The 72089-nt window shown below is 36.6% G+C and overlaps 2 protein-coding genes across 2 annotated transcripts; both read left to right on the plus strand.

Moving 5' to 3' along the window:
- Window positions 1–13750: 13750 nt before the first annotated feature.
- Window positions 13751–15610, plus strand: LOC122300235 (xyloglucan endotransglucosylase/hydrolase 2-like). The gene is made up of 3 exons (XM_043110739.1): window positions 13751–14250; window positions 14725–14918; window positions 15091–15610. Exons 1-3 carry the CDS (start codon window positions 13984–13986, stop codon window positions 15464–15466), a joined length of 837 nt encoding a protein of 278 aa, XP_042966673.1. The 5' UTR covers window positions 13751–13983; the 3' UTR covers window positions 15467–15610.
- A 17130-nt stretch (window positions 15611–32740) lies between these two features.
- LOC122300236 (phloretin 4'-O-glucosyltransferase-like) lies at window positions 32741–34358 on the plus strand. The gene has a single exon (XM_043110740.1). The coding sequence runs from the start codon at window positions 32885–32887 to the stop codon at window positions 34280–34282; it is 1398 nt and encodes a 465-aa protein (XP_042966674.1). The 5' UTR covers window positions 32741–32884; the 3' UTR covers window positions 34283–34358.
- Window positions 34359–72089: the final 37731 nt, after the last annotated feature.

Genomic DNA, 72089 nt, shown 5'->3' on the forward strand with positions numbered 1-72089 from the left:
AGTTTAGAAAGAAATTTTAAGGGATCTAGATATTTAACAATTTTTGTAACAACAATTATGTTAAACAGGGTGAAGAACTAAACAACTTGTTAATACCTAAACTCTCCCCACATGGCGAAACAGGAGAGATCCAATATTTATAGCCTATGTGGTCACTCGAGTATCGATGTGTGTCGTCCGACGCCCACGATGGAAGTCCGGAACTATGGTATGGTGTCCATACGTACATATACAACTGTGAATAGAAAATAAATGTAATAAATGTAAATAGAGAGGGAGACATACATATTTACGTGGTTTGGCACTAGGGCTAAATCCATGGATCGTTTGGGGGAAAATCCACTGGGAGTATTTTATTGTCTCTCATAGTGTCTCGTATCTCACAGTATAAATGGGGTCAAAACCCCTTCAACCTAGAGATGTTAAAAATGGAGTTTCCTGTTTAGAGGTTGAAGAAGCCATTTCTTCCCCTTTGTTAAGTCGCCCTGAAGCACCCTAACTTTAGTCAATCTGATCCCTTTTATTGAGTCCCTATTAGTGGTAGGTGAAGAATCAAACTTTATATCATTTCATCCTTTTTTTATTGTCTGACTTCACTACATGTCTGATCCTCTTCTCCCTTTTTTCCTCTCTTCCTGTCTCCTTCTTATTCTCCTCAACTTTTCACTTTTGTCATTTCCTCCCTTTTGCATCTGGATGGTAGCATTCTAGTGGATTGAGACCTCCATCTTGGGCTTAGTATATTTATCCCTTATAGTATGCCCACGATTACTAAGGTCAATTTGCTTAACAAGAAGGCCTTAAGAATCTTCAATTCAAGCTGTGATAGAGATAGGCTGCATAATCCTGTTGAAAAATGAGTTATGGGAGCCGGTCCCTAGTTTTCTGTTTGTTTTTGTCTAGCAATGGAGATCTACGAGCGTGGAACTTAGCTTGGAGATCCAGAGGGAGTTGGCTCGACCGCGCTAGCTAGGTATGAGCACGAAGCTTAGCTTGGAGGTTAACTAGTTGGAAGATGACTTGACCGTGCTAGGTGCAAGCATCGAGCTCAACTTGGAGTCTTGTGAAATTTGTAGTAAGGGCCTTCTTGAATGGGCCCTTAGAAAGTTTGTTTGTATGAATGTTTGCCTGATAATTGAATATTCAGGTGGTTGCATGAGATTGTTGATCGTTAGTAAAGAGTGTGTATTCTTATGATCAATTTTGTCATTGATGGCATTAGATGATTTTTTGCCCCTTGATGTGAATTGTTGTTTGATGTTTCTATTTTGGTGTTGATGTTAGAGTTTGTTTGTAGTAACCTACACTAAGTGGTCAGGGAACCGGTTGACCCCTTGGGTCCATCTCAGGTAGTTGTCTTGCCTGTTGACATGTTCCAGAAGGAAATTTGCGTGAGGCGGGTGTGGAGCCTAGAGGCTCATTTCTAAAGTGTAAACTCTTGGCATTTGCTAGAGAAGATGTTGTAGTGGCATTTTTGTCCAGGTGCAAGCGTGGAGCTCGACTTGCATAACCAGGTAGGAGATGTGGTCAATCATGGGTGGTGAGGAGAGATGGGAGTCTTAGGATAGATGTTCCCACCTTTGTTCATAGGGTGCGAGTAAGGAGCATCGGCTTAAGGAACTAGGCGGGAGATACGCTCAATCTCGTTGGGTATGAGGAGAGATGAGACAATTAGGAGAAGTGTTCCCTCCTTTGTTCACTGGGTGTGAACGCTGAGCATCAGCTTAATTAATTAGGCAGGAGATGCGCTTGATCGTGCTAAGTGGCGAGTAGAGATGAGATAGAGGTGTTCCCTCCTTTGTTTACTGGGTGTAAGTGTGGAGCATTGGTTTTGTTGAAGGAGGCGCTCGACCGCACTTAGGGGCAACCCATATGCTTGAGCAGTAGAGGATAAGATGATCCCATGGGTGATGCCAATTGTTAATGTCTGAAATCTCCTCACATTGCAGAATGGGAGAAAGAGTAATTCCTGGCCTACGTGGTCACTAAGTGTTATCTAAAGCCCATGGTGGACGTCCAGAGTGGCAATATGGTGTCTGTATGTACATCCATGGTAGTGAATAGAAAATAAATAGTAATGTAAATAGAGAAGGAGACAGAAATTTTCCTTGTTTGGCACATGATCTAAGTCTACGGGTCATTAGGGGATAAATTCACTATAATGAGAGTATTTTACAGTGTCTCACGGTCTCTCGTATCTCATAGTACAAGTAGAGAACAATTTAACTGATAAGTTAAAAATTGAGTTCCCATCTAGAGGTTGAAAAAGGCCTCTCTTCCCCTTTGTTAAGTTGCCCCAAGCCCCCTTACTTTAGTTTATCTAATCCATTTTATTGAGTCCATGTGAGTGGTAGGTGAAGAATCCGAATTCATGTCACTTCATCACTTTTTTCTTGCTTGACTTCAGCATCGGACCCTTTTCTCAAATGTTTCCCCTCTTCCTGTCACCTCTACCTTCTCAACTTTCTACTTTTGTTCTTTTCTCCCCCTTGCATCCCAATGGTAGCCTTCTAGTGGACTGGCCCTCCATCTTGGGCCTAGCATATTTATCCCTTACACAAATGACTATGCAAGTCTCCAAAATCAACCGTAGACCAGAAACCTTTGGCAAACTATTGTCAAACAATAATAAGCCAGCTCGTGACCAAGTCATATGTGATTTACCTTATTGGCTTATGGGTATAGGTGATATATGAGATTTACATTGTTCGAGAGGAAGAAATTCTTATTATATATATTTATTTAATAAGACTTTAATTATAATTAACATTGATTTGTCTTTTTAAATAGGGCCTAAGTATGATTAGGACCTTCTCTTGAGGCGCCTCATATACATCCACAAAAGGTTATGTCAAAACTAAATCATGTATTTATCTCATTATCCAAAAATTCTCCCTTTGATTAAAATTAACTGCCCCATTATTACTATTTTCATGCAAATTTAGCAACTTTGCCCAAAATGCTTTCGCCATGTATTCTTACTTCTAGATATGAAAACCCATCACAAAACAAGTTAACTTGTTATATCTCAAATTAACCACCACCGTCCCTCTTTCATGGAAGAAACAAAACGCAACTTGTACATATGGAAATATATATATATATATATTTGTATGTATTTATGCGTGTGTCTTCTGATTAGGACATTTATTTATATATATATATATATATATATATATATATATTTGTATGTATTTATGCGTGTGTCTTCTGATTAGGACATTTATTTGGTAGTTTCTGCAAGTGGTCAAAGAGCTCGCACATCTCAAAAAAAAAAAAAAAGTCTGAACTTGGGTAAGAAAACAATGATGGTTGGGGCTATTTTCTTTGAGGTGTCAAGTAATAATAGAAATCACGCGTCTAAGGTGACAACTCGATCCCCAAACCTACGTCATAAAAGGAATCTTTAATAACTAAGCACCGCCGTGGTTGCTTGCGTGGTTGGTGAAGTCCGTGGGACGTTGGGGGGGTTTTCGACTGTCCCTTGGGCCCCTCTCCTACCACAGATTCTCATTCTCTCTGTGGGGATGGATTGTTTCTCATTTTCTTCCATTCTTTTTACTATCTAGGATGATGCATGCATGCATGCATCACTATGCATGCTTTATGGGAACAAGCACAATCATGCAACGTAGAGGGCTACTAACCCTTATTATTGTTCGAGACTTCAAATCTAAAAGCTGGCTTTATCTATTAGTGCTTCAAGAAAGCAAAATTAAAGGAAGTCATGACTCTTCAGTACGTTTCTTGCCAAAAGGGTAACAAAAGTGTGCATAAATCGTGATCAAACCTTAAGTAACGTCAAGTAAGCTAGTTTTATACAACCCTATATATCCTGCATAGTATATTGGAAGAGTCGACCTTGTTTGCATCTCTTAAAATCTTCGAATACATTTCAACCCTATTAAAGTTATTTAGTTCTAATCGTGCTTAATGAAGTTAGATTTTGGTAACTGTGGAGAAATGCAAAAGACGAGATGTACTGTAGGAGAGGTAATGAAGTAGTAACAAAAGGTGGAAATAGTAATTAATGAACAAAGCGATTATTAATTAGAAGTGAAAGAAACGGAATATGAATCGATAATAATTAATGGTACGTACATAACTTTGTCAAGAAGATGAATTATGCGATATGACTTTTCAAATTTTATTTTTACAAGTTATTTTAATTTAATTTAAATAATTAAAAAAAAAAAAAAACAAACATCATGGCTTGACAGGGGAAGAGCTTTGTGCTTTAGAAATTATAGCGTATATATACATCATATGTTTGCTTATTCAAGAACAAGCACAGATCGAATAATTTCAACTCTTTCTATATAAAAAATAAATAAACATAAATAGAGCAATAAATAGTGAAAACCCCTTTTGTCAACAGCTATATCTCCATCATGTGGCTTACAAAAAGTTGGCGTCAGGCCCCATATAACGTTAACCTAAACAAGGATTTAAAATAATCACTAGTGTGCCGAGTTTAAATTAACCACAGCTCCAATATATTATTACCTAGAGATCAAAATATGAGGTATAGGGAGACCCTAATACCCCAAAAACTTGAGGAAAAAACGATTAGCCAAGGCAGGTTTTGCACTCCATCTGGCCTAGGCCCCATTGCATTATACTAAAGATTTTGGTTTTTATGGGCAGTTTTGCTCGTGACATGAACTTTGACAATTGACATGTTATATATATATATATATATGGCTATTTTTCTTTCTAAACTTCTTCTTTCTAGGGTACGTACTTATCTTTATTTTTTCCCAACTATTGAAATTTAAATTCCACTCATGTTATCCTTTTATTATTTTTTAGATACGATTTCTTAATTAATGGATAAAATTTTTGATTCTCCCATGACTTTTCTCTTCTCTCTACTGAAAGGAAAGTTAGGCCAGTGGTGTGTTAATTAATCTTGTCTTACTTGTGTGAGTAAGAGAAGGAAGAACTCACTAGTCCTTAGAACTAAGTGGTGAAGTAATTACGGAGGAATTGGAAGAATGGTGGGAACAATTAAGACTTTCGAAAGAAGAAATGCAGAAATAAATATTGAGACAACTTATATGGGTGAGGTGACGAAAAGAGGTGAATTAAATGGGTATTGTGGGGAAAGTGTTCTCAGACCGAACGATAGGGAAGGTGGTGATTTGATCTACCACGGGGAAAATTTAGAAAGTAGAAAAGCCTTTCTCTTTTCATGAAATAAGTCCAAACTTATCTTTTACAAAAACTCTATGTGCAGTTGTTTTAGCGTACTCATTTGTGCACTCTACTAATGTGATTGATTGCGTCACTTTTTTTAATATAAAATAATTATTTTGATCAATCACATCAATAGAGTACGCAAAAAATACACAAAAGTGACTGTATGTAGTAGAACTTTTTTTACTGAAACCTTTTGACCGTGGGAATCAAATCACTACTTCAATTGGCTCTGTCAAGGAGATAGATGTGCAAGACGATGGAATTGGCAGGGGCAATTTCCTTAGAGTCAAAATTGAAATTGATATGAGGAAGCCACTATCAATGGAGCGAACTGTTAATAATCTACTGGTGAAGAGAATGTGGATTCTAATACGGTGCTGTGCTTCACTTGTGGAAAACTAATGCATGGGACATCTGGGTGCAACAAAGACAGTGTGCGAAGCTCACAGAATAAGGGTGAGAAAACTCAATTTAGGGCATGGCTTTGAGCAAATTCGAATTGATGAAGAAGAAAATTTGATGGCCATCATGAAGCAGAACAAGAAAAAATAGGTGACATTATGGGAAGTTTGATCGAGGGGGATTGGATAATTCAAAGAATGCTTTGTTGCTGGCCGATGACGCAACGAATAGGGAGGATGTCTAGCAGAAGTGAAACGAAAGCTGTGGATCAATGAAATTCAAATTTTGTATTAAAAAGTCTTAGGAATCAGAAGGAAACTAGGGAAATAAAGGATCAAAATAATTCAGAATAAAATTACAAATTTGAAATTAGAGGTAGACAAGGAAATGGAATTTGAAAATTGTGATGATGTGGAAGAAGGTGGTGAAGTGAATATGGGACAGTCAAACATTGTGACAAAGGGGTTATGTACTTAGTCATTGAAACTGTGGGCTATAGGCCCAATATGAGTCAAACAAAAAATGATGAAGCTTAGTACAGTGTTAGCTATCAAGAACTACAAAAACTTACAAAAGAGAGTATGAATAATGGTAGATCGGATAAGGGAAAGGCTAACCAGGGCAAATGGAAGAGGTGAGCTCATAGCAAAGGTAACAACTCGACTTTTATGTTGAGTCCTAGTTTTAAACATAGGCTATTAGATGCAGATGATGACTATTTGGAGCCCAATTCACTAAAAAAGGGAAATTTGTTATTGTTGAAGAGGACATTAAAAGACCTTCGTTAATGGCGGAGGCTGCAAGTCAGCCCTGCCAAATATTAAGTAGGAACTTCTAGGGGTTTCGGAACCCCTGGACAGTTCATGAACGTTGCCTTTTGGTAAAGGAAGGAAGCTCCAAGTAGTTTTATTATAGAGACAAAACTGCTTGGCATTACTGTGGACAGTAGATGTGGATCTCAAAATTGTTAATTTCTCTCAACACCATATTCACTCTAGAGTAGCATATCTAGAAAAACATACACATTGGTTCCTCATGGGTTATTATGGTCATCCTGAATTGAATGAAAGAAAGGAGACATGGAGTTTATTGTCGATGATACAGCCACCCACAGATCAACCTTGGTGTGTGATAGGTGATTTTAAAGAGATATTAGTCCAGTCTGAAAAATCAAGGGGAAGGTAGAGACTAGAAAAGCATATGGATGCTTTTAGACATGCTTTTGAGATAAACAATCTATTCGATTTGGGTTGGAAATGTGATAAATTCACATGGAGTAATAAATATGAAGATGATTCTTTTACAAAAGAGAGATTAGATAAAGTGGTAGTTAATGCTCTATGGACAAAATTATTCAGCATTAGGGTGGTGAAAGTTTTTCCAGCTATTAGGTATGATTAAATTTTGTAAGGAGGAAGAGGGGAAGATTATTCGGGTTTGAAGCAAAATGGGCAATAGAGGATGAAAGAGATGCTAATATTCAAGAGGCATGGTTGAGAAGTGCATAAGAACATGATCCTTTTCAACAGATTAAAAAAAAACTAAACTCATGTAAAGGGGCTCTACTTAGATGGAGTTCCTTAAAAATTTTGATGAAGAAAAAAGTATTGTGTAGAAAACTAAACTATTAAAACAGAAGCAATCAAATGAAGGTCCCCATAATGCAGGATCTATCAAGAAATTTCAAGAAGAGATCGGTAAGCTCTTGGAACAAGAAAGTATAAAGTGGAGACAGAGAGCTAAAACAATCTGGTATCAATTGGGTGATAAAACTATAAAGTATTTTCATGCATGTGCTAGTCAAAGAAGAAGAAAAAATTGGATCAAATAGATTAGAGATTCTTAGGGCAGACAGTTGAATGAATTGGATGAAATAGAAGGGGCCTTTCATCAATATTTCCAGAATATTTGTTCTTCCTCAAATCCCTCTATGGAGGCAACAGAAGAATGTCTTAGTACTATTGAATCAAGAGTTATTGCAAAGAAGATGCATTCAAGCAGATTGGACCCATCAAATCACTAGGTCTCGATAGCTTTTTTATCAAACTTATTGGAGCACTGTTGGGGAGGAGGTATGTAAAGCTATTTTGAGCTTTTTAAATGGGGGGTCTTTTGATTTTTGTATTAATTTTACATATATTGCATTAATTCATAAGGTGAAAAACCCTTTTGTTGTTAGTGAGTTTAGACCTATTAGTTTATGTAATGTTTTATATAAACTTGTATTCAAAGTATTAGCAAAGTGGTTAAAGAAGGTGCTGGGTTCCATCATTTCTAGCAATCAGAGTGCCTTCATTCTTGGGAGACTCATAATAGACAACATAATGATAGCATATGAAACATTGCACACCATGAAGACAAGACAAAAATGAGGTTTTGCAAATATGGCAGTTAATCTAGATATGTCAAAAGCATATGGTAGAATTGAATGGAGATATTTGAAAGTTGTAGTGAGTAAATTGGGGTTTGGAGAAAGGTAGATCTCTTTAATCATGGAATGTGTTACATTAGTTACATATTCTGTAATTGTAAATGGTCAGCCAAGGGAAACTATTAAATCTTCTAGAGGTTTAAGGCAAGGGGATCCTATCTCCCTTTACCTTTTTATATAATGTGTAGAAGGCTTGAGTTCCTTAATAAACTCATCTGAAAATAGTAGAGAAACAAGAGGTGTTGCAATCTCAAGGGTTGGCACTAGAGTTAATCATTTGTTGTTTCCTGATGATTGTATTATTTTTGGAATGGCTAACCTAGTAGAATGGGCTAAGATACAAGTGCTACTAAATATATAGGAGAAAGCTTCAGGCCAGTTCTTAAACTAGCATAAGATTACTATATATTTTAGCTCAAATGCTACATTGGGTGTTAGAAGGCAAATCATTCAGGCAGCTAGATTAAAGGACTATGGATGTTATGAAAAATATTTGGGGCTACCACCTATGATGGGTAGATCCAAGTATAATAACTTTAGATGCTTAAAGGAAAAAATATGGGGAAGAATAAATAGCTAGAAGAACAAGTTCTATCTCTGGCAGGGAAGGAAGTATTTATCAAAGTTGTGATACAATCTATACCTACATTCCCAATGAGTCTTTTTAAGCTACCCAATAAGCTATGCAAGAAAATCACTACACTCATGTTGAGTTTCTGGTGGCGCCACAAGCAAAATTTGAATATAGTACATTAGAGGAGTTTAGATAAAATGGGAGAATAAGAAAATATGAGGATTAGGATTCAGGGATGTTGAATACTTCAACAAGGCTATGCTTGCAAAGCAATGTTGGAGAATATTAAAATAGCCTCAAATCCTTTGTTGCAAAAGTTATGAAGGATAAATATTTCAAGCAAGGTGAGTTGTTAATTAATGCAAAAATAGGGAATGGATATTCACTAATATGGAGGAGTCTGCTCTCTTCTATAGAATTGGTTAAAGCAGGTTTGATATGAAGATGGGTAAGGGTGACCAAATTAGTCTTTGGAAGGATAAATGGTTGCCTATACCAACATCATACAAGGTACAATCTCCTATAAAAAACTTAGGTAGTGGTGCCTATACAAGGGACTGGTAGATGGAAGGAAAAACTGATAAATGAGACTTTTAATAAGGCTGAAAATGAACTCGTAATGAACATCCCTTTGAGTAGGTTGGGCATTGAAGATAAAATTATGTGGATCTATACTAATAATGAGATGTTTTCTGTTAAAAGTGCTTACCATTTAGAGCACCATAGAAACAGATGGATGAAAGGGGAAACATTGACACTAGCTAATACAGGAGATGGTTGGAAGGGGATTTGGGACTTGGTGGAAGGGAAGGTCAAGCATTTCTTATGGAAGGCTGGACAAGAAATTCTCCCAACAAAACTGAATCATTTCAAGAAGAACATCATTGATAATAGCTTATGCCCAATTTGTTAAAGAGAGGTTGAGTCATTTGTGCATGCCTTGTGGTCCAGTGGAGCTATTCAGCAGCCTTAGATGTTTGGGTTGAAACTAGTAGCCTAGTGCAAAAATGGTCAAGTAATGAATCCGTTTTCATGGAACTATGGATGAAACTAAATGACAAGCACAATGCTAAGGAGATTGAGTTACAGCTTATACAATGAGAAGATTAATATGGTTCAAAAGAAACTCCCTAATTTTTTAAAATAGATTTGAGCATCCAAGAATGGTGCTACTGAATGCAAAGCAATGTCTATAGGAGTTTATTGCACCTCAGAATTACCAACAAGAGAGAGTATGCAATCAAGAAGAATAGAGAGACCCTTAAGCAACTGGAAAAAACCAACTGGATATTACGCAAGGCCAACTGGGATACTACAGTCGAAGAAGGGTGATAATCAGAGATAATGCAGGAGAGATTTTGGCAGCTGCTTTGTGTTCAAATTTAAGTCACGCAATGAAACCTATAATTGTAGAGGCACTAGCTTTGAAAAAAGCTATGGATTTTTGCATAAAGCTAGGGCTGACAAGGGTGATACTAGAAGGTGACTCAGACAGTGGTGAAGGATACAAATAGTATGGTAGATATTAGGCCTGTGCAAAAAAGGGCCGGATTAATTCGACAGATCCGATATGGGCCCACCTGACTAAAGTCGGGTTCAGCGAGTCAAACCCTTTACCGGTTTATTACACGTTGAAACCGATTAGAACCAATTTCTTGCATCGCCGCCTCCCTGACGTCTCTCCCAACGTACTCGCTCCTCGTTCCTTGCATTTCCACCAAACAGCTCCTTCTCTTACCCAGTTCTCGGTATTCCTCACACTGACCCTTTTGCATATCCATCTCTCCTCTTTTTCTTTATTCTATTAAATCTATGATAATTATAAGCTTTTCCATTTCTATGTTTTTTGGGGGCTTAATTTGTTTGTAGCAATGGATAGCGGTGTTGAGGCTTATTTCGGTGATCTTAACAATGAGAATATCGAGCCGCTGCCTGAGGAATTCGATCTTTAGGCTGGCCATCACGGAGCCTGATGTCGACGATGAGGTTACTGGAGAGAGGGAGGCGTATATGACTAGCATCTTAGCTCGCGAGAACCAAGCACCATTTGGGTATTTCACAAACTTGCCCGTTTCGACATTAAACATTTTTGGACATTCCACTCGGCTTCATGATGATTCACTGGCTGCAGCTTGAGGTTCCACATCTAAACTACGTACATATTACTAATACCACTTGTATTAGTCATACTTTTCAGTAAAATCACGATCTTGGAGCAGCGATTTTAGAATTTCAGAAAAAAAACCCCACCGTTTTAGCCTTTCTTCCCGCAAGAGAAAACACAACTCTCTCTCTCTCTCTCTCTCTCTCTCTCTCTCTCTCTCCATGATCGCTGCTCCAAGATCGTATTCCGTCTCCTCGCCAATACTCCCCTCTCGATTTTCTCTGGATTTGAAAATAACATCTACTCAATTTTGAGCTTTTGGTAGCGAAAACGACGAAATTGGGTTGTGGGGCGGAGAAAATAAAAAAGGGAAAAGGAGCGTTCGGTTCTAGAATTTTTATTGATCTGACCCGCAACATGTTTGGTCGGGTCATATCAGTTTCATCTAATTTGCTTTGTGGATCGGTCTGGTCAGACCAAAATATGCATTCGGTAGATCAGGTTGCAGGCCTAGTAGATATAGCTATAGATTATGAAAATGTGATTTTTGATACCGGAAGCATGCTCATGGCAAGACCAAGTTGGAGTGTTTATTTTACATGTAGGGAGGCCAATACCGTGGCATATAAATTGGCATAGTTAGCTTTTTCATGTCTGGAAGATGAAGTATGGATAGAGGAAGGTACTGTATAGATTTTGAATTCAGTTTTGAGTAAAAAATTCTATAATGACTGATAGGATTTGCATATTATGAATACAAATTCTATCCATTTTCAAAAGAGAAAAAAAAAAAACACTTTTGATTTGAAGGAATTCTTGAGAAAAGGATGCATTTTTTTTTTTTTTTAAAGTTTCTCAACACATTTAAACCATAAAGTTCGTTAATTAGTAGATGAAAATGGCTTTATCTAAATTTTGTGCATACATTTTCCAGTGTTTATTATTATCTTCAGAATGTGTACGGTATTTGGTTTTTAAAATGACCTATTTTTACTTATTAATCTTGAAAATTTTAGTTTTTCTTTAGTATTAATATTTTTTTCGTTCTTTCGTTAAAACAAAATGCTATTTGCTAATGGTGATATTGAAAAAAGTTAAACTATATATAGCTTCCAAAACTTGCTTCGCCTCTAACTATAATTACGAAAGGTTGTTTTCATTGAAAAATATTCTCAACTCATTTCATCTCATTATTACAAAAAAAAATATAGTTATAAGTAAATCTGCGCACCAATACGTGCGCCTATCCAACGTGATTGGTCAGAAAGTCAAATTTTAATGAAAATTATTTCAATTTGAATTTTGAATATGAATGCAGCAGTACTGGTATGCAGATCGGTATGTGAATTCGCTTGTACGTAGCAAAACTCTTAAAAAATAATATTTTAACAATATTTTATTCAACTTTCAAATTTTATCTTAAACTATATCATCTCATCTCACTATCTAAAGAACTTCTAATTAAAAAAGTCTCATCCGACTGCCCCCTCTTACCCTTTTAATCTTTAACATTATTATTATTATTATTATTATTATTATTATTAAGAGAAATGATAGTTGTAATCGTGAGTACGTAAGTACCGTACAATCATTTTGAAAAAATAAATAAATATGAGATCTACATGAAAAAAATTAATTTTTTAATAATAAATCCTATTTTTTTTAAAATAACTGTACGACATTTGCATACTTTATGACTATATATAATATTATTTTTGTACATTTCTTCCATGCACAGTATGAGAGAGAGAATATCACGGAAACTATCGTTTTGGATGGCTTCTGTAACATGTGAAGAATCAAAGCCATTTAATATTAGATCTCTATAGCTAATCAAATATTACTGTTACCAAGTGTCAGTGGCATCCAGCGGTTTGGCAATCACAGTCCAGACCAAATATTTATTCTCCCAACAACAATTTAAGATATTCAATTAATCAAAACTACCTGTTTCTTGCCTTTTTTGTATTTATATTGAAAATAAACAAACATGCTTGTTCATGAACTTAGGCAGATTCCTTAATTACTTAATGTTTGATTGTTTTTTTCTTCAATTTGAAAAAAAAAATTGCTGACTTGCTACTTATTCTCAAACAAATTAAGATACTCTCACCCTAATTACAAACTCCCCTTAATTACAAATCCCCTTATTACAATCTTACGATGCAATGTCTCATCTCACATATAACAATGCATACTATTAAGATATAAAATAAATAATAAAATCTACATATTCTTATCAGTATAAACTTTTAGAATAAGTGGTGATTTTATATGGTATCAGAGTAGAAGTCGTGAGTTCGAACTCTGATTTTACACTTTATCCTATTTAATTAAATATTTCACGTGTTAGGCCACTCATTGAAGGAGAGTCTGGCTAACACGTGAGAAAGAGTGTTAAAATATAAAATAAATAACAGAATCTATTTTCCTATAAGTTTAAACTTTTAAAATAAGTGGTGATTTTATACTTATTACATGTACATGAATTGAAACCAATTATAACCTTTGGTTTCAATGTTCTTGGATGTTCTGTTTCTAAATGCTGAATACTTTGTGGTGGTATATCTCAAATGGTTTTATGAACCAATCATTTAAATAAAAAATAACTCAAAACATATTACATGATTAACCGATGTGCATGATTGAAGATGATAAAGATCATAACAAAGAACCAAAAATGAAAGTGACAAGATTTTTGGCCTTTTGCTTGCAGACATCTGTATAGTAGATTATAGTACGTACTCACTTTTCTAAAATAACAAATTAAGGCACAAGTTAGCAATAAATTCAAGTACAATATTGCATTCTTCTCGATGGGGAAATTCAAATTCATGATTCGTGGTCCCAAACAAAACTTGTAAACTTTGTTCTCTCATAACATACTCGTTGTCATCCACCACCTATTTTAAATCACAGCAAAGAGGGCCCTACAGAGTACAGAGCACCATGATTGTAACACATAGCATTCTCTTAAAACTAAACAAATAAATAAATAATCAACCAAACACCAATGCCCAAACAAAAGCTTCCAGCTTTCATGGTGTGCTCAGCTGGCACCAGCTTTGGCTCCTCCAGTTATTGCATGCTCACGCGTCCCGCCGTCCCTAACCCTTCCTTAACCTAGCTGATCTCCCTTTCTTCTCATCTCTACAACCATTTCATCCTTCCTATATATATATAGTTGTCCCTAAAACCTTTCCCTTATAACTATCACAAGCTCTCTCTCTCTCTCTCTCTCTCTCTCTCTCTCTCTCTCTCTCTCTCAAAATGGGGTTTTCTGGTTTTGCATTGGTTGGTGTAGTTATCAGTTGTTTATTAGTTGCAACCTGTGCTGGTAACTTCTACCAAGACTTTGATATAACATGGGGAGGCAACCGTGCCAGAATATTCAAAGGAGGACAGCTTCTGTCTCTGTCTCTAGACAGAGTCTCTGGCTCTGGCTTCCAGTCTAAGAATGCATACCTATTTGGAAGGATCGATATGCAGCTCAAACTTGTTGCCGGCAACTCTGCTGGCACTGTCACTGCATACTATGTATGTCTTCAAACTCGTCCATTTTTTCTCCTCACTTTCCACATATATATATATATACACACACACAAACACACAGCAAGCACACGCAAACACATAAATATATATTCAAACGACAACCTCTTGCTTCTAATAGGCAATATGATATATGATTAAGCCTTGCCTGCTTGAGACATCTTTCATGCATGTGCCTCGTAAAAAGCGAAAGTTGAGGGTGCATAATCAACGTCCGTCTTCGCTCGCTCTCTCCACTCTCAATGGTTTTATTGGCGTGGTTCCACCTACACCCCTTTACACCCCATGTAGGCAGACAATGAAGATCAGAAAAAATTCAAACACCTTAAAAAATTCAGACACCTTTATTTGCATTACTTGCTTTAAAGTCATTTTCGTGTCATTCTTTCCAGAAACACGCTAAAAAATTCAAACACAGCCCTTTCTTATTTCACATGCTTTTACTCTTCTTTTCTATTGCAGTTGTCCTCACAGGGGCCAACTCACGATGAAATCGACTTCGAATTCTTGGGAAATGTTAGTGGTGACCCTTATATTGTACACACCAACGTCTTCACTCAGGGCAAGGGAAACAGGGAGCAGCAATTCTATCTCTGGTTCGACCCCACAAGAAATTTTCACACTTATTCTATCATCTGGAAAGCCCAACATATAATGTAAGAGAAACAAGAACAAACCAAGTGAACTTAGATACAGTTCTATGATCATTGGTTATCCTTGAATTTTCTTTGTTTGTTATAACTTCGAGTGCAGTTAAAACAATTCCCAACACAATTTTTTTTTTTGTTATTTGTTATTTTTATTTATTTATTTATTTTTGTATCCCAGCTTCTTGATTGATAACATTCCTATAAGAGTATTCAAGAATGCAGAGTCGATTGGCGTTCCATTCCCAAAGAGCCAACCCATGAAGATTTACTCTAGTCTTTGGAACGCTGACGACTGGGCCACAAGAGGTGGATTGGTGAAAGCTGATTGGTCCAAGTCACCTTTCACAGCATACTACCGGAACTTCAAGGTTACATCCTTCAAGCCCACCACTTCTCTATCTGATGCAGGGTTGCTAGCCAACGAGCTTGATGCCCATGGCCGAAGACGTCTGAGATGGGTTCAGAGATACTTCATGATCTACAACTATTGCACTGATTTAAAACGCTTCCCTCAGGGTCTTCCTCCAGAGTGCAGACGCGGGAGATTTCTCTGAAAGTTTGAATCTATCTTTCCAGTAGATTTAAGAATCAAATAAATTTTATTTTATTTTGTTTTGTGAGTTGTTTGTTAGCCATCCAGTAAATTGAAGATGTATGAAAATTTCTTTGAACATTTATATGTGAAGAAACTTTGTTAATGACTTGGATTATTTAGAGTTCTTGCTACGTAGAGTCCAAGAGAGACAGACACATAATTTAAAATATTTAATGAGCATTTAAATTCTGTACTAAAAAATAAAAGAGATGACATTGAATGATATCATGTGATGGATGAGTAAAGGATTCAAAAGAATGATAATTCTATGTATTAGAACAAGTAGACGAGTCAAAACTTACCCTCAATGAGTGGGGCAAAGCTAGCCCCAATAACCATGGTCATGTTAGAGGCAAGGGTTATGGCAAATCCAGCCCCAATCGTGGTCATGGTAGAGACAAGGAGCATGGAAATCACCATTGACCTTGCTAAAGTTAGCATAATATGCTCTAGAGGTTGAAGATATGTAAGGAGGCAACTTAGGAAGAGTATCCACACATGGATGTTGAAACATTAATAACACTTGCTACAACAAGTTTTGACACTACGTGTGGCACCCCGTTCCTTGGTAAAGAGCTTGGCAAGGATTTGTGATGCTAGGGATGCTGACCGGTCGGTAACACTCCAGATTTAGGTTGAGAATAGACGTGCAATTTCTTCTCACAAGGAATGCACGTGTAAATGAAACATATGTGTATATTGCAGAGAAATAAGTAAAGGCGTAGTCAAAGACTAATGCTAATTGTAGCAGAGGTCTAAACCGATAAAAGGTCCATTTATTAATAATAATAATATCCACAAATTATTGTCACTTCCCAAATAGTATTATACAACATCAATTGCCCATCACTCTCATCCAAGTATGACATACTGAATACAATTTATCGCTAGAGTAATTTGTACATTCCCACTAGTACAAATGACTAATAGTAGAGACATGCCTTTGTCTCTAACACTTGGGGGCGTTCTGTCCTTTCTCTTTGGGAATCTCCTCTCGGACTGTCTACACCAAAATCTACAGTTTTGATGAAACAATAGGTAAGTTAAACAACTATGGCAATACTACTTGAGAGACAATGCATGTGAATATGTATGCACTATTTCATGTGAATTATTTGTGAACACATTCATGCATGGTGAATAATCACCCTAACATATGTCTTCATAATTATGGACAGGAATTATCCTCTGAATAAAACACAAGTATATAAGTATGACGAGGCATCACCTTCTGAGCAAATCTCAAGTATATGTAGATACCACAGGGGTGAGAAACCACTCTTTCATTAAAACCAGTAAAAACTTGTCATATCTCATCATATAATTACCAAGTAAGGAATCATTCCATCGTTTAATGCAGAGACTAGGGCTGAAAAAAATTGGAAAATCGGTGAATCGGATAGAACCAGTGTGTTCAGTCCAATGTAAAACCAGTTTGGTCCGGTACCTATTCCAATTTTGCAAAACTGGCCCGATTTCGGTTTTATATTTTTTATATTATATATAAAATATTTTTATATGGTTTTTGATATTATATATAATTTTTTATATTAAATATTATATGCTAAATTGCTAATTAATATAACATCGAATTTTAAAATCTTATTATTCATGTCTAATAATCTAATAATAAAGCTAATATAATATTTGATATAATAATTTTATAAATCTTAGCATAAGTTATAACATTTGATGTGGTATATAAATTTTAATTTTAGAGCATAAAATTTCAAAATTAATATAACATAAAATTAATCTTAAACATGAACATTAATATTAAGTTATTAATATAAACATACTTTTGACACACACACACACACATCAAGAATAAATACATTTTATGGCATATTGAATTACAATATATATTGTTTCTGATATATACATTTCTACTCATTTGATCATATGTACTCATATAAAAGGAGTATAGTCTAACTTATATAGACTATAGTTAAATTCAATATTATACTAGTATCTTTCTCTGTTTTAGAAAACTTTGTGAGGTTCTCGTCATTAAAATTACATCGAAAAAATTGGTAAAACTAGATCGAACCGAACCAAAATCGAGAAAATCGAAAGTTACAGTTTAGTGATAATCGGTTTGGTATCGGTTCTTCAATTATCAAAAATTGATGTATACTGATTTGGTTTGAAAATATGTCCAAAACTGGACTAAATCGGATCGGTTACACCCCTAGCGCTAGCGGGGACTCTTTCTCTATCCAATCAACGCGCATGTTGATTCACTAGTTTCAAATCATCTAACACGAGGAATCACTCAACTTTTTCCATGCACCCAAAGACAACACATATGATCAACCATGGAATCACTCTACCCAATCAACTGACTCGAAGATAACAATGATACGCCTGAAGAATCTCTTTACTCGTCTATCAAGTGAGGCCAATGCCAAAACATTCCACTCTAATCATCACGGGGACTCTCTCTACCAATATGAAACTCGTGGCAATGTGTCGTAGGAATGGAGGGGGGGAATCACTTTATCTATCCATGATGATCAACACACGGTAAGACACATGCACCTAGAACTCACACTTATCATCAATCCACATCATTCAAACTCATCATCTCAAAAATGCAATGTAAAATAATCCATAAATATAGTGAAGAAGATTTATATTTCTTTTCATGTAGAAAAGGGGAAAAGAGATACATAATATGCAAATTCTATTCTTTCAATCATACCCACCAACATTCACCCCATATTCCCAGTGGTCTTGGAAACTAACCTAAGTTAACAATATTTAAAATATTATGGTGGCACCGGTGTTGCTCCTCCTATCGCTTCCTTCGCAGTTATTGGCTTTCTTTGAAGTCTCCGACTCCAAAGAAGATCAATCACTTTATGATCTCAAAAGTGAGATTTCTTTCCTTGTCTAGTGTCTTTTATAGGAGGGATCGTTAGGTGTCCTAACGTTATGTTGACTCCAGCTATGTTTGAATAGGAGCCATTTTATCTCAGACATCCGTATGCAGGATGACAGAGACAGACTAATGGGACAAGGTATGCACGTTCCTACAGCTTGCCTTTAGTCTAATCCATAGTCTTTCTCCAAATAAGGGTCTCTCACATGGCATTGAATCATACCTTTGAGTTCAGAAGATATGGTCTGTAAAGTTGTAATATCTTTTCTACAGACTCACTCCAGATGTGACCTTTCAGGTGGAGTATGGGCCTTGATATTTCCACATTATCCCCAAGAGTCCTTTCATCCATATCATTCTTGTCCTTGACCGTTCCTCGCCTTTGTACTACGAGCCATCCTTTTCCATAACTACTAACTTCTTTAGCTCTTCATTCTCTCATTCGTATGATTAGTATAGTGATTTCTTGCCTAGCATAGGGTGAAAAGTCCTTCATCACCCGGCTCTTACATGTGTCAGCCAGACTTTCTACAACGTGTTACTCACCTTGCTCATTGTTTGGCCACACGTTGTTAGCCCAGTTGCTCTTTTTTCACCTATTGTCGAATGAACCTTCCTTGGTTTTCTGGTGCTAAACAGTCTCTGCCAGACTTTCTACATAGTGTAGCTCATCCTATCCTTTGGACTAGCTGCACTTTGCCTGATTGCTACCTCATCTTCCATAGTACTTTGCTTGCGAGAAGGGCTCTATCTCTTCACTTGCTTCGGTGTAGTCCTCACACTATGTCCTAGATTGTTGGCACAAAGGTAGTGAAAAATAATTTTCATTATTTCCTCTCATCCTCATGACTGGTGCACACTATTAACCCTTGTGTATTAGGGTTAGAACCTTATGGACGTGGTTCAACCTGTTGTTAGCAAAAAAGAACCTAGCCTCCTAATGATAGTTATTATTAGGTGTCTGCAAGTGAGTCAAACCAGCGTTGCAATCCACCCCTCTATGGCACCATATCCTCATGGCCTTGTTAGCATTTTAAACATGTTTGCATTCATTCATTCATAAATATTCACTTCCTTTCCTTTCATTTTCTTTAATACAATGATATATTACGTAAATGCATACATCTATAACATATATAGAAAACCCGAAACATTCATGCATTCATAATAATAATAATAGGCCTCATAAAAGCAGCTATGCTTACACACACACACACACACACACATATTTATATTCCTTAAAATACATATGTATAGTATAATTTTGAAAAATTACATTTTTTTCACAACAAAATAATAAGAAGGGAATGATTATAGTTACTTACCTTAAGCCTTTATATAAATAAATACCTTATGCAATTTAATCACAAGTATGTCAATGGGTGCATATACATATAAACATGTCGTCTCATTAAAATTTACTTAAGTGTGTAATCAATTTAAATCTAGAACTTTGCTTTATAATGCTAGCGTGGCCTTCTAATTATGGACTTAAACCAATTATATCCTCACCTAGAACAATTTAACTTAAATCTAACTTACATGTACCCTAGATCCTCAAGCATTTAACTAGGGATCAAGCATTTAACTAGCTAAAAGTGCAATACTTGACGGTTTAATTAATAAATTAAGATCTAGTTCTTCTTCTTAAATATTATTTTTAAAACTTATAATATATATAGGTATGTAATAATATATTCATTTACTCTATAATTCTTAATTCCTACAAAATTTGGTGTGTTTTATTTTTATTTTTATAAAAGGCCACGTTGGAAGGTGTCTCAACGTGAGCTCGTGACTTTTCGAGCATAATGTCTTAAAAAAGGCCAAAGCATGCTTGCTAGGACGATGACAAGAGACCGAGCATTAAGGTGCAGGAAGAGTCTGAGCATACTTGCTTGAGACGACTAAGCATATTGCTTAGAGGCATTGAGCATACTCACCAGGAAACCAAATCAACTTGATCAAGAATATTGAGGAACTTGCTCAAAAATTGAAGATAGTTATCAACACAAGGAATGCAATTGTGGATAAAGAAGCACATGAAGTTTTGAGGAAATAACATATATTGCGCCAAGATTCCACCTAGACATATAGGGGGGGTGACCAGTAGTAACTTGCAATGAAGAGAGAAAATGTGCATGTGAAAGAGTGAAGGCCAAAGTGGAAGTAAAATGAGAGAACGGGTGAAGAAAGAAAGAGAGCATGAGTGAAAAAGTAAGAAACCGGTGAGCAAAAGTGAAAGTGAAAGGCGAGGAAAGAAAGAGAGTGCCAAGTGAGGAAATCTGAGAGTGATTTGGCGAGGTAGAAGTTGAATGGAGACTATGAGCGAGGAAGAAAAATAAGAAACAAAAAGGAGAGAAACTTACCCCATAAAATTTTACTGATTGTGCTAAGTGAGCCACAAATTTATATTAATGGCACAGTTGATGATTTTGCTAGTTTTGTACTAATTGCTTGGGGTCTTTGGTTAATAAGAAATAAGATGTTACACAAGAAAGAGTGCATGGATCTTGTCCATGTGTTTGAATTTATGTTTTCACTAAAGAAGATACCAGTTTAGCTGACAGCATCAGAATCATGGACAATAGAAAAATCTTCGATGGCTTCCACCTCCAGTTGATGCATACAAACTGAATGCAGATGGTGCTTTATTCTATGACCAAAAGAAGGTTGGAGCAGGGATGATTCTCAGAGACTTAAGCGGGAATGTAGTGTTGGCAGCTAGTAAGAAGGAAGATGAAGTCCTTGATCTTTTGACCATCGAAATCCTATCCATGTTTAGAGGATTACAAATCTGTACAAATATGGGAATACAAAATCTTATCCTTGAAAATGATTGTTTGGAGATGATATCTGAGATCAAACAAAGTAGTGATTCTTTTGTGGCTAAACGAGTGTTAGTGTAGGAGACTAGAAGATTAATGCAGATGTTTCATAATTGTACTGCTCAACACATAAATCGCCTTAGTAATGAGATTACTCATAGACTAGCTAGATATGTTTGGAATGTGGAACATTTAGAGATGTGGTGGGATGGTGTTCCTTCTCATTTTTTCCAAGCTATATGCGTTGATACACATTCTTTGTAATGTTCCTTTTATTAATATGAAGTTTGTTTCCCAAAAAAAAAAAAAAAAGAATGTGTTTGCTGATTTCTTTTAACTAATTCCTGACCCTGGTGTGAATATTTATATCTCTAAGTGAGTAATGATTACCGTGAGTCTATAATCATGGGATGAGATGGAGTTTCTAGGATCATTCCTGCAAGATGTCAGTACGACCTTCAAACAAGTAGAGGGATTCCTTGTGAATGATTAGGGTGGGATGGTATCATGTTGGCCTCACCTGATAGTTGGGATGTAGAATCCCCCCGAGTATCACGTGTTGGTGTTTTGAGTTGGTAGGCCAGGTAGACGTTCCCTAGTGCAATATATTATCTCCGTGTGAGAGTCGACCTGTGTTGGGGGTACAAGCAACTTAGCTTGCACTATGTCGATTGGGTATAAGTGATTTCCCTGATGTCGAGCAGTGGAGTGACGTATGTCTGTTTGAAAAATATCTATTGATAAACCTCTTTTTGTTAGTAGTTGTACTAGTGAAACCGTTATGATTTCTATTGATTTGACCTACTTGAGGGATTGGTGATTCCTCACCTAAATATTACTCAATGCTTTAAAGTACAATGAGTAAGATGGTAATTTCTCAAAGGGTGATTTCGTGCCATGTTTTATGGAACCAAGTGTTTATGCCCTTGAGGGTGATTCCTTTACAAGGTATACATGCATGTGTTCCTTCAATATTTACAAGAATTGTTCATGGCACTTTCATGAGTATTATCTCTCATCAGCAATTTTTGTCATGGTTTCCTAACCTACCTATGGTTTCACACTCAAAACCATAGACTATGATGCAGAGTTAGAAGTATGAGTGGTGCCTGAGGAGGAAGATCTGACCATGCCCAAAACCTAAAGACGGAGGATTGTCTCTATCGTAGGAGCCATGCATTATTTTGAGTTGTACTTAACCTTTCTAGAAAAGGGGCGACCAATTATATCCGGTCTGTCGACTATTAGGCAATGAACATGCCATTTTGGTTGTATGTAACTCTATTGATTTTATGAAGAATGACAGTAATGATTTTTGAAATGTGTCTTAGAATTATGGTACTACAAGGTCTAGTTTACGACTAAACCTCTATCTTTTTTTATGCGAACTATACTTGTAACCCATATGTGCACTTTGATCTAGACGAGACATGCCTAACCTGATTATATCATGGGTGTTGACTGCTTGGTCAGCACCATTGGTACCATGGAACCTCACCACGACCTTTACATGGGGGACAGGGTGCCACACCCACCGCCAAGTGGAAGGCCCCACTATCGATCAATTTTGCCGCTTACAACCACCAATTTTTAATGGGAATGAAGGACTGATATTTAATGAAAATTGGATCTTTAACATTGAATAAAAATATTCATTGTCCTAAACTACATAGACGCACAAAAGACTAAATTTGCCACGTTCAAACTCTTGGGAGACGCAAAGAGGTGGTGGATCTTTAGAAGGGAGCGGTTGGTATGTATTGTGGCAGAGTGATACATTTTATTGTCATCATTCAAACAAGAATTCATTGATAGATACTATCCACGTATTTAGAAAATAGAAGGCTCAATTACCCCAAATGTAATAAGCCCACACTGAAGATTGTTGGAATGCCGAACCTATTTGCTATGTGTGTCACAAGCCAGAGCACATCTTTAGGGAATGTCCAAAAACATGACACAACACCTTATTATTGGAACTACTCAACAAGGAAGGCTTTCAACTTTGACACGACCTATACGCGGAGGCAAATCAAGAAACATGACATTGGCACGAGTATTTACCCTCAATTTTGGTGAGAGGGTGGAAAATGTGCATGTAATCACAAACTATATACAACTACTCTTTAAATACGGTGTACTATTTGAAAGTTAATAGGGATCACGCTCACAACAAAAACATTGAGATTGACTATTATTAATTACCTTAACAAGTGTTGATCTTGGACATCTTTAGACTCGCCACTTTTGGCCTCTCCAACTTCTTGTCTTTTTTCACCAAACTACGCAACAACCTGTAATTTTACTCACTTCAATCAAATTTCTTCCTTGGCTAGCTAGTTTGAAGGGGGCATATGAACACAATTCAAACACCAACAGCTATGCTATATCATGGAAACACATCAATGGGAGATTCGTTTGAATTGTTTAATATCATATATTGGAACCCACCAATTAAGCAATGGCTAGCGCTTTAATTAGTTAATAGCATCTTGATGTTATTAGCCTTACCTTGTGTAGTTCTCATCTGAATGAAGATTACAACACAAATTGATGGACGCTTTGATGCACATATCGGGCCTCTCCTCAAACCATTAAAGGATAAGTATCCTCACTTGGCCAAAGTTCCTAAATGATAAGGTTAATATGTTGGCAGATGAGTTTCATGACTTTACTAGCAACAACTACTTACTTGTGCATCCTAATTTTGAGCTTTTGTATATATACTTTTATGCCTTAAAATGTTTTGCTCTTTATTGTTATGGACAATATTATCAGTTATATATTTATGTTTATGTATTTGGTTCTTCTATATATTCTAAATATTTATTTTTCTTCCAATAGCATGTTCCTTGTTTTGGTTTTACAACATGTTTGGATGTTTAAATTTAAAATCTCAAATCATGATCACACGTTCAAATATTAAGCACATACACTCCCACATTAGTGCATATTTTGTGCAAGAAGAAATATGTGCACACGATAGAGCAGATACTTTAGCATGTTGATTGTTACGTTCAAACATAATTCAACAAAACAATAAACATATAATTATAAAAACATACATTCACACGTACATCCATTAACAGTCGAATATATTCCAACACTATTTAAATGTGTATATATATATACACGTTCTAACCTATGTTCTATGTTCGAATGTTTAATGAGATACGTTTGGATGTATTGAACTCTAAAACAATGACGTAGTTATGAGTAGTTCGAATGTAATTTGTATATGCGCAAATGTTTTTCCAATAATATTCTAACTTTAGTGATGGTTAAACAAAACTGTCATGAAATAATATCTTTGTTGACGGTTTTGTGGCTGTTACAAATTCTAAATTGACATAAAATGTCAAATATGTTGTAGTGTGAGTCCTATGTGAGGACAACCTTATGAGTGAAGGGGGGTAAATTAAGCACACAAACCACTTGGGTAGTAAACCATGTGTGCAGGTTATAGGATACAATGAACAGTGAATAATCCTTAGTGTGTAAACTTGAGATAAGACAAGATAAAGATAAAAGAATAAGTCTGTTGATAAATGTTGGATTATTTGATTTACTCTTCATCTGATACGGCTCAATTATTTTCAATCATGCATTAATAATTGCTACAATCTTTGGTAAAACTTCATTTGGATTAAATTAAATACCTATTTGTCCATTATTGCTTAATGATTGCTCATTATAAACTGTTTAGGATACTCTGCTCATTTGTTCACATGACCAACATTGATTTCACTTATCTAGTAGTTGAACTCACCTATTCCTTTCATTATTTTCTTTAAATGAAATTATATAGCTGGACGACCACTGAAAATTTTATAAGAACAACAGCTACCATCATCGTAGATAACCATATACAGTTACTAGATAGAGGAATGAGAATTTACTCTTAGTTAGCCACCTGTCCCAGAATATTAAATGGCCAATGGTAAGACGTGTGGGTAAACCCTTAGTTTCCTTCCAATCTTCTAATAATGGAGTTATACCTGCCCTTAGCCGCCTTTTCTATAGTAATCTTTGCCCCTTCACTACAGAATTATTACCCACATTTTTCCATGGAAGACCTATCCCTTGAAGAATGGGATTTGAGTGTGGTTTATCCCTAGAAAATGTAGTAATACTCTCACGGCTACTTGGGATAGAAAATTTTGTTATGTAATCCTTTTATGCACAAGAAAACACTGTACCTTTTCTTAGTCACTCAAAGACAATCTACTTTTTGATATATGGTTCATGCTCGTAGTTTATTATGATGTATTCACTTCCATTAGTGACTAGTGTAAAATGCTCGCTGCCAAGTGAGTATTATGTAATGAAATTGTTTACCACTTGGCAAACAATGCAAGAAGGATATTGCTTGCCAATTTGGAGAAGTAGTGAATCATGGTGCTCACCATCTTGGTGAGAGATAGGGAGCGTACAATAGGTGAGCATTACCATAAGTTATGTGCTCGCCTCAACACAAGCAATACGAGGTTCAGTTGCAATGCAAAGAATAATAGTGCTTGCCATCTTGGTGAGCAATGAAAGAAGTAACAAAATTTGCAGCTCGACAAGTTATATAAGGTGTCATAGTTCTTGCCATCTCAGTGAATAATGAAATGGATAATGGTGCTCGCCATCGGTGAGAATACTATTAGAAAAAGCTCGTACGATATGCGAGCAGTAACACAACATAGTGCTTGATATCAGATGAGCATCATGGGTACAAGAACTCGCCTCACTAAAGTGAAGTGCTCATATATTGGGTGAGCACCTCGAGGGGAAAATGGAAGGGATTCAGATGAGACAAAAATGATAAGTCATATTATTAGTTTTAAGAAAACATTATTGGAATATTATTAGTCTAATTATTTATTAAAATTCTCAGTAAAATAAAAATATGTGCCGTGATGGTTTATATGTTATCAAATCATAATTCCTGGATAGGGTTTACATTAATATGTCTTTATTTATTTTACCAAATGGTCGTCTGGAGGCATAGTTACCATGTAAATCCTATACTTAACTCTCATGAGTTTTATAACAAATTAGTTATTATTTTAGAATGGAAGGACAACGAGAAGGCACAACAGGAGGACGAGGCTGCACTCAATCATAGAATGTTCTTTCAATGAATGACAGAATTTATGACTCAATTTACTTTTAGGATCCCACCTTTGCAACCCCCACTGTGAGGGCCCCGCCAATGTAAAGAGACAAACAACTGATGCGATTGAGTACAAAGAAAGATGAGGAACAATCCATTGTCTTTTTTCACCAAACCGCTCGACCACCTGTAATTTTTATCTTCAACCAAAATTTTTCCTTTGCTAGCTAGTTTGAAGAGGGCATATGAACACAATTCAAACACCAACGGCTATGCTATATCATGGACACACATCAATGGGAGATTCGTTTGAAGATTGCTTAATATCATATATTGGAACTGACCAAATATGCAACGACTACCTCTTTAATTAGTTAATTTCATCTTGATATTATTAGCCTTACCTTGTATAGTTCTCATTCCAACGGTCAATACAATTTGTATTACTTTGTACCTTGTAACATTCATATATATAGGAGGCTCAAGCATGCACCCTCACAGTGACCAAGTACTTTTGTCAACACCATGCAAACACTATCTTCAACATGTTTCTCTTTCTCTTCACATTTTACCTTATAAATTGAGGTTGATATTGGTATTGAGATGGAGCAAAATGGGGAGGGGTTGTCAGGAACCCAATTTAATAAAATGGCAATTACAGGGAAGGGAAAGGTTATTGAAGAGCTGGTAATGGTTCCTTTTGTGTGTGGTGATGAGGTTGGGGAGGAAGAAGATAGTGATGAAAATGAGATGCCACAAGATGATAAGTGTGCAATGGATTCTAAATCTGACTCTGGGAGAGAGGCATATGTACCAAAATTGAGTAAAAAAAAAAAAAAGATTATGCCTTGGATGTGGATGGTTTGAAGAGGAAATCTGAAAGTATTTCTACTAGAACTACCAGGGCAAAAAGCAAGCCCCCTTGATTGAATTTATGATGCATCCAATAATTTATTGGAATATTAGGGGGCTGGGTACTTCCAAAAAAAGATTGAAAAAATTATGTAGAAAGAACAAAAATAGTACTTTGGTTTTAGTGGAGCCGTTTTTACCTATTGAAAAATTAGAAAGTTTGGAATGATTTTCAGTTTGAGGGTTGTTTGTCTAATGCAAAGTAGGCAAGTTATGGCTTTTGTGGCTGCTTCTAACCATTTTATTACAGTTCTTGTGCAAGAGAATGATATGAGTATTTGTTATTCATTTGTGTATGCCAAGTGTTCTCAGTATGACCGAAGGGAGTTGTGGGTGGATTTGCGTGCTAGTAGTCCTAGTGGGGTACCGTGGTTTGTCATGGGGGATTTCAATATTATTAGAGGAGATTTGGAGGTAGACCCATATCTATGTTGGCAATGGAAGAGTTTAATGATTTCATTGATGGGACTGGGTTATTAGAGATGAATTTTTCTGGTAATCAATTTTCTTGGTGTAATGGACATGAAGGAGGATCTAGGAGCTGGTCGAGACTTGATCGAGTGTTGATGAATTCGGTTTCTTTGGCAAAGTTTCCTTCTGCTCATATGAGGTACTTGGATAGACTAACGTCGAATCATTCTCCAATGGTTGTTTCATTTGAAGAGGATGATCGGCGTAATGGTGTTCCTTTGTAAAATTCCAGCAAATGTGGGCAACACATGAGTCTTTCCATGATTGTGTGGCAAGGGCTTGGATGGTTAAGGCCGAGGATTTTGGTATGTGGAGGCTGGTCTGAAAATTTAAAAAAAATACTGAAATGGCATTAAGAAGGTGGAATAAAGAGGTTTTCTGTAGGACGGAAGTGAATATTAAACGTTTGAAAGATAAACTTTCAGTATTAGAAGAGAAATTGTAGAAAGGTTATTTGGAAGATGAACAGGATTTCTTGTGTACAAAATTGGACCTTCAGACTTCGATGGAACGTGAAATTATGAGGCTGAGACAACAGGCGAAACCAAGCTAGTTGGATTAGGGCGAGGCAGTAGCTTATTTCTTTCGAGCCCATGTTTCTAAGTCTTTCGTGGTGGTGCATGAGTTGCGACTTCATGATGGAACGATGTTATCGTCTCTGGAAGAGGTACATGATGGGATGGTGCTTTGTTTTGAACAGTTTTTGGAGCACAAACAGGTTTCTCGTTTACCTGATCTTTCTTCTATTATGAACATGGATATCCTCGGAACGCTCTACTTATTTCTTATTTGCTATATGGGGATGTCATTGTCATTTTTTCCAGTGGTGCTAAGTCCTCCCTCAAGGCCATTGCTGATATTTTAAAAAAGTATGAAATGTGGTCCGGATATTCTGTGAGTAAAGAGAAATCGTCTATTACTTTTGCTAGTTATATGTCCCCAACTCGACGTCAAAGTTTGTTGCGGATGATGGGTTTTGTGAAAGGTATTTTGCCATTTAAGTACTTTGGTGTTCTAATTATTTCTAGCAGGTTAAAGGCTATACATTTAGATGATTTGATTGGTTAAATTTAAAAAAAAAAAAAAAAAAAGATTGGAGGGATGGAAAAATGGGTTCTTATCCAATGGGGCTCAACTTTTGTTTATGAAACATGCTCTTCTTATCGTATCAATTCATCTCATGTCGGTTGTTCATATGCCTTTATTGGTTTTGAAGATGTTAAATCGATATTTTAGTAATTTTTTCTGGGGGATAGCAGAAAGAAAACCAAAAAGACACTAGTTGGCATGGCAATTTTTATGTTAGCCGGTAGGTGAAGGAAGGGTGGGTTTGTGGAATTTTCAAGATATCCAAAATTCCTTGCATATGAAATTTGCGTAGAAAATTCTTGTAGATAATTCTTTGTGATCTAAATTCTTTTGTGTAAAGTATATTCAAAATAAACATGTTTCTTTGGTTGATTGTAATAAGGGATCTTGGTTTTGGAGATCGATTATTCATTGTTTGCCGGGTGTATTTCGGCTGTCGAAATGGAAAGTCAAAGAAGGAAATGTGTCTTTTTGGCATGATAGGTGGCTTGACGAGGGGATTTTAGTGCAGTTGCAGCCAATAAGTGAGGCTCCCAATTTGGTAATAAAAGGTTGTAAATTAAATTTTGGTTGGGATGTTGATTTAATAAAAAGTTTGGTCGGATTGGGTGTGGGACTCTTGCTTACCAAGGAACATGTCGATGACAATGCGGAAAGCTCTGTTGAATGGCCTGAGTGTAAATGAAAAGATAAGATCTGTTGGAATTTCTCTAGCTTCAAATTGTGATTGTTGTGTAAATAAAAGCTATGAGACGCTGGAACATGTGCTAGCTGAAGGGGGGATTGCTAATTAAAGCAATATGGAGAAGATGTTTTTCGCTTGTGGGGTTGTTATATAGCGAAGAGAGAAGCTGGAAAGAGACGGTAGAAATTTGGTACCGGAAAGCATCTAGATCTACTCAAACTGGTCAGTTGATTTATTTATTTCTCGGAATTATTACCTGGTCTCTCTAGTTAAGGAGATTTAAAGCTCGTATGGAGGTATAGTAGAAAATGTTGTTTTAGTTTGGAGAAATTTGTGTATTGGGCATCTCGAGTTGGGGAGAAATTATCTACAGGTAGGCGTTTATCTTCATGCAATGCAAGCATTTTAACTGAGTTGAAGATTAATTGCTATTAAATTGCCAAAGAGCACGTTGCTGCAGTTGGTGTCTTGGAAGAAGCCAGAAATTAATTGGATCAAATTAAATTCTGATGGGGTGTGGCCACAGGAATCCAGGTGTAGTCTTGAGGACTCGTGAAGGTAAATTGATCTCTGCCTACGCTGTACATGTGGGATCTGGTACTAGTATTTTTGCAGAAGTGATATTGGGCTTAATGTATGGTATTCGACATTCGAAAAGGCTGGGTATTTCTCATGTGATTTTGGAATTGGATTCATTGATTGTTGTTAACTAGATTAAGGGAACTCGGTGCAATATGTGGTATTTGGAAGATTATTGGGAAGAAATAATGGAAGTTCTTCATCAGATTAATTATCGAGTGCAACATGTTTATCGCCAAGGTAATAGTCCGGCTGATTTTCTGGCTTGTATGGGTCCGGATGGCACTTCAAATTCTTGGGATGGCATATATGATTTACCAAGGGAGATGAGAGGCATGATGCGATTGGATTATTTGGGATTGCCTTATCTGAGTTTGTAAGTTTTTATTGGGTAGTGGTTTTTTTGTTATTATGGGACTGTTTTTGATGTGATGATGATTTTGTAATGGTATTTCTCTGCTAAAAGTGGGGCTTTGTTAATAAAGAAGTTACCTCTTATAAAAAGAATTACAAAATATCTTATTCTTTTAAGAGTGTGGTCACTGTACCACCAGTTTATTTTTTTTTTAAATTTTTTCTTTTCACATTTTTTAATAATTTTAAATATTTAAAAAAATAAAAAAATACATCAATACATTTAAAATTATTTTTTTAATCACAAAATAAAAATAAAAAAATTTTGACTAGTGGTCAAGTAGGGGGTCAAGCCCAGGGGACAAACAAACTTTATCCTTCTTTTAAGTTTAGGACGTTAGCATTTTTTGTTTATGTGCAAATTTTTAATGTTATAAACTCTAAGAATTTATAACGTTTGTTAATTAAATCATTTTCAAAAACTCTATTGATCTGTCTGCACTGAGTAAAATAATGCCACATCTCACATCCGATTGATTTTTTTCTCATTTGCAGTAATCACGATACAAGTACGATATATTTTATACAATCTTTTTGCAGTAATGAGAGTATTTTTATAAAATATCTCTTATTTATATAACATATTGTATAAATTATTTAAAAAAAAAAAAGAAGATTATGTTTATATTTTCTTTGCTTAGATATTAATTAACCTACTCGCATAACGCGAATGTCAACCAAAATATACATTAAAAATAAAGTCACACGAAGCAGATGGTTGAGAGAAAGTTCACATAAAGAATCATAAGCAGTAACTTTATGGATTACGAATCATGATGTATAAAGGGACATGACAAGAATGTAGTATAAAGGGACATCAGTAATAGACATATATATGACACGAGCTCTATCTATGATTCGTCATTATCTGTGTGCCGTGTGGTTTAGGGAGATAGTGAGTAAATTATAATAAAAAAAATATTAAAAAATCAATGATAAAATATGAAATAATATTAAATAATAATAAAAAATAATGAAAATTAAATAGATAAAAAAATAATGATAAAATATTAAATAATAATAAAATATTACTACATGAGATGATCACTCCACTTGCAAAACACAGCCTAAGTCACTGCTTATATCTCTCTGCCTATGGTTTGGCTATTTGTTGCCGGCCACCAAAAGGATCAATTGGAGCTCCTACTAGCTACTATAAACCACAGAGCATCAAGTGATGATGATCAATCCACCTGTCTATTTAAATTTTCTACGTCTTTATCGGATCTTTTTCAAACGAGAGTTCAAATTAATCTCACACTTTTATTTAATGATTGGCTTTGATACTGTTAATGATTATTAACTCCTCCAATGCTAATGCTTTATCAGGTGGGAGGCCAATACTCCAACAGCCATACTATATATATAATTTAGTCAATTTTCAAGCTATTTTTTTTTTTTATAAATATTTTCAGCGTTTTTTCACCATTTATACTTTATTCAATATCAAGACACACCTTGCAAAAGGAATATTCTTGGCGTTCTAGTCCACATTTTTGGCTAGTCACCGACAATTTTTGTGATGCACAGGCACCACTCGTGAAGTTAAATGGAATGCAGGGCATCCACGTAACTATGCATTCCACCATTGAATACTCTTGCTCATCTACATTACTTTTAAAAAAATATTAGAAACGTGCCCACATGCCGTTCCACATTATGCATGCATCTACGTACTCGGCCAATGGATTGGGGCATTACCAAATTAAGCTTTAACCAATATCATTGTTTGCAGATTTACTTGCTGCATGGGTGATCATAAACATCCACGTTTAAGACAATATATATAACTACAGTCGATATGGGCTATTGCGGCGAGAAGTCATGCCGCGATATCATTTCATTTGCTTTTCCGCAGGGCAATGTTTATTCACATCCAAGATAAAGTAGCAGTAGCATGGCATAAACCCACTGTCACTTTCCTAAATACAAGCTTGTTAATTGATCAAGTAACTTCCGTGGGTGACTAGTAAATATTGTCGAGAAGTTGATTGGATTTTTGGAACTAGTACTGGATAAATCATCTCAAGCACGCTTACACGTTTAATTTGTGCATACAAACCATATCACCAATTTAAATAAATATTAATTTTATACATTAGTAGGTAAACATACATGCATATAACCAATTAATTATTGGTGCATGCATGTCCTGATGTTGCGAATCTGATCAGCGGGTAATTCATAAAACAGAGGAAAAAATTGGTCCTTTTGTGTTTTTAGTAGGAGACCGTGAATGACCCTACACTCTTCTTTTCCACAGACATCAAATTGCAAATCACAAGTCCTTCACCAAAACGTCACTACAAACGTCATCCATCGGTCCGAACCCAATCTTCTACTTAAATTCCAAAGACAACACTTTCGGAATAACTACTACTTCAGCACGTACGCTAGCTCCTCCATTACCAATCATGGCGAATCGCCACTTCCTCCTCGTAATTTTCCCCGCGCAAGGCCATATCAATCCTGCCCTCCAGTTCGGCAAGCGCCTCATTCGCTTGGGCGCCCATGTTACCTTCGCCACCACCGTCGCCGCCCACCGTCGCATGAATAAAAGCCCTACTCCTGACGGCTTATCTTTCGCCACCTTCTCTGACGGCTACGACGATGGTGGTTTCAAGCCCGGCGACGATATTGTGGACTACATGTCTCAGCTCAAGCGCCGGGGCTCCCAAACTCTCACTGATCTTGTCGTGTCCAGCGCAAACGAGGGCCGAACCTTTACGTGCTTGGTGTATTCTATTCTCCTCCCTTGGGCGTGCGACGTGGCCCGTGAACTTCACCTCCCGTCGGCGCTTCTTTGGATTCAACCTGCCACCGTTTTGGACATATATTACTACTACTTCAACGGCTATGGAGATGTCATCAGGAACATCCCCGATTCTTCATTTTCGATAGAATTACCGGGGTTACCGTCGCTCACTAGTCGTGACCTTCCCTCTTTTATGGCTGCTTCAAATACGCACACTTTTTCACTTCCACTATTTCAAGAGCATTTTGAAGAACTCGGAAAAGAAAGAAACCCCAGAGTACTAGTCAATACCTTTGATGCATTAGAACCCGAGGCGTTGCGAGCGATCGAGAGGTTTAGTTTTACTGGGATTGGACCGCTAGTTCCATCTGCTTTTTTGGACGGAAAAGATCCATCCGACACGGCTTTCGGCGGAGATCTTTTCCAAGGTTCCATGGATTACATAGAATGGCTGAACTCTAAGCCCAGTTCATCGGTTATATACGTGTCGTTTGGAAGCTTGTCGGTTTTAGCAAAACAACAGATGGAGGAAATCGCACGTGGATTGTTGGATTACGGCTGTCCCTTCTTGTGGGTCATAAGAGCTAATGAAAATGGAGAAGAGAAGGAAGAAAATAGGTTGAGTTGCAGGGAGGAATTGGAACAAAAGGGAAAGTTTGTGCAATGGTGTTCTCAAGTGGAGGTTCTATCACATCCTTCAGTGTCATGCTTTGTGACACATTGCGGGTGGAATTCGACTTTGGAGAGTTTGGTTTCTGGGGTGCCATTGGTGGCGTTTCCCCAATGGACAGATCAGGGGACAAACGCAAAGCTGGTTCAAGACGTGTGGAAAATAGGCTTGAGGGTGACAACAAATAAGGATGGGATTGTTGAAGGTGATGAGATCAAGAGGTGCTTGGAATTGGTTCTTGGAAGTGGAGAGAGAGGGGAAGAAATGAGAAGGAATGCTAAGAAATGGAAGGATTTGGCTAGGGAGGCTGCCATGGAAGGTGGTACTTCGTTCAACAATCTTAAAGCTTTTGTGGATGAGATTGGGGAAGGACCGGAAGGTTGTTAAAAATGGTACCTATATATCTTTGCTGATGAAAACGTACATTTTATATATAATTAAGGGCTAGTTTGTTTTGGATTAATCTAATGTTTTTTTTTTTTTTTCCATTCTCTCTTTCCTTTGAGGATGACTTGGTGGATGAGCAATATTATTTTATATTTTAATTTTTAATCCCAGTCACTTTTTGATGTGGTATATATATTTTGCGTGGCTAGACATTTAAATTGATTAACATATAAAACTAATTAAAATAATAATATTAACATGTATAAGTAAAGAAGACGCAATTTAATATGAAAAATAGCATTGCTAGTTGTAGAAACACCAATTTCTCCATTTAAAAGGCCTAATAAGAAGAGTATGGTAACTTCTTATAAAGTCCAGGATGAGTTTGTTCTTAAGTCATGTGGGACTCCTCAATACGCCCCCTCACTTGTGGGCCGGTATTTTAGGTACCATCATCGTAGGTAGATCGCGAGAGCCCATCATTGGTCATAGGTTAGCCTGCCCTAATACCATGTAGAAACACCTATTTCTTCCCTTAAAAGGCCTAATAAGAGGAGTATGGTAACTCTTATAAAGTCCAAGATGAGTTTGTTCTTAAGCCATGTGGGACTCCTCAAAACTAGTCGTGGACAGCTTACATTTGTAATTTTTTTTATCAAACAAACAACTTCATTACTCAAATGTCAATATCAGCAAATAAAAAAGGAAGCATACAAGCTGGAACGTACATCCTTCATAAAAACATCATCACTTGGTTGTAAAGCCTCGTTGCCAAATTATGAGCCACCTAATTTGCTTCTCTTCTAACATGGGAAACTTTCCATTCTTGCAAAGAGTTTAGCAAGACTCTTAACATCTGATATGACTTCATCATGTCCACAGCTACTATAATCACACTTCTCGCTCTTGATAGCATCAAGAATTTGCTTTGCATCTCCTTTATTCTACTTTAGTGAAACCCAATTTCAAGCAAAAATAGATTATTACAAATGTGATGCCCCATATGATAAGGATAAGGGTAGGTGGTGTATGAGATCTCACATTGCTTATGAATGAGAAGTTTTTACTCTTTATAAGGTCCCAATAGGTCTCCAATTATATCATTGACTAGTCTTTTTGAAATATAGGCCATGTGGTTTTGGGTCTACCATTGGGGCATTACAGTTCGTATCAGAGTCTATCCCAACAAAAAATGTGGGACTTGAGCCGGGCCACCTACAATGGATTTGAGATTCTACAGACTTTATGGATTGAGGTTTTTGGAAAATTTAGGTTCTAGATTTGATTGGCTTATTCTATAGGCTATAGGACATGACTTGGATATGATTTAAGGCTTAGATTTTGAAGTGGACATAAGTTTGATTGAAAGCCAGGTTTGAGGTTTTGCAGACTATAACATATGAGGTTTTGGAAATCTGTGGGTTTAGGAAGTGACTTAATTGAGGTGTAGAAATTTGAGGACTGTAAGAGATGATTATATGGATGTTTAAGGTTTGACATTTTGCAGAATTTATGGATTGGGGACTATGAAATGATTATGTGGAATTTAAAGGTTTAGATTTTGGGTTAACTTTGTGGAATAAGTTTTGGTTAGGAAATGGAGGTCTAGACTTGTGACATTAATGTGCTAGAGAATTATTAGGCTTATAAATCCAATGTGGTGGTTAGTTCCTTTAGGATGTACTTGATTGAGATACAATGGATTTGGGACTACAAGTTGTTAGAGTGCGCAACGGAATCGTGGTTTTGGTGATTAGGTAATTTGAGATTTTATTTCGTTATTTGTATGGGGTTCATGGATTATATGGAGAGTTCAGAATTATTATTAGGTTTTTAATTGTATTGCTAAAGTTTATACTTTAGACTTGTTTTGGATCTTTCGGAGTATGCAATGTAATCAAATATGTATGAAGGTTTAAGTATTTGAGTCTTGATTTTAGGTGCAACAAATTTCGAGAACGAAAGTTTTTTTTAAGGGGGAGAGAACGAAAGTTTTTTTTAATGGAGAGAGAATGTAACACTCGGGTTCAGTGCCAAAATGTTTTCAAATTTTTTTTGGATTTATATGTGCAAAAAGCCTATTTGAGTTTTCAAATATTTCTTCTTAAATAGACTACGAGCCTAAAATTTTTGTTTTGGTGGATTATGATTTTTTTGGGCTTGATATTTAGGTTAAAAATCTTTTCATAGGCCAAGATAATTTTTGAACAAATGGATTATTTTTTTTTGGAGATTGAGACGAGGTCCAAAATTTAGGAAATGGCTATTTTATAAATTTCCTATGCTATCAAAACCGTGGGCTCAAATATTTGAAATGGCCCTACCTGATCACCCAAAAGCCCAAGCCCATGAGATCTTGTATCGGACCCCATAGCATGCACGTCCGATTCCATTGCATACACGTTTGTTCCGCTAGGGTTATTGATAAACACTATATTTATAAGTTCTGACTTCACATATCACGCCTAGTTCCCATGCACGTTTCCTTCCACTTGGGCTATTCACGGCACCATGAAAAATGCCAGACTCTACTTCATGCACGCTTCAATCACGTCCATTTTCCACGGATTGCCGATGCACGTTTCTCTTTCCTTCCCTCTCTAGGGTTTGCATTCAATCCTCTATATATATATATATATATATATATGCACGTCACAACCATTCCTCATGCACGAAGAAACCCCGAGCTGCCGCTGCCCTCTTTCCACGACCTCAACCACCAAACAGCCTCTTCCACCGTGTTTCTCCTGCCGTCAGCGACCTCAGCACCGCCCCACCGTAGCCCCCTCGCCAAACCATCGTGTTCTAGCCCACTGCATAGCCGCCAGCTCTCCCAATAACAACCGAAAACCACTCTGTTTTTGTAGCTTAAAAGCAGAGCAAGCCTGTTACGTTAAGTACAACCAGTCATGAGCACCACAACTCCTCCACATCGAGCAGCAGCAAGCCACTGCACAGCTCCTTCATTGCACTGCTTTTGCACTACCGTAGATAACTGCCGTGCCCAGCTTCCGAGAAGCACTACTAGAAGCACCCTGCTTTGCACCACCGAAACAAAGGATTTCTTTTTTTCCTACCGTGCGCCACCACTCAGATCCGCCACACCGTGCTCTCTACCACAGATTCTCTATGCTCGTTGGGTAACGCTGCACGTCTCTAGTGTTCTAGAAATCAATATGTGGTTTTTAAGTGGCCGTTAGGTGTTGATTGCAGTTTGTAAAAAGTGGTCATATTTTGCTTATTTCTCACCACCTCCACCCTCCCACCACCAAACCCACCCCCCCCCCCGGCGGGGAACACTTTTTTTAACAGGCTGGTTTCACGTTGGGCTTTGTTTTCTTATTCTACTTTGGACTTGTGTTTTAAATGAGACTGGCCACGTTATAAATTTTTTCAGAAACTTTATTTTTTTACCTATAGAAAATATTTAAGGGTTTTTTTAAAATTATATTAATCGCATTAAACTTTTTATAGTTAGATTCTAGTAGTAAATAATTTAGAGTTTTCTTGTCTTGGTCGGTGAGGATTAAGTGAAAATCGATGTATTTGAGGAAAGATGATAGTTCAGGGTTTCAAGAAGTTTAAAATTTTAGAGAGAAATAGGTTGTTTTAGTTTTTGAGGTTTAAATATCAAAATACGTATTGATTGAAAATTTATAGAAATTACATGATAATCTTATAGGTGGTGATTGATTTTCATTTAGTACTGTTGTGAAGAAATTCTGAAAATTTAATAAATTCAGGTAAGCGGGGTTCCTATGCTAGACTTTGCATAAAAATAAAATGAACTCAAGTCAATTTTGAAAAATATGTATGTTATGAAAAGAATTGTGAAACAACCTTAGTTATTTGTTCTGCATTACTCATGAGATTCTGTATAAGAATAAAGAATTTTTTGGTATGACTGGTGTAGACATGAGTTATTTTGGTATTTTATTTTTAAACTGTTCAAAAGAGAGCAAATTTTAAATTTTATGCATAAATTATATTTTTGTGATCTTATTATATCCTGTTATGAAGATGTTCTATACTCTGATATGATATAATGTAATTTCTAAAAACTTTTGGCATGACATTCTTAATCTAAATATGGTTTGTGGATGGTGATCTGTTTGACCTACCATGGGTGCTAATAGTGGCTTTTGTTTGGGTTGGTACCAACTGTTCTATTTCTGATGCATCCACTTTAGAAACAAAGTGGTTTTTCTAGTGGCCTTTCTTGTGTGCACACTCAAGACTCTGAGAATAAATAAGGGGAAGATTCATATTTTTTTCTGCTTGGTTAGCTACCGGCGTTTGCACAACCCTACCACGGGGGTTAAACATGGCCTCTGATATGATATGATATTCAGGTATGATGGTGGTCAGTTATGCTATGCTAAAAGACTTTGAATAAAAATATTTCTGAATATGAAGGTGATATGATTCTGGTCAGTACTCTGTTTTGATAATATGTGATATTTGAAAAATCTTTGACATAGCTATCTGGTTCTAAATCTAATTTTGACTCTACTTTGTTTAGTTAAGGGACCCTACCATGGGAGATGTACATGGTATCTATTTCTGTGTGATGTGATATGGCCTTGCCATAGGAAAGAATATTAGTAATCTATTTCAGTTCTGATATGCACCTGCTTAGGTATCCACAGATGCACAACCCTACCACAGGAATTAAACATGGTCTCTATTATAATATAATATGATAAGGTGAGATGTTCAGTTATGCTATGCCAAAGGCACTTTGAATAAGAATATTTTATGAAACTTTTGCTATGATATTTTTGATAACATGTTTTGATTTTGCATTCTGAAAGTAAAAATATTTTGTTCTACATTCTGAATTGTAAATGCTAATGCTTGCACACTAGTATACGTTCTTTGCTTACTGAGTTGTTGATAATTTACTCCTTATCTCCAAACATTTTTCAGATAATTTTGAATAGTTCAGCTAAGGATCAGGATTATGGAGCATGGGTGAGATGATTATTTAAGCATAGTGGATTACTCATAATTCTAAGAAAGGGCAGTTTTTATTAAGAGATTTTGTAACATTTTGATAACTTTATATTTTGGAGTCTGTAAATATTTTGATGAAATGTGAGTTTTAAGTTATAGGGAGTAACTATCTGATCCATGGGGGACCGAGGCGTTACAGTTGGTATTAGAGCCTATCTCAATAAGAAATGTGGGACTTCAGCCGAGCGACCTACAATGGATTGGCCCGACGAGGACGTCGGAAATTTAAGGAACTAGATTGTGATACCCCATATGATAAAGATAAGGGTAGGTGGTGTATGAGATCCCATATTGCTTGGGAATGAGAAGTTTTTGTTCTTTATAAAGTTTCAATGGGTCTTCAATTGTATTATTGACTAGTTTTTTAAGAGTATAGGTCATGCGGTTTAAGCCTTCCATTGGAGCGTTACAACAAAAGCACCCTAAGCTTTAGCATTCTTTGGAGAGGAACAACTATTTCGAGGGAGCTGTCTTGAAGCTAACACTTGCCCCTCTTCATTTCTAAGAACAATACCAGCAATACCTATTGTTCAATGGGATTTATCAATGTCCATATCCCAATTTGCTTTAATGAAACCAACGCTTGGAGTCTACCACTTAATAACTACTTCAACTTGAGTCACTTGATTTACAACATCTTGCTTCCGAAGTGCTGGAAAATCTTGTGATAGTGTGATGCAGGACCTCACAAACTCATAAATAAAATAGAACTCACACACTCATATGGCGTCTCACCAGAATTGTCCCATCTCAGGATCAAAAAGTATACTTTATTAATTCATCAAAAAGTGTTGCTCCTTGAAATACTTGGATCCTTAAATAGTTACAATCTTAGCTATTCTAACACTAGATAAGAACAACTGCAAACACGATACCAATGACTTGGTATTTAACTCCTTATTGACAACTACTCTAAAAGACGATAACTAGATAATAATAACAACATGGGTATTTATCCCCTTATTGACAACTACTAAAAATAGACATATTAATAACTACTAACTTTGAACACTCCTTCTCATGCCAAGACTCCTCCACAAACTTGGACTCTGTCAATTTTCCCCTTCCCCGAGAGAATCTGACTTTGACAGATGTTGGGACTGATAAAATTCATACAAATCTAGATCAAGGCGTTGGATTTCTTCCATCTTTAACCAGTAACAATCCAACAGGGGCCTTTTTTCTACTTGACAAGGAACTTCTGGTAACCTCCTTATCGGGTGGACACTACTTGATCATCTAAGATAGCTTCAATGGCTGCCTGAGGTTTGCAATTGCTTGGAAGTGTAGCAATTTTGCTATCCCCAACTAGTGATGCTTCATCCCCTGGATAGGCTGTCAAGTCTTCCACATTGAAAATGTGACTAATTTGCACATTTGGAGGAAGTTTGATAAATAGGCATTTTGACCCAAACGACGTAGCCCTTTGAAGGGCCTAGCTTTGCGAGAGTACAGTTTGGTCATTGCACCACATGGGAATCTCTCTGGTTTAATATGTGTGGGTACTAGGTCCACTGCATGTTTGATATCTCTCATGGGAGGTAGTGATTGAGGCAGTTCCTCCTGGGTGATGTCAAAAAACTCCTCCAAGAGTTCCTTTATCTCTGGCAATGGTTCATTTACAGTTGGCAGTGTTGTGATGGCCTTGGCAACTAAGGCAAAAATAAATCCACTGTCATGGCTTGCTTGAGAGAATCCCCATAGTGTGAGTATGCGATCCTCATTTGCTGGCTTATCGAAATCGTGGATCTTCATGGGTTGTAGTATCACCTTCCTGTCAATATACAAAAATGAGTATGTGTTCTTATAGCCATCATACTTGACTCGCCTGTCATATAACCAAGGGCGGCCCAATAACAAGTGGCAGGCTTTCATAGGAATCACATCATAGCATATAGTGTCCACGTAGTGTTTTTCGAGAGAGAAAGTGATCAAACATTGGTGTTTCACAAGGATGGAGGTGTCATCAACCCAGCTCAGTTCATACAGTTGAGGGTGCTTCTCCACAGGCAACTTCAATTTTTGCACGACCTCTTTTGAGATAATGTTCATTCCACTCCCATTATCAATGATTAGATTCAAGGATATTCCTTGGTGCTCCACCCGAGTTTGGAAGATATTGTTGCTTAACTAATCATTCCTTGTTAGCTACTCCTTCTTTTGTCTGATCGGTATGTGTCGGATCACACAAACTGTTAGTTGGACACCTCTAGTATTTCTTTTGGCCCTGTGGCTTTGGTGTCTTCGTCAGTGTCCGATGTCATGGCACTGAAAGACAAAATCCCAAAATAGCAGTTTTCATAAAATCTTTCAAAAGGCTTAATTGTTTCCAAAAGAACTCCCAAAACATAGGACCAACATTTCAACTCTCATCAAAACAAAAAAATCTATTATCAAAAGGTCCTGTGTACCAAAACCAAAGTCCCATCCTCCGTTAAACTCAAGAAGACTCCCCTAGTCTGTCGAGGGTCTGGCTCCAATAGCCCTAATTCTGCAGTAACTTCTTTTGCTTTAATGATAGAGTCTCGAGCTAGCTTGAGGTATCCTGACACAAAGTTCTTATCGTCCTTAAACTGTAATACCTTTCTAGGATCCATAAGTAAAGTTCCAACATTTGACTCATTGAGGGTCACCAGAATTTTCTTGAGTCACTGTGCCGTGACCTTAAGTAGGTCTAAAGTGAAGTGACGACGAGCCTCCACGGTGAGCTTGTCCTCCACTAACTCATTGATCCCATCCATACCTAAGGGTCTTGTGTACTTGTCACAACTTCTACCATTCCAGGTGAAAGAATGGTAGTGGAAACTACCACAGTGAGATTTAGAGAAATTTCAGTAAATAAACAAATAACATGTAACAAGTATCATAAGTATATGAAAGTAAACCAAAATGAATGCGTGAATATGAACTTTTACTTTTGAATACACAATGTGTATCAGAACTTTTATAACCTTTTTCATGAAATGTCTTTTAAGCATTTCATTCTTGTACATCTAAAACATATATACGAGCTTGGGTTCTTGCTCATATAACATAGCATAACATGTCTTAGAGCTCAAGGCCTTATCCTTTGACTTTAACATATAATTGTATACCTCACGGCTCCCCTATGCACCGTGTGTTCTTTGCTAGTTACCACATCAACCGTTGGCTCTCTTTGACCAGGGTGGCTACGTCTTACTTTTAATCATACTTATTACAACATTTCCCCTTTTCACCTTCACCATAGGCACCCACTAGTTTTAGGTGCAACCCCGCTCCAGTATCATTTTCTTTTAGGAACCATTCGAGGCCCATTGACTATACTTTGTCGACTTAGGGGTTACCACTCCATTTTAATAATTTCTGATTGGATAGAGGAGTTCAGCTATGGCATTCCCTCATTCTAGCATTTGGGGTTATTACCAAAACTTTAATAGACTCTTTTTCTTTTCAAAAAAGTTTCACAAAACCCAATGCATGTGACATGGATTATGAAACTTTGTGCTTTCATGAGACACATATTAATACCAAGACTCAATCATAACTATACATTAAGAAATCATGCGCATCCATATACATTTCGATTTACGGTTTGAAAATATTAGAACATGCGACCATGTTCTTAATACAAAATTCTTAGGCATTTGAATAACAAGCAAGAAACAAACAATTAAAACTTTACATCTATTATGCAATGGCTGAAACATATAAACCCAAGCATGCATGAAAATTGGTTTTATGACTTTAGAACTTTAATCACATAATGGTAACACTTTATCCATGGTCATGGCCGAGACCCAAAAATCTTGAATACACATTACATGAACTTTTTATAAACTTAGAATCTTCTAATGTGTTTAATAAAAATTTATCAATGAACATACATGTGTAGCCGAAAACATACTTGTGGAAAAGCAAATATTTTATGGGCTTAATCCTATAAAAGATTCCTTATTACAACAAATATACATGAAAATGTTAAGAATCATGCAATCCGAACCCTAAATATGGCCTCTCATTCCATTTCATGATATAAACCAATAACAATAAACCATTTTAACCCATGGAAAAACATCATCATTTCAAGTAGCATCATACAACCAAACAACAAGCGAGTTCACATGACATATACATAAAATATCAAGTACAAGTTAGAAATTTACTTACAAAAATCCATAATCGATAAGTGAACAAGCTGAAAATATATCTATATAACATTAATTAAATTCAAAACCCTAACATGTGTGTGTGAGTGTTGTGCTCTTGACATATTTCCAAGAAATAAACTCCCAATATTCGGACTTGCCTTCCTCAAGTCTGAATCTTGCATAAACTAAAACCTTAGATCATATAAACACTAAAGTCGTGGCCCTCAAAATATTATGCTTATGAGCTTAAAGGAAATAGGGTTGAGTCTACATCCCTTTAGAAGAAAAACACCAATCTAGCCTAGTGTGTGTATGTGAAAGCTCATGTGAGAAACTTCACAAAACTGAAAACTATCTTCTTCTTGGTCGTGGGAGAGTGTGTTTAAGCATGTGTTCATGGTGAACTTTGTCAAGTCCGAAACTTGCTTCCCATAACTCTGTGTGTGGTGTAAAGAAAAGAGTGTTTTTGCTTCTTACCTTATGTGACTCCCTCCTTAAAAAGTATCCTAGCGCTAACTTTGCTTGCACTTAAAAATGGTGTTTGAAATAAATGAGTGTAGTGTGGATGGAGAGAAAGTGATGGAAAGTAGAGAGAAATGTTGTGGCCGAAAGCTTCAAGAGAAATTAACCAAGTGACTAAAAGTTTTAGGGTTTTAAGCTCCTCTACCTTTTATAGGCATAAGAGGCTTCTTGAACAAGCTAAACTTCCTTGCATGGATGTCATTTGGCACCTAACCCTTGAGCCTCTTCTCCTTCCCCATCATTAGATTGTGTTGGGAACACAAGGAAGGTTTTGGACAAGTGGCGCCTCCCTCTCAAAACCGAATCCTCCTTTCCCCATTTACCATTCATCTTGTGTCTTGGTTCTATTAATATTAAGGCAAAATGTTCTTTCATCTAACAAACATCCTCCTTAGTCTCCTACCAGTGTGCATGTGTGCCATGTGGCATGTGAGGAGTGTGTGAGTGCATGGTAGCCGAAAATCCCATCTCTTCCCAAGGAGATCTTTCTTCTACCAATGTCTTAGACATTGTGTGATTGGTCATGGCGGGTGGCAAAAATGCACAAAATCCCTTACCCTAGCCGTCCATCTCAAGTGTGTCTTCCACAAGATTCTTCTACAATCCTCATAGGCGTGTAGGCCTTCTCTTCCCAAGCAAGATTTTGCCATTTCCCAAGATAAAACTCTTCACCTTTCATTTGCATGCATGACACATGGCAAAACCGAATTCTTCTCTTCATGGTTGCTGTGCATGCCCTTTTGGTTTTCCTTGGGCTCTAATTTCCATAGCCGCATCATCTTCCTTCTAGAATCTCTCCCCCATAGTGTTAAGTGTCACAATACTCCCACCTTACAAGCAAGCCTTCTTGCATGCATGACATATGGCAAGAAGAGGTTCATCCCCTAGGATAGGTGTGTGCCCTAATTCTAATGGGCTTCAAAGCCCTAATTCCACCACAAGGGCCAAATTCCTTATGGGCTTGGGCCTTTCTCACGACCTTATATACCATTTGTTCTATTTTAATCTCTCAATGGGTTATTCCTTCTTACTTGACCCAAAATAATAATATACTAAAATAAATAAGAGGCTAAAATCTTGGTCGTCATATTGTTGTTCCAAGCACAGTGCTAATTGATAAGCTTCTTCCACGCTTGTCAATCGGATGGTGATAAGTTCTTTCCAAATATCGTCTTGTAAACCTGCCTTGTAGCTTGCGATGCATTGGCACTCTGTTTCAGACAGAGGGCTATAGATGCTAAGTTTGTGGAATCTGTTAGTATAGTCATCTACAGACATCACTCCTTGCCTTAGCAACAACACCTCTTCATAGTCAATCGATAAGTACTTCTCTTGCAGTCTCAATGTCATCTCTTCCTAATCCATAATGGAAGGTTGATGTAACCTGTGCAATTGTTCTTCAACACTTTTCCACCAGACTCTCACATGCCCCTTCAACTTCATTTTCATGAAATGAACCTTGCGATTGACAGTTAGTTCAAACCAATCGAAATAATCTTCTAAGGCCCTAATCCTGTCTTGGAAAGCATAAGGATCCAACTTCCCATGGAATTCATGTATGTACACTCTAATTCATCCTGTGGCCTCATCGTGGTGATTCTTGAGAAATTTTGTTTGGTTCATGAATGAATCCATACGATGCGCCAGACAGTTTTTACCACCTTGAACTCGTGGCACCCATCGAAATCCTTGGAAAGGTGTGAAAGGTGGTATATGCAACAGATCTTCTACATTGTCGCCACCTTCTAGATGTAGTTTTGGTTCCCTACTTTCCAGCATATCCTCCTGCTTATTAACAAATGAACCTTTTGGTTTATTGAATATGTGATTCAAGACTACGTCAACTTTCTTATTGAGGGAGTTCAGTTGTTTGGTCACTTCCAATAGGATCTCATTGCAGTGTTATGCGGTAGGTGGCAGAGTGGTTGCTACTTCATGTATGCATGGTGGTGAGCAGCAAGACCCTGGTTGTAATATTGAAATTGTCGTAGGACCTCGCAAACTCATAAATAAAATAGAACTCACATACTCATCTGGTGTCTCACTAAAATTCTTTCATCTCAGGATCAAATGTATACTTTATTAATTCATCAAAAAGTGTTCCTCTTCGTAATACTTGGATCCTTAAATAGTTACAATCATAGCTACTCTAACACTAGATAAGAACAACTACAAACACGATAACAATGACTTGGTATTTAACTCCTTATTGACAACTACTCTAAAAGATGATAACTAGATAAGAATAAAAACATGGGTATTTATCTCCTTATTGACAACTACAATTAATAACTACAAACTCTGAAAATTCATTCTTATGCCAAGACTCCTCCACGAAATTGGACTCTGTCACAGTGTCTTAGCTTGTGCAACTAAGTGAAGTGGATGTAGAAAGGATTTTCCGAAAAGAAATGAATTTCTTCGAAACCAAATATTCCAAGTGATAAGCATCATCAATCAGTTCCTTTTCTTCACTAGTTAGCCTAGGCATAAGTTTCATGCAAATACCTTGAAAGCTGAGATCCTTCAATTATATTTGTGAATAGCTTCACAGCGACTACCCCACACATCCTTGGCAAATGGACACTCCAACAAAATATGCTTAGTAGTTTCCTTAGTCAGTATACACACAGGACATGTTAAATCTACCAAAACTTTCCCTTTACATAGATTAAACTTGTAGGTAATAGATTGTTGCATGCCTTCCACATGAAAGGTATAACACCATTTGCTACATTTGCAAACCAAATTAATTGTCGAAAATCCTCACTGCTATTTAAATTTGAAGGACTACCCATTCCTCTTGTAGATCTTTCTTTCTGTAAATGATAAGCACTCTTCACTAAGAAAAAGTCAGATTTTGTACCTCTCAAAGTTTGTTTATCTACTGATTGTAAAGGTCTTAGAGGGAAACCTGTCTCATTTGTTTTCGCAAGTGAGATGGGTTGAAATAAAAGTTGAAACTTGAATAAAATATTGTTAGAATATATTTCTTTAATATTATTTTTGTTTGAGATTTGAAAAAGTTAAATTATTTATTTTATTTTGTGTGTGAATTTGGGATAATTGTAATGATTAGATGAAGTGAGATGAGATGAAAATGGTTGTGAAAACAAACGAGGCCGCTATCAAGTCGTCTGCTTCATTAATGTTGAAAATCTCATGGATCATGCACTAATTCATTAACTGTGGCATGAACATCTAGATGCTAGATTGGAAATTGAACCATAAATGTAGAATAGTTTGGTAACCGCTTATCCATCCAAATACCAATACTTCTCCCATTCCCTACTCTACATATCAAACCATCAAAGAGTAGATCATGGGTACACATTAGACTCCATAAAAAAGACTCTTTTGTTAATGTTGGCTAATTTGATAGCCCATTGAGAAAAATATTTAGCTTTTAAAATTGAAGTAGATAAACAGTTAGGATTCTGCATAATCCTCCATAACTACTTTGCTGTAAGAGCTTTGTTGAAACACACAAGATCTCTAGATCCATGACCACCCAATTTCTTTGTTTTCCCCATATTCTCCCAACTCATCCAATTTATTTTGGATTCATTTCCTTGGTGTCCCCAGTAAAACCGCTATATCATTCTATTTATTTGAGAATACAAAGTTTTAGGTAAAAGAAAAATACTCATACAATAGATTGGGATTGTTATTTACATTTGTAACTAAGAATGTATGCAAGCAAGAAGTTTCCTTTTGATCTTAAAGTCAATATTAGTAGACCAAGGTTGTACAATTAGGAGACATAGAGGCAATTAGGAGGAAGACATGCATGCGTAGTGATGCCAGACATAATTAAAATTATTCTAAAGACTAGTTTACCAATAAAAACTAGGGATTGAGATTAAAAAATGATGCAAAACAGTGTTAAAACTTTTGAGAATAAAGTTTCTTGATAAATCTCCAAACTACATTTTGAAACCCTAAAGCTGAGCTCAAATAGTTATGGAAATATGAGATTACAAGAATTTTGCCTAAAAAGGCAAAATCTCAATTGTTGTATAAAAATAAATTACGTAATAAAATAAGAGTCTTGTTAAGAACTTTGCTCAAATTGGAATCAAAATCATCTCTAAAAATAAAAGCTAAACATTTTCATAGAAGACAAAAAATAACATAAATTGATGATTTGATGAGGAAAATGGCTTATTTTAGAGATGAAATGTGGACCATCAAGTGTTGTTGATCACTATATACGTGTTGAAAAGAGATCTTCAAATTGGGCTCATATGCATAATTTTGAGACTTGGAGTTAAAGTTATGACCAAAATACTGGTGTAATATTGTCCTAATCCGAGGAATATTCACCATTGTTTGCCATATTTTTGTTGATCTGCCTTCTCAAGATAGTCTAGTACTATAAATTTCAAATTTGTCAATTCAATATCGTCAAATCCAAATCTCCTTGCATTAGTCTCCTTGGGTTAGAAAGAACTCGCCCTTGAATTCACATTAGCATCGACAAAGCATGAATTGAGTTGGTTGACGTTGAACACATAAGAGGTCCTCTGATGACTAGGAAGGCACAACTTGTATGTATTTTCATTGATCTTTTGGAGAACTTCACGTAGAACACGTAAGAGGTTCTTAGATGACTAGGAAGGTGCAACTTGTATGCATTTTTGTTGATCGTTTGGAGAACTTCACTAGGCCCAATATTCCTATCCTTTAACTTACTATACTCACCAATGGGAAAACAATCACAGGTTAGCACAATCCAAACATAATGCCCAACATAAAAAAGTACTTGGGGATGGCGATTGTTGGCTTGAGCCTTTTACATAGCATTACTCTCTTGGATTGCACATTTGACTTGGTCATGTACTTCTTAAAGATGTACTGTCATCTCATCCGCCTTAACATTTAAGTGACTAATACCTGAATGGGTGCCAAGTCAAGTATGCCCGAAGGATTCTAACGATACACAATCGCAAATGGGCTCAGCTTTGTATTCCTATTCTTGTTCTTGGAACAGTTGAAAGAAAACTTTGCTTAAGATAAGGTGAGGTCTAGTTCTTTGAATTAGTATTGGCCAAGATCCTTAAAAGGTTGCCCAACTACAACTTACCACCTTGGTCTAGCCATTTGTTTTGGAATGGTAGGCACTCGTAAAATTCATCTCAGCTCCCATCTTCTCCCACAAACTCTTCCAGAAATTAATCATAACTTCATATCCTAGTCAGAAGTGATGATTCGAGGAATGCCATGTAGGTGAACAATCTTCCTGAAATAAATATGGCAATCTAAGTAGCATCCATGGTCTTTCCGAAAGCTACAAAATGGTCCATCTTGGAGAACCTAAATACCAACATCAAGATTGAATCTATGGCCCGTTGGGTTTGGGGCAAACCCAAAACAAAATCCATGCAAACATTGAGCCACAGGCCCTTAGCTACAGGTAAGAGTGTAAAGCCTAGCACTAGTGAGGGGTTGGTTCGACCTCTGACATACAAAACATCATTCTTTATAATGGTCAACATCACTAGTCAACTTGGGTCAATAGTAATTTGTTAAGATCAAAGTCAAGTTTTATCTCGTCTGAAGTGCCCCTCCCCATGTAACTCTTGTATAATGTGCTCTCTAAAAAACCAATATGGGACATACAACTGTAGACCACAAAACAATAATGCATTATGTAAAATAAAATCACTCTCTTCCCCGCCACTTTGGTGCTCATGTTTGTGAGAATTGACATACGTCAACTCAAAGAATCCACAACCCGATTCAAACTCCCTGACTGTCCCTCAATGAGAATATAAGCTCATGTAGCTGTGCAACCCACTTGGCATCTCACCTACTCAATTTTTGTTAGCCATTGATGTACTTCAATGCCTCGTGGTAAGTGATCAGAATAAACTCCTTCTGCACCAGATAATGTTGGTAATGATTCAAGGATTGCATAATGGTGTAAAACTCCAAGTCATATATAGAGTAGTTTTTCTTGGATCTCGGCAATGTTTTAGTGAAAAATGCAATGGGGTGCCCTTCTTAGCTTAGAACATCGTCAATGCCTACCCTGAAAGCATTGCAATTCACCAAAATTATTTTCTCAAAATTAGGGAGTGCCAAAATTGGTGCTTTTGTTGTCTTCTTCATGAGCAGTTAAAAAATGGCCTCCCCTCTTCAGACCACTGGAATGTTTGACACTTAAGGCACTCTTGATGGGGGCAATCAGAGTGTTGAAATTTAAGATGAATTTGATGATAAAAAGATGCCAATCCATAGAAATTCTACACATCATGTAAGGTATGAAGAGGAACACTTTTTCTGATTAACAAATAGACACCCCTTTTGTAGCATCTCAATGATGGCTTTGGGGTGCTAGATGTGTTATACAATCCAATAGGCCTTAGACTAAAAAAACTAATCCAACATGTCATCAAAATGAGGAATTTGGAATATGTATTTCACTTTGGTCCTATTAATGGCCCTGCTATCCACACACATAAGCCACGAGTCCTTCTCCAACAACTCCAATACTTGACGCAACAACTCTCCATACACCTTGTGGCTAAGGCAATTTGCTGGTTTATTGGGCAGACAAGAACCTGGTACCAAGTCAATCTGATGTTGTATATCTCTCATGGATGGAAGGCTAGGGGAAAGATCCTCTTGCATTAAATTTCCAAACTTAGACAACATATGTTGTACCTCTAGCAGTAAATCACTATCAGCTCTGCCACTACCATCACATGGCACCAAGGCATACACCATGCCCTCTTTTTCCACCTCCCTCCAGAATCTTGCCATAAATGGAAGACTGGTTCCCTTTTTAGTATTTGATGCCAAAATTTCATTTGACATGGGACCACATGACTTAGTACTCATGTGATATAGATAATATAATCTTGAATGGAATATGATCAACTATCTTGGAGGCTAGTCTGGTTGAAGTACAAGAACTATTTTGCATGTTTTTTTATGTGTGTGGATTTTTCAATTATAAAAAATGATAGCGTAATAGGGCATTACAAATGGATAAGAGTAGGATGTGCCTCAAAGATAGACTTGGTAGAGATTGTAAGACATATGCGTGTAGAGTAAGGGAATTTACAGACTTTACGCATGGTAGTGTAGACTCATCTAGATGTATTAGATGTCCATGTCGAAAATGCAAGAACTTGAGTAGTCACACTTTGAAATTAGTTGAGGAGCATCTCTACATTAATGGAAATGACCAGAACTACATATAGTGGGTATTACTTGGTGAACCATTTGGAAGAGTTGATTTTTTAACAAAAGAGAATGAGACAATTAACATAGTAACTATGGTGAAATGAATGCTAGTGGAAATTCAGGCAACAGTAACTATGGTGAATATGTGGAGGAAATGTTGGATGATACTGGTGCGGGAATATTTTTGAATGAATATACAAAGGGGACATGTTTTGATAGTCTTATCAGCAATAATTATTTTGCAAGGTTGTGAGAGGATGCCCAACAAGAGTTGTACGTAAGATACAAATGACATAGTAAATTGTCATTGACAATTAGACTACTTTATATGAAGTTAGTTTGTTGCATTTCCACAAAGGTAGTGAACATGTTGTTGGATCCATTTATGTAAGAATGATCATGTCCTCTTTTGGTAGGATTATGAGAATTTTAAAAAGTGTTTGGTTTGTCATGAATTAAGATAGAATAATGGCAAGCGAAATGCTCCCAAGAAGGTGTCGAGGCATTTTCCATTGATCCCAAGATTGCAAAGGCTATATATGTCCCTCTTAATAGCTACAAATATAAGGTGGCATTACCTCGAAATAGTTAAGAATGACACATTGTTGTCACATCCTGCAAATTCAATCTAGTGGAAACGGCTTTACGCACAATACACATGATTCACATAGGAAGCTCATAATATCCAATTGGTGGAGCAACAGATGGATTCAACCATTTGGCAATATCAGTACTTCCCATATCACTTGGTCTATGATTTTAATGCCATACAATTTGCCTCCTTGGAAGTACATGAATGATCTGTATTTTATGATAAGTTTGCGTATACAGGGCCCAAATAATCTAGGAATGACATAGACGATGCGAAGTTGAAGGAATTGTGGGAAATTGGCTTATGTACCTTTGATGTGTCTACATCAACTTCGTTCAATATGCATGTTGCCTTATAGTGGTATATATATGAATTTTCAGTTTATAGAAATATATATTGGTGGAGCACTAAAGGAAAACTGACGTGTCCAACATGTAATAAGGAGACTTAGTCAGAGTAGTTGACGGATGGTAGAAAATTGTGTTTTATGGGTTATCATCATTATTTACCAGTTGATTATAGATGGCGTGGGAACCCAACAATGTTAATCGAAAGTCCGAATGGAGGCTACCTCCATCAGAGTTGTGAAGAGAAGATATTATAGATTGGTAATCGGAGATCCCATTTAATTGTCTTGGCAAGGATCTACATGGTAGAAGAAGGAAGCAACAAGCTATAGAGGTAAATTGGATGAAGAAAAACTTATTCTCTAAGTTGCCTTACGGGTCGATGTTGAGGTTATACCATAGTCTTGATATTATGCACATTGTGAAAAATATATAAGATAATGTGTTGGGTACCCTGATGTCAATCGAAGGAAAAACTAAGGACACAGTGAACTTGGAAAAATATTTGTTAAATATTGGTATAAGGAGGGAATTGCACTTGTAAGCCAATGGAGATTCAGTTTGTTAGCCTCTTGGATGGCATACATTATCAAGTACTGAAAGAAAAAGATTTTGTAAGTGATTGATTGGAACTAACAATTTAAAACGCTTGTTAGCAATTATAATTCTTGGTTTGTTGACTAAGGATGTATGTGTAGTCTTGACAAAATTACGAGTCTTCTTTGAAGATTTATACTGTCGCACATTGAATGTGGTTTCCTTGAAGAAGATGGAACGTGACATATCTATAATATTGTGTAAATTGGAATGTTTATATCCACCAATTTTCTTTGATATAATGGTCTATCGAGTTCTTCATCTGCCACGTGAAGTTTTACTTGTTGGACCACGTGAAGCTATACCCACCATTGTTATTTGATATAATGGTTCTTGGAAAGCCTAGGTGGAGGTATCCAAATGAATGATTTCTAGATAAATTAAAGAGATCAGTGGGGAATAAGGCTCGCCTAAAAGGATAGATTGCGATGGAATATATCGACAATGAATTACACACTTTTTGTTCTATGTACTTCCGTGGAGTGGACACCAAGTTTTCAAGGTCAGAAGAAACGGTGACAGTGAGAATGAAAGACGATCATCCTCGTTTTCAATTTTTGCACAAATTGTTCATCCCATAACTGCATGGAACATATATGACATATGTAGAACACATTTTAACATGGCTCAATGGTATGTGTTAAATAATTACTTGGAAATTGATAACTACTTGAGGTAATTTTACTACTGATTATAAACAGTCTCTCCTATATTATTCATAATCGGTATTACTACTATTACAATTAAAACTCGATTATATAATATTACACGTGCATTAAACATATGATTGAGCTGATATCTAAGGGTGTCATTGATGTAGAGAAAAAGCACGAGCACATCTCCATTTTAGTTTAAACAAAGTGTTGGTTTCAAACACTTGTAACCCATTAAATTTTTTTTCATAAACTTCTTATTGCAATATTAAAATAATTGACATTATATTAATTAATGTAGATTGCAGAGATGTATGGTGCTAGTTCTGAGGACATCTTAGATGAATTATATGCTTTGGCACGTGCTCCATCGAGACATGCCGTTAGATACTCTGGATGTAATGTGTAAGGTTATAGATTTCACACCATTGATAGGGAAAGGAATAGAAGAATACAAAATAGTGGTGTTGTGATTGAAGGTAGTCATGAGGAGGAAAACATCAATTTGTATGGTGGTCTCACTAATATAATTAGGTTAAAATTCTCTTATTATTTGATTGTTTAAGTACGATTGGTGAGATGTAAGAAATCCATGTTTGGGAACACATACTGATGAATATTATATTCGTGTTAATACATCCCCAAAATGGTTTGAAACTAACCTTTTCGTGCTTGCTTGCTAAGCAAATCAAGTATTTTACTTAGATGATCTGGAGTATGGGGTGCCTGGTGAGTGGTGCAAAAATTCGCCCCTCTTAATCTTTATGACAATATTCCAAGAATTGAACAAAGTGAAGAATGCGAAGTTCCTTCTAGCATCGAAGCTTATCAAGAAAATGAATATGCTATTTCATTGTTTATAGATCTATATGATATAATTCCACTTCGTAGGACAAATATTATTGAGCTCAGAGTTATTGATGCATCAACTGTAGAAAATAGTGAATCCTCATATGTATCCACTGATGATAAGAAAGAATGGTCAAGCGAAATGGATACTGATTGACTATTGCATGTTTAGAAATATCAATTTTTATGGTACTAGTCATATTATTTACGCTCAATATTTCTAACAATTCTAGACAATTATGCCACCTAAACATAAAGAAACCAGTTTGTCTACACATACTCCTAACTATGCATTGGACTCATTTGGTGAGGATGGTATATCAACATCCTAGGAATCAGAACACGATATGTTAATTAAGACTAATTACATGTATTAATAAGACGTTAATTGATATTAAAAATATATGAAATATACTCTTTCAAGAACCACGTATCAATTACAAAACTCATTGAGATTGAGGTGTTACTAGGGGCATTGGGACGAGAAAATCAAAGTTAATATTGATAATGACCACAATGGTCGCAATGGAGATCTAGCGGCTTGCACTACAACATATTTGGTTTGTAGTGATGGTTTGGAAATTGTGACAGTCCCCAAACCGTCACTAAAAAGTATTTTCTGTGATGGTTTTTGAAAATTGTCACTAAAGATAGATGAGATTTTTTTTTTTTTTTTTTTTTTACGTTGGAACAGAGATGAAAATTACGTTCGAATGTTACATATACGTCCGAACATTGAGGCTATTGACGTGCGAATGTGAAATTGTTTGGCCCCAACATTTAAACGTTAGTAATTAATATTCAAATGTTAGTTGTAACTTTATGTTAAATATGACTCTAATATAAAAATTATGTGATTTTTAAAATTGTAATATATACTTATATATACACAATTTGTGCCAAGAGCATGTGGCTCAGATGGCATGAGACCCAACTTCCATAAGAGAGGTCTTGGGTTCGATCCCCCTCCCCAATCCCCAATATCAAAAAAAAAAAATATATATATATATATACACAATTTGTAAAATATAATTATATATTTATATATAAATATATATTTATGTTTATATATATAAATATATATTTATATATACATATATAACAATATATTTATGTTTATGTATATTTGAAGTGCAGTGATTTAGTATTACAGTTGGAAAATCTAATATTAAAGAAGATTGATAATTGAAATGAAAAAACAATAGATATCTTAAATAATATTGTTCCTTACATATATTAAAAGAAAAATAAAAAATATGATAGAATTTCATAAACAACACTCAGATGAACATGTTCACGAAATTCGTACTTCGTATCTCCTCAGTCAAGGATTCAACATTGTCATTGAGAATATCTACACGATGGGCTATCTCGGCGACAGACTTCTCTATAGCCACGATCTATCGATCAATATGTGTAGTCAGTTGTGAGATCTCCGCATCCACCTAAGCAGGCCCGGTATCTCCCGTAGATGTACTCATCGGCTGCTGACTACTAGTCCCCACACTGAGCCCTGGCTGCGTTGGAGGAACTAGATCCACTACAGGGGGTGGCTGATGTCGAAGATGCTCCCTTGCCTATCCAATGTTACGTCGATGCGTGGTCATGTCGAGGGGGCTCATCTGCTTTGTGACACACTGACCCGGCTGGACTGGTACACTCTGATCAAGTAATAGTAGGCTGATGTTGACACCGTATGGGAGGTTGTTTGTGGAGACAATGCTTGCCTCGTAATGGATCCTCTCAAAGATTCGTAGTGGCAAATTGAGGGGATCTCCACGTGCCACTCAGATAAAAAACTGTGCCTAAGTTCGACTAAATGTGGTCTTATGTGCCACAGAATCCACATTTGTTGCAACAATAAGTTGAAACATGCGGAAGAAAGGTAGCAAATGTATTTGGTTGAAGGCATTCTTCCTCTCATCAGCATGCGGTCTCTCTTGGTGAGGATGTAGAAATTCTCGTCTCAACCATCATCCTAAGCCTCATGATCAGTACCCTCGGCCTCTGACCGGTCTGCACCTCCAGCTGATGATGGCTCAACTGAGCTAGTAGAAGTGCCTTCACCTATCTCGAGTGTGCCATGTGCAGATGTAGATGTGCGAACCACGATTGCATTGCTTGTTTGATAGTCAGCTGTTGTCAATTTCTCAACTACTCGACAAATCCGGGGGTGGTCGGTGATGACATCCGATGAAATCTCAAATGACACATTACGTACAGTCATGGTGTGAGAGGATTCGTCTTGAGGCATGGAGCACATCCCCATATAGAACTCCCAACCATTGAGGGGTATACCTTCTCTCTCAATGTGTAGATATTTTCCCAACCTCTACTAAGGAAGACATCTCTGATGCTCGTCTGCTCCCATCTGAACTCTTCAAACTGATTAATCAGGACCTCTCACTCTACCATAACAATGCGAGTCCCGATCCGAGCGGTGTCCTCAATAGCTACTTACCTCCTCCGTTTCCTGATACGCAAAGGATGAGCCATATCCTAAAAATAGAAAAAGGAAAAAAAATTATTAGCATCAAAGTAGTATTAATTTTAAACTACTCTGCATTAATGTTTAAACATAATTGGACATATGTTCAAACGTTAAGTCAAAGCGTTCGGACATATGTATTTAACGTTGAAACATAATTACTACTCATTCAAACATATAGCATACACGTTCGAAAGTTAATGCATAACGGCTAAAATTTTTGATTCCATGTATTCGAATGTTATTCCCTACACGTTCGAATGCATAAGTTTGGATAGTTGAACGTTAAGATTTATGTGCAAACGTAACAGATACACATTCGAACGTAAACAAAAAAAGGGCAAATAAATGTGGGAAGTACTATGTCCGAATGTTTATATTAAATGTTTGAACGTAACTACTAATAAAAGTAACGTTCGACTGTAATAAAATGTACATCCGAACAAGGAATTCAAACGGCTTTGCATTTGAACCATCGTACGTTTAGACGTTCTGGTTGAAACATCCGAACGTTATGACACATAATGGCTACTTGAGAATCACTACATTTTGGTCTAAATGGCCGAATGCTACTATAGAAATAAAGTATACACTTCAAGAAACATTTCTACGGTGGCCATTTGGCCAATGACAACCCGTGGTGGCCAGAAAATGGAGTTGAAACTCCGGCCACCTAAATTTCTTAAATATTCTATTTTTCATCTAAATCTAAAAAAAAAAAACATATAAAATGACAAAATAGGGATGCCTACCTTTTTGTGATGGTTGTGGCCGAGTTTGACAGCGGCGACAAGTTTTTAACGGCTATGTTGACGGTGGAGAGAAATGGGAAACGTCCTGAAAATGACGTTTCCCATTTCAATTTTTGACTTAAATAGACAATACATTCTAACGAAGTCTGATTTACATTTGGAAGTTAACGTAAACTTCCGAACGTTTATAAACCTAACATTCGAACGTAAAATTAATACTCCAAATGTGATAATTAAAATGTTCGAATTTTTTACATACTAAAAAGTCTAACTCACACATGACACGATGTGCTTTCTTCTTTCAGCTTTCACCATTTGAGCCTGAAAGGGTAGCATTAACAGAACCAAACAAATTTGAGAGTAGCATTGACACAAATTGAGAGAGTAGCATTGACATGACATGCTAAAAAGCCTACCTGACTACTTCTATGCCATGTACCCAGCCAAATGTCATTCCTTTTACGAGACCGAACATATTTGAGAGAGAGTAGAAACAATTCTTTTTTCATATTTGAGATTGAGAGGAAGCAAAGCAAGAAAAAAATCCACAAAACTCAAAAGTCTACTCCAACACCATAGACATGAAAAACAAAAGCGGTAAAACATTTGATCTCTATCTCTCTTTATTTGCCTTTGGTGTGCATTGTGCAGTTTGTTTAGTTTCATATCAATGATATCATATAAATTTTTATTATCTTTCTAAGCTTACATAGTTACATGATTTTTTATTTTTTTTCTCAACTGGGTCATTCTCTACTTTATTGAGTTTCTTGCCTATCACCTGTATAAAATCTTCCTTTTACAACCTTTGAGATGTTTTTAACCACATATTAAATCAATTAACTAGTTAGAAGCTTCAAGAGAGTTTATCGAATAGTTAAAAAAATCTAGAAGATTCTTGAAGATGGAAAGTAGATTTATCTAGCTAGATGATTGATAAAAAGTTTCTAGAGAGATGGAAAGAGTATGTGAAGAATTTATTTCCTTTTGTGAAGAATTTATTAGTTATTCACACGCTTTTTTTTGTTCACTTATTAATAGTAATTCAATTATACAAATTATACAATAAAAATCTAACGACTTTTATATCATTCGGTACTTTTCAGGTTTGCTCTTAATCTATAAATTTTTCTTAACGCTTAGAGAAATATGAGTAAGCTGAGAATTATTGTATAATTTTATGACGTATGATTATTTTTTTTATATAGTCATGTGCCAAAAATACATATTACTTATGCTAACATTTACCTCACACTTTGCCAACACCCCCCCCCCCAAGACACCAAATCCTAGTTCTGCCCTTGGTCAACACTGATTTTATGTCTAAATTCAGGGAAGCTAATGTTAGTTTTTTGAGTAGAAGAACTTTAGATCATTCGCCGATTTTGTTGCAGCTGTCGCTGGGGGAAGGTATGGTCAAGCTCCTTTTAGATTTCAGAACATGTGGATTTCTCATGAGAATTTTTGGAAGCTGTGGAAGTGTCTTGGAAGGAACCAGTTGATTGTAGTTCGAGTTTACTGTACGTGTGTGGAATAAACTCAGAGTTGATTGCAGGAAAGTTGAAAAGGCTAAAAATTAAGCTTCGTGTGTGGAATAAAGAGGTTTTTGGTCGTGTTAGTGGTGTGATAAAGGAATTGGAATAGAGAATCAAACAGCTTGACTCTGAGTTGCAGGTGTCTTACTCTGAGGCACATGATGAGGAGATTCTGGTATCTAATGCAGAGTTGGAGGTTTGGGTGAAAAGGGAGGATACAAGGATATCTCAACAAGCAAAAAAAAAAAAAAAAAACATGGTTGGTGGAGAGTGGCCAAAACTCAAAATTTTTTCATGTTGTCATTGCACAAAGGAGGAGGAGTTCGATCGAGTGTAAGATCTATGTGACTGCAAGGTGAGGTCTTTCCTAGATCTTACTCTTCGTCATTCATTGTTTTTATTCCAAAGATTAAAAATCCCCAAAGTTTTATAAGTTCCAGCCAATTAGTCTTTGTAATGTGATATAAAAAGTTTTTTCGAAGATTTTGGTTGCTTGTTTATCTCTGGTTCCTGGAAAAATCATTTTGCAAGCAAGGAGCTTTTGTAAAGAGAATGAATATTTTTGAAAATGCATCTCTTACACAAGAGATGACAAGGAAGTTGCATCGAAAGGTGAGAGGTGGAAATATTATGCTGAAGATAGACATGAGCAAAGCATACGATCGAGTTGACTGGTGCTTTTCGTTTTCCTGAGTTTTTTTGTAGATTGATACACAAATGTGTAACAACCCCATAGTTTTCAATAATGATGCATGGTACTTACAAAGGCTTTTTCAAGTCTAAAAGTGGTCTTCAGCAGCAGGATCCACTTTCTTATTATTTTGGAAGAGGTTTTCTCCAGAATGCTAAATCAGCGGATGTTTGAATGTCGAATTTTACCATTTTCTTATCTGGTTAGTGCTCCTCGAATTTCACACTTATTGTGATTATGTGGTGGTTTTTTCAAATGCAAGCAAAGGTTCTATTCGATGCTTAATGGGGGTTTTGAAGGATTATGAGAGGTGGATTGGCCAACGGGTGAATCATGAGAAGTCGGCTATCTTTTTCTCTAAGAAGTTGAGTTTGTGCCGAAAGCGAGAATTGATATTGGAGACTGGGTTTGTGGAAGGTTGTTTCCCTTTTACATATCTGGGAGTGCTGATAGTTTAGGGAAAGCTGAAGGTTAGTCATTTTGACTCTTTGCTGGAAAAAATTGGGCAGAAATTGGCGGGTTGTTGGAAGAGTCAATTGCTATCACAAGGGGGTTGTTTAATTCTTATTCGGCATGTCCTTTCAAGTATGCCTATGCATTTGCTATTGGTACTTCCTGTTCCTAAGCTTGTGTTTAAGAAATTGAATGGATTATTTGCTACTTTTTTCAGGGGTGAACAGAATGGTAAGAGTAAGAGAAAGTGGAGGGCTTGGAAATAGGTGTGTTCCTGTGGAAGAGGGAGGTGTAGGAGTGAGGGATTTAAAGGAGTTTCAGAGATCTTTATTTCTGAAATTTTGGTTGAATATGTTGACTCAAAGATCACTCTGGGTGAAGTTTTATCAGGCCAAATATGTAAAGCATGGTCTCATTGTGCTTATTGGTTTTAGTACTTTGGGTTCGTTGTTCTGGAAAACAATCATGGAGGTGTTGCCGGATTTGCTGGGTAACTCTAAATGGAAGGTCAGGGAGGGGAGATTTTCATTACGGTATGACAATTTTTTGGGTACTGGGCCGTTGTTTGAGGGGATGCCTGAGATCATGGATGACAATGTTACAATCAAGGATTTAGTTGTGAATGAAAGCTGGGATTTCCCTCGTCTTCAGCAGTTGATTGGAGGGCAAAAGGCTTCAGAAGTTATTGAATCAGGTGGCACTTTGTCTAACAAAAAGGATATTTTACTTTGGTTACCCGAAAAGAGTGGGTGCTTTCCTACTAACTTGGCTTGGGAGGTAATTAGATTGAAGCTAGCACCTTTTGATTGGGTGAAATGGGTGTGGAATAATTTTTTTCCCGAAAAAGATATCATTGTGCATGTGGAAGGCTATTTTCAATGTCTAAGCGTTGATGATCAGATTTGTCGTATGGGTATCCCTGTTGTCTCTTGATGTAAATGCTGTGAGAGAGGACATGAAGAAAATTTTGAGCATGTTCTATGAAAAGGGGAGTTTGCGATGGTTTTTTGGAAGAAGGTTTCGGCTAAATTGGGGGTCCAGTTTTATTCTCAGCAGAGCAAGAAGAAGCAGGTTCAAATTTGGTTTAATAGGGCGACTGTCACAAGTGGGTCTTCTAATGGGTTTGATTCCATGTATTGTGGTGTGGTGACTTTGGTGTAAGAGGTGTGCGGCAATAATGGAAGGGCGAGGTCAGAGTTTAATGGAAGTTTGGCACTTTATAAAATTATGAGCACAACAAGTGGCTAGTAGGATGCGTAAAGTCCATAAACTTTCAGTTTGTGATTAGTGCATTTTGCAATCTTTAAACGTGCCGATTGTAGAGAAACAGCAAATGATGGTGAAAGAGGTGCAAAGGTTGAGGCCATGTTCTAATCATTTAAAATTAAATCTAGATGGGAGTAGCTTAGGGAACTCGAGTCCAACTGGGGGAGGTGGTGTGCTTCAGGATTATGGGGGAAATTTGATTTTTGGATTTTCTAAATTCATTGGTTCTTGTTCTAGTAACAAAGCGGAGCTTCAGGATGTGATAGAAGGATTAAAATTATGCCATCTGTTGGGTCATATGTTCATAGATATAGAGTGCGACTCTTTGGTGGTTGTTTCTTGGATTTAGGCAAAAAAGTGTACAATTTGGTATCTTTGAGACTTTAGGATCAATTGATGTCGATGTTGGTGGATTTTGATTTCTTTATTAAATATTTGTATAGAGAAGGAAACCAAGTAGTGGATTCTTTGGCCAAGGGTGGGGCGTTGGGGGGAAAATAGGTTGTTTACATATTGTCTTCAATTTGCTAGGTCGACTAGAGGGTTGTATAGATTGGATAAAATGGGCATTCCATATGTTCATTGCAGTTGGTAATTTTGTTTTATTGGTTGGAGGTAGTTTTAGTTATTTTGGATTGGTTTGTTATATTTGAAGGTTTTCTTTTGCCGTAAGGAAGGGGTATTGAAGAAGGAAAAAAAAAAAAAAAGAAAGGTTCCTCTGTCTCGCGATCGCCTGTAAGTAAGGTCTTTTAGCGAGATAAAACCAGCCGACCATGGTGGAGAGACTTACAAATTGAATTATTCAGCAGACCAAAACCAAAAGAGTAGCCTTGCAACTGCCAAAAACTCAATTGCAGCAGCCACCTAAAAAAACCACTATCTAACCCACTACCATGGACAAAAGGATTAACCCAAGCAAAAATACAAAAATACAAAAGCTACAATTGGAGGCAGAGGAATATCAACATGGAAATGGAAATTAAGCTAAAATAGATGCCCAATCAATCTCGTACGATGGGTACTTTTGCAACAATATGAGCGGGAACCACCGCAATTTGTGCAAGTTCGATCAAGTGGAGACGGATTTTCTCCAAACCGTTGGCAGTCAGGCCCACAGCGACTCCGATTCATCCACGGTCGACGATTTCCACCAGCCTTCAACCCAAAAACTGCTCGACCTTGACCTCAATCTTCCTCCGCCGGAGGTTGCCTGATTTCTTCAAATTCTACCTGATCGCGGGCGAAGATCCGAGTTTTCTGAACATTATATTCAACATCCGAGTTTATTACTCAGTTTTTTACCTTTGTTTTGGGTTCCAATCAACGTAGAAAGTGGGTCTCATTAGTTTGGAGAACGCTAGTTGACTTGAGCGGATTTGCCAATGATGACTGCTGCTTCGTTTTTGTACATAGATAACCAAACTCTCCCTTATTTTTGCAACTGAGGTATCTACTAGACTTCTGACTATTGTTCAGCCATTATGCAACTGAGATTTGATTTGCTTTGCATTTTTTTTTTTGGAAAAAATATAGTTACAAGCATAATTGTGCATTAATCTGTGTACTAATGTGATATGATTGGTCAAAAAGTAGATTTTATTGAAAACGGTGTTAATTTAAATTTTAAGTATGAATAAATCAATATTGGTACACAGATTAGTGCGCAACTGTACTTGTATATAACAAAACTCTTTTTTTTTTCTATCTTGACGTGAATTTTCAGAGCACGACAACGAACCGTTTCACTAAAAGAAAAGTACTCCATGTCAGCTGGTCAGTGCACAACAATGCCTGCAAGAAGAGTTTTCGTTTTCACAGACGTCAAATTGCAAATCACAAATCCTTCACTAAATTGTCACCATAAACGTCATCCATCGGCCCGGACCGCTAATTCCATCTGCTTTTTTGGACGGAAAAGATCCATCCGACATGGCTTTCGGCGGAGATCTTTCCAAGGCTCCAAGGATTACATAGAATGGCCTAAGCCCAGTTCATCGGTTATTTACGTGTCGTTTGGAAACTTTAAAGCAAAACAACAAATGGAGGAAATCGCACGTGGATTAATGTTGGATTACGGCTGTCCCTTCTTGTGGGTCATAAGAGCTAATGAAAATGGAGAAGAGAAGGAAGAAGATAGATTGAGTTGCAAGGATGAATTGGTGTTGTGCCTAGAGCTGCCCAAAAATCAAACACAAAATAGATAGAGATAGTATTTAAGTGGTTCGACAATTTGCCTATATCCACTGGAGCGGAAACACTATATTCAATGTGTTTGTACAAGATTGCAAACACTCTCAAAACAACTCTCTATCTCTCAAATGGCACTACAAACTCATACTCTTCCTTCTCTTCTGGATGATTTGCTTCAGCTATCCTCTTCTATTTATAGGAGAGGTTGAGCTCCTCCTCTCTCCACAAAACATACGTAGTAGAGGAACACTTATCATAGCTGGAGATGCTTTCCAATGCACATGGGTGGTGGACATTAACACATAGGTGGACCTCAACAATTGGAACAAAAGGCGAAGTTTGTGCAATGGTGTTCTTAAGTGGAGGTTCTGTCACATCCTTCAGTGGCATGCTTTGTGACACATTGCGGGTGGAATTTGAGTTTGGAGAGTTTGGTTTCTGGGGTGCCATTGGTGGCGTTTCCCCAATGGGCAGATCAGGGGACAAACGCAAAGCTGGTGCAAGACGTGTGGAAAATAGGCTTGAGCTGGGTGACAACAAATAAGGATGGGATTGTTGAAGGTGATGAGATCAAGAGGTGCTTGGAATTGGTTCTTGGAAGTGGAGAGAGAGGGGAAGAAATGAGAAGGAATGCTAAGAAATGGAAGGATTTGGCTAGGGAGGCTGCCATGGAAGGTGGTACTTCATACAACAATCTTAAAGCTTTAGTGGATGAGACTGATGAAGGACAGGAAGGTTGTTAAAAATGGTACTAATAATACCTTTGCTGATGAAAACGTACATTTGCTCTAGGCTTGAAGGGTTATATATATATATATATATATAGATATATATAATGAAGGGCTAGTTTGTTTTGGATTAATCATTAATCTAATGTTTTTTTCTCCATTTTCTCTTTCCTTTTGGGATGACTTGGTGGATCAGCAATATTATTTTATATTGTAATTTTTAATCCCAGTCACTTTTTGATGTTGTATATTTTGCGTGCTAGGCATTAAAATTGATTAACATATAAAACTATTTAAAATAATAATATTAACATGTATAAGTAAATAAAACACAATTTAATATGAAAAATAGCATTGCTAGTCGTGGACTAATTACATTTGTAATTTTTTTTTCAAACAAAAAACTTCATTACTTAAATAGCAATATCAACAAATACAAAAGGATGCATACAAGCTGGTCCATATATCCTCCATAAAAACATCATCACTCATTTGTAAAGGCCCCTTTGTCAAATTATGAGCCACCTGATCATTTGCTTGTCTTCTAAATTGGGAATACTTTCCATTCTTGCAAAGAGTTTAGCAAGACTAACATCTGATATATGACTTTTCCACAACTACTATAATCACACTTCTCGTTCTTGATAGCATCAACAATTCGCTTTGCATCTCCTTCTAATTCTACTTCAGTGAAACCCAAATTCAAGCAAAAATACATTATTACAAAAGCACCCCAAGCTTCAGCATTCTTTGTAGAGGAACAACTATTTCGAGGGAGATATCTTGAAGCTAATACTTGCCCTTCTTTATTTCTAAGAACAATACCAGCAGTATCTATTGTTCGACATGATTTATCAATGTCTACATCCCAATTTGCTTTAATGAAACCAACACTCAGAGTCTGCTTCAAATTGAGTCACTCGATTTACAATATTTTGCTGCTGAAGTGCTTGAAAATCATTTATTATTGTCTTAGCTTGTATAACTTGTAAAAGTTTCTCAACTTTTATATTCAAAACAATGAATCTTTAAATTTTCTTGCGAAAGTTTTCCTCTCCTAGGGTTTCCCTCTCCTAGAGCTTCTCTGTGTAATGGTTTTTTCCCTGTCACAATGCAGGCTCGTTTCTTTGTATAGTTTTGGTTGGCATGAGAGAGTTTGTTGTGCGATAGTTGTATGATGGAAGTGAATTTAGAAGAAATGTATAAGAAACTCCCTCTTATGGAGACTAAGAGTGAGGAGGTTCATGTTGACATCCAGCAATTGCAAGATGCCGTTTTTTTTTGTGGTGGGAAGTGTCTGTTGATTAAACTTCTCACCGAGCATCATTACAACTGGGAGGCGTACAAAAAGGCAATGAAGAGAGCATGGAGGTCTGTTCGAGACATTAAGTTTAGGGAGTTGAACTCAGTGATCATGTTAATTGAATTTGAAGATGAACGTGATAAGGATTGAGTTATCAAAGATGGTCCTTGGTCATTTAATAAACACCTAGTGCTAGTGAAAGAAGTTGAAGGCCATCAACAAGTCCACTAGATCAAGATCATTGAGGCTTCATTCCGGATTAAGTTGCATGATTTGCCATTGATTGCACGGAATGAATTATATATTGGTCATTTGATAGGGAGCACGATTGGCAGGGTTATAGAAGTGGATATTGAGAAATGATAAATGGTGTGGGGGCAGTTTATGCACGTAAGAGTTACCATTGATATTTCAAAGCCTCTAGTACATGACAAGATGGTGAATATTGGTTCTTCTGCTCTTGTTTGGGTTCGGTTTTCTTACGAGAGATTACCTAACTTCTGCTACCGTTGTGGTCTCTCGAGTCATGGTCATTTGGATTGTGATAAATGGCAAGAGAGTCAGGGTGTATATGAATAGCAAGGAGTCAAGAGTATAAGAAGAAGCTATGGAAAAAATTACTAAAGGAAGGTTGCGACAGTTAGTCTGAAAGATGATTTGGAGAAACCCCAAGATTTTACATCGGTAGTGGCTAGACCCAGCACTGCCAGGAGCCATGAAATGCCTCAGCTTGAATGCTAGTGGGCTTGAAAATCCACGAAGCATTCGGGTCTTTCGAGATCTCATCAAGAAGGAAGCTCCCCACGTTGTGTTTACAGGAAACTTGTTTGAAGGTACATGCATTCGAAAGTTGCAAATTTAAACTTCGTTTTGTTAATTGCTTAGCGATGGGCAATGAGGGAAGAGTGGGGGAATTGCGATGTTATGGGGGAGGAATTGCTATGTTATGGGGCAGGGATATTAATCTATCAATATTGAGCTACTCTAAATTTCATATTGACATGCGTATTAAGGAGGATGGGAGTAGAACAATGCAGTATTTCATTATTGGCATTTATGGACACCCTGACTCAAGTCAAAGACATAGATCTTGGGATTTAATTCTCCTTCTAATTCTACTTTAGCGAAACCCAAATTCAAGCAAAAATACATTATTACAAAAGCACCCTAAGTTTCAGCATTCTTTGGAGAGGAACGACTATTTCCAGGGAGCTGTCTTGAAGGTAATATACTTGCCCCTTTTCATTTCTAAGAACATTACCAGCAGTACCTATTGTTTGATAGGATTTATCAATTTCTATATCCCAATTTGCTTTAATGAAACCAAAACTCGAAGTCTGCCACTTAATAACTGCTTCAACTTGAGTCCTCAATTTACAACATCTTGTTGCCGAAGTGCTTGAAAATCGTGTAACAAGGTATTAGCTTGTGTAACTAAGTGAAGTGGATGTAGAAAGGATTTTCTAAAAAGAAATGAATTTCTTTGAAACTAGATATTCCGAGTGATAAGCATCATCAGCTCATTTTCTTTGCTAGTTAGCCTCGCCATAAATTATATTTTTGAATAGCTTTGTAGCAACTACCCCACACATTCTTGGCGAATGAACACTCCAACAAAATGTACTTGGTAGTTTTTTTAGTTAGTATACACCCAGGACATGTTGAATCTACCAAAACTTTCCTTTTACTTAGATTAAAACTTGTAGGTAATAGATTGTTGCATGCCTTATGCATGAAAGTTTTAACCGCATTTGGTACATTTGCAAACCAAATTAATTGCCAAAAATCCTCACTACTTCTTAAATCTGAAGGACCGCACATCTCTCTTGTAGATTTCTCTTTCTCTAAATGATAAGCACTCTTCACTGAGAAAAAGCTAAAGTTTGTACCACTCCAAGTTTGTTTATCTGCGGACTGTAAATGACTTAGATGTGATATGCTGTATTTATGTGTATTTTAATTAAATAATTATTTTACTTATTAAGAGTATGGGTTTTTTTGTTTTAAATTTCAAATGATTTACGTGATATTATTTTACAATATCTGATTGTGAAATTTAATTCGATGTATTTTATTGTTATTAATTATTGTTCATTATTTGAAATGTTCATTATTTTAAATTAGTTTATTGTTGGATTCTTATTATTTTACCTTACTTAGTCACTGCATTTAAATTATTTTATCTAAATTGCTGTTTTGAAATCTTTTTCATTGAATCAGTTTTGAGACATCGAGTTGAAAAGATTGAACCTCATTTCTTTGCCTTCCTTTTTTCTTTTTTCCCTTTTTCTAATTTTTCCTTGTCTCTTTTTCTTCTTTCTTTTTCCTTCTTTTCTTTTACCTCCCTTGCTCCCTTCCCACGTGTGACGCTCTCCTCCCTTTCTCTCCTGTGCATTTTTTTTTCCTCCAACAACGCGCCGCCGTGTGTTGCCTTTCTTCATCACCGCCCCTCCCATTCTCCTCCCCACTGGCCGGCAATCCCTCCCCTTCAATTTCAGCCCAACCCATGCCGCCTTTCTCCCCCAGGCACAACTTCAAACCGCAGCCCCTTAAGCTCCAGCATTGTCGTGCCTTCACCGTTCGCCACCATCTTTTCACCACATCACCGGCAACCTTCCAGCTACCTAACCCACCCATCCTCAACCCTAATCCATCCCCTTTGAAGCCCCTGTATCTCCATTTCTGATTTGTCCATTTTGGCCTCCAACCGCCACTCACGACCAACAATCACTACCATTTATTTCTCCAACATCTCTAAGCTCTTCCATAGCTAACCTAAGCTCTCGTTTGTTCCCATTCAAAATTTTACATTTTTTAGGCCCACGACCTTGTTTTGGAAAATACTATTTCGTCGTTGCGCCGCCACCGTTAGAACCACATTGATCCTCAAGAAATTATATTTCATCATTGTAAGTAATTTTTTAAAGAATTTTTTGAGATTTAAACATATTTTTACACTAACATATTCTCTGCAGTCTGGTTGGTTATGCTAGGCCTTATTATGTCCAATAAGTATGGAGGTTACGTTGTATAGAAGGATGGGACTGTTCGTGGAATTGGTTTATGTTGCTTGTTTGTATGCTGAGTTTGGTGTCATGGCATTCATCATTATATATGTTCATGCAATTTTGGCTGTCATAAATGAAAACTGGGTTTTCATATTAAAAATGATTATTGGGTGCGTGCATATCACGACCCCCAGCCAAGATGGGGCATTATCTCGGTGGAGCTCCTATGGTCACTCGGGATTGAATGAGATTGTAATGCTCTCTTGCCAACTCCATGACTCTATTGGCAAGTGCTAGAGGATGCTTAGTCATAAACAAGCTAGGCATGGAGCTGGGCATCACTCGTTACTAAGTCACATGCACGCTCGTTACCCATGATGTGACGAATGGAGCCATGGTGTGAGGATGGTTCCTAAGGGAGATGATGGTGGATGCGGGATTATTGGATAATGGGCCATTTTTTGAAAAAATGGCGAATTATTGATGAATGGATACGTGGACCATTTTCTAGGAAAATGACGGTTTTATACTCGGGCTATTTTTTGGAAAAATTGAGGTTTATTTTAATGGAATGGTTTTAGGCCAAATGGAAATTTTAGCGTGTGTTGAAAAAATAATCATTTTTGGGGAAATGATGGTTTTGGGTCTCATACATGTTTCATCTGGTGCATGTATATATGTTGGCTGCATTGATGTATTTTTATGTCTTAGATTATTTGGTTGATTACTTATTGAGATTCACAATCTCACGTGGTATTCTTTATTACAGTTTCGTTTTATGTTGGTTTTGTTTAAGGATGTCGAGCTTGAGGGATGCTCCACCGGAGGAGTGACCTGGGGTCGCTTTTCATGTTTTGGGATTGGTTTTCCACTTTTGTTATGTATTTTGATTTGTATTATATTTTTATCAGATTACTGTATAAATTTTGAATGCATTTTTATTTTGAAAAATAAGTATTTAAAATTCTCCTACTTAGTTGATTATCCTTTATTTTTTCACTGCTATTTTTGTTGTACACTTTTTTCTTGTGCACACACTTAGCACTTGTGATTTGGGGTGTGTATCATGTGTTGTCATCATCCTGATGTCACAATTCTTGCATTTTCGTATTTGGGAGTCGAGGGCATCACATGGTAAATTTGCCTTATTTGTTTTCGTAAATGAGATAAGATGAGATAAAATGAGTTTAGATAAAAATTTAAAGTTGAATAAAGTATTGTTAGAATATATTTTTTTAATATTATTTTTATTTTAGAATTTGAAAATTTATTTTATTTTGTGTGAAAATTTAAAAAAATTGTAATGATTTGATGAAATGAGATGAAAATGGTTGTGATTAAGTTAATTCATTAACTGTGGCATCAGCATCTAGATGCTTGATTGGAAATTGAACCATAAATGTTGAATAGTTTGGTAACCTTTTATCTGTCCATATATCAATACGTCTCCCATTCCCATTACAAGAGCTTAGGAAAATGAAACATTTTCATGAATAAAAAAACATAGAATATGAATATACATATGGATTCCAAGTTTTCTCACATAAATAAGCTGTTGTACGACATAAATGGCATACCTTTTTGTTCTCAGAGCTTCGTTTGGTAATAGATGAGCAAGGTTTGCTTGAGGTAGCAACCCTAGATCTTCTCCTAATCTTCCCAACAACTAATCATGAACTTTGCATTCAACCACAAGACCAAAAATAAGATAAGCTTATATGATCAAAATCAAAAAATATATAGGAAAATAAGGAGGCTTCCCCCTTCATATCCCTCGAAAAAAAAAAAAAACAAAACTTATTTAGTGATGAATGCAATCAGGTTAGGGCTTGGATTTTTTAGAAATGGGGAAGATTAGGGCAAAGAGAAGATAATGAGAGAGAAAGAGGAGCAAAGAGAGGAGAAAAAAGTGGGCATAGGGTTCAAAGCATTCTGGTTAGGGCTAACACACACACACACACACACACACACAAAAACAAATAGATCAGAGAAGAGAGAGAGAGAGAGAGAGAGAGAGAGATAGAGAAAGAGAGACTCACCGGCTAAGAGAGGTGGCAACAGTGCGGTAGCAAGTGGACGTTGATGGGATGGGCGATAGAAATCTCAAAAAGGAATAAGTACCGGGCTCGATAGAGGGAGTGCCGAGGTTCAGAGAGAAAAAAGTAAGGGAGGAAATGCTTTAGATTTTAAATGGGACTTTTTGTGGCGGTTGTTTATCGCCATAAGAAGGCTAAAATAAGAAAAATGAGATATGTTTTGTTTGCGGCGATCATAAAACTGCTACAAAATTCATTGTTATCTTCCATCCTTACCGGCAAATGCTGCTGTGGTGACAAAAGTCACTGCTTGCGAGGGAAAAGTTACGAGGAGGAAGTGGCGATTCATCGTGATTGGTAATGGAGGAGCTATTGTACGTGCTGAAGTACGTAACACTTATTCAAAAAGTGTTGTGTCTTTAGAAATTTGGGCATGCAGCCTAGGATGCTAAATCCTTATGGTTAAGTAGAATATTGGGTTCAGACAGATAGATGACATTTGTGGTGAGGACTTGGTGAAGGGATTGTGATTTGGCTGTGGAAAAGAAGTGTGTGGTGTCATGCACTGTCTCCCACTAAAATTAATATTTATTTAAATTGGTGATATGGTTTGTATGCACCAATTAAACGTGAAAGCGTGCTTAATTGAGATGATTTATCCAATTCTACTTTTCTACGCTCTTTTGCATGCATCCACTAGCTCCAAAAATCCAGTCAACTTCTAGACAATGTTTACTCACTCACGGAAGTTACTTGATCAATTAACAAGCTTGTATTTAGGGAAGTGACAGTGGGCTTGAGTCATACTATCTTGGATGTGAATAAACATTGCCCGGCGGAAAAGCCAATGAAATGATATTGCCGCAAGACTTCTCGCCGCAATAGCCCATATCTATCGTAGTATGTAACCTTGTTCATCTAGAATCCATGCCGATGAACATTTGAGAGGCAATTATGCATAAACTTTTTGTGATCAAATCGGTACAATGCATTGTCAACAAAGTAAATAGAAGAAATTTAATGATATACTATTACTATTATGTTGATTCTAGATCTTTTCATCGACTATCAAAAGAATTAGTAATGTTATACTAGTTTTTATTAAATATTAACATACCAATATTTGATATTAAAGTTGTAACATATATTTTCCTTTTGCAGGAACAAGATAGTCTTTCTGACTATAACCTGACCCAATTGTATGCTAAATTATGTACAAATCACGATGGTGTTTGGGCCAGTCCCGAAGCTCAAGGAAATGATATAACTTTAATTTTTTCTTTTCATATTGCATAATAATATTTATATTATCCGTAATAATTTTTCTTTTTAGTTTTTATTTTTGTAGGAGAATATGATTTCACTTTGGCAAAATGTTGCTACGTCTTATGAATTCTCCGTTAACAATGTTGATATCTTTTCTTAGATTCTTAGACTCCGTTTTGGATATTTGAGGG

This window comes from Carya illinoinensis, chromosome 2 (assembly GCF_018687715.1).
Source record: "Carya illinoinensis cultivar Pawnee chromosome 2, C.illinoinensisPawnee_v1, whole genome shotgun sequence".
Taxonomy (NCBI): domain Eukaryota; kingdom Viridiplantae; phylum Streptophyta; class Magnoliopsida; order Fagales; family Juglandaceae; genus Carya; species Carya illinoinensis.

Excerpts from the sequence above, each read along its gene's own strand:
- LOC122300236 (XM_043110740.1), top strand. The coding sequence starts at position 32,885 with ATGGCGAATCGCCACTTCCTCCTCGTAATTTTCCCCGCGCAAGGCCAT.
- LOC122300235 (XM_043110739.1), top strand. The coding sequence starts at position 13,984 with ATGGGGTTTTCTGGTTTTGCATTGGTTGGTGTAGTTATCAGTTGTTTA. Across the intron at positions 14,251-14,724 it reads GCACTGTCACTGCATACTAT|TTGTCCTCACAGGGGCCAAC; the intron begins GTATGTCTTCAA and ends TTTCTATTGCAG. Across the intron at positions 14,919-15,090 it reads TGGAAAGCCCAACATATAAT|CTTCTTGATTGATAACATTC; the intron begins GTAAGAGAAACA and ends TTTGTATCCCAG.